Genomic DNA, 54,320 nt, shown 5'->3' on the forward strand with positions numbered 1-54,320 from the left:
ATAGAAGAAAATGGAAAATCAAGGCAGTTTTGAGGAAGGGTAGCTTTGCACTCTTTACATAGAATATTTCAATTGACTACAATATTTAACAGGAGGGATCTATAGAAGCTGGTGTGAAGGCTGGATTAATGAGGTGGGCAGAGCAGGTTGCTCTGGTGTGGCTCAGATGCGGCTTTCAGACGGGGCAGAGCGTGGAGTTCCGCAAATACAGTGGCTACCCAAAGCGGAGTAGCCCAGGCACCCAGCATGGCTGCTGAGCTCTCAGAGGTGGGTTTGGAAAGATATTTGTTCAGAGCATTGCTCAGAAGTGAGCTGGGCTCCCAGAAGCGCTGTAATTTCTTTAGATCATCTGATAGCTGTCTCCGATGTTTACCAGCTTCAGGGAGATCAGGCCATTGTGAATTTTTTTTTTTTTTTTCTGTAATAAAACTAGCCCCAGCCAGCCAGACTGGGAACTTACTGCCTGAGCTGTTTTCCAACATGGTTTTGCTGGCAAAACCAGACAAGAGTGTTTCCTTGACTCTCAAGGGCCCTGTTTACACTGACTTTATTTTTACTGCCAGCTTTCAAGTGGGAAGAGGAAGATTCTATTTAAAGGTCAGCAGGTGAGCAGAAGGATCCCTCTCCTGCTATTCCTGGGGGTGCCTGTCCATGTGTGCATGCCTCTCTCTGTTTGTACCTTTGTGTGTGTGTATGCGTGTGTGCGCGCGCGTGTGTGTGTGCTTTTCCACATGCAAATTATTTGTGCCCTGATCTGATTGATGAGACCAGATCACTTGTTTGTAGGCATAATGGTGGGTGCCTGGCTGGTTGTTTGGCAGTTCCCTATTTGTTTATTGTAAAGAAGGTAAATCAATCTGTGGGATTTTCTGGATTGGAGGGCAAGGAATATTTACTGTCAACAGGATAAGAACAAGGAGATATAAGATACTGGGCTGCAGGGTGCATCTAGTGTTGGGACAAGAGCATAAAAAGGCGGGGAAGAAGCCAACCACAGAGCATTTCTATCTTGAGATTTAAGTATCTGAGTGGGAAATACAACTTGGGAAAATTGCCTTTGGTCAAAGCACCCGTCAATAGAGCTAAATCGAGTCAAATTAAGTCGGACTCAAATTCAGTTTCAATTTCATCAACTCTCCTTTTTAAATTCCTTTTTTTTTGAATTCCCGAAAGATGACAGACAGATGCTCCCAATTTGGAAATGAGAGCTGGAGGGAAGAACTGAGAAGGCCAGTCTCTGGTCCATGTACACATTCTCAAAGAAATTTAGCACCGAGACTAACATTCTTGGGAAGCCAACCTGCAAGTATCCTCCACTGAGGGACAAACCAGGACATTGCTGCTCCACTGAGGATTCACCAACAAGCCATGAAATCCCTGACTGCAGGAGACTTGGAAGACTGCCTTATGACTAAGGTAAGGACAGGTACGGGTCTCTCCCACACTCCCACCCCATCCCTCCTGCCCCACCAACCTGGATTCAGAAGGGATGTCAGGCTGCTTCCAAAGATACATGAAATGCTCCTCGGGAACCCAAGACCATCACCCATAAGAGTGTTTAGGGACTTAACCTTATTTCAGTCCTCTCTCTGAGATTCTAGTGCCAGAGGCCCATTGGGTGCAGACTGTGGAACAGAAAGTTAGAACGTGGGTTGGAACTCCATCTCTGCCATTGGTACTGGCTATAGTTATGAGGGAGGCACGGAACCTGCCTGAGCCTCAGCTTTCTTCTCTGTCAAATGGGGGTGATAATAGGGTCATTGAAAAAGAGTAAATGAAATTAAGAATGCCCTTTAGAAACTATAAAACTGCTAGATTTAAAAATATATATCACATATTTAGTATAAATCCATTAAGAGTTAATTGAATTTCTTCTGTAGAGAGTCATAGACTCTGAGAGTGTTAGAACTGGAAGGGACCTTACATATTATCTAACTTAATTCAGCCTTTCCATTTACTGATGAAGCTATTAAGGCACAGAGCCACCAGTAAAACCAGAACATTTAAAATAAGATAGGGACTTGTCTAAGATTAGGGACATGCCTTCACAAGTAAACAAAGCAGAGTTCATTATCACAGTGATAAGTTGATTTTGTAGGCAAACCACTTAGATAAATAGGGGAGACTTAAAGATGATAAAAATTACAGCCAACAGGGGCGCCTGGGTGGCTCAGTCGTTAAGCGTCTGCCTTCGGCTCAGGTCATGATCCCGGGATCCTGGGATCGAGCCCCGCATCAGGCTCCCTGCTCAGCAGGAAGCCTGCTTCTCCCTCTCCACTCTCCCTGCTTGTGTTCCCTCTCTCTCTGTCAAATAAATAAATAAAATCTTAAAAAAAAAATTATAGCCAACAAAGTGATTTCCCATTATTTCCCCTTTTGGGGGCTATTATAAATGGAAGGGGTGCTGGCTGGCATTTTCCCATGGTCCTGTGTTTTCTGAAAGAAAAAAAGTCCAAATTTCTTTTAGCCTGGCAAGTAATACTTTATCTTTCCACGCTGTTTCCCGGCTCTCCAATACCAGAAATTCTAAACAGTGCTCTCTACATTGAACCCAGCCTGTGCACAGGTTTTCTTTGGCCTGCAGAGTATTTTTAAATTTTTTCAAATTTGTTACAAACATTTCATAATAGTGGGATTTTGCATAGAAATCCAGATTTCCCTCTTCTGTGGAAAAAGGAAAACATCAGGATATCTGGCAACCACAGGTCCCGTTTCTTGCCTGGCAACCGTGGATTGGGGCTGAGTGTCTGTTCAACAGAGCATGTGCTCACGGGTTCTCTGGGGGCTGCGGCACTCCTGCGCCCCCCTCAGCCCTTCCTCTCGTGTGCGTCCACCCTCTGTCCCTGTAGGTGGTGAGTCTGCCAGGCATGCCCCACAAATACTATGTCCTGAGAAAGCCTAAGGCCTGAGCTGATCCTCTCTCCTCTGCCAGGGGACACATCCTCTCTCCTCTCCATTTCCATTTCTCTGGCTCATACTCAACCTTCAAATTCAGCTCAGAGCCTACCTTATCACAAAAGCTTTCCTTGACACCCTAACCCAGAATGTTTTGGCTTCCCTTTGAACTCCTGCCGTAATTACTACTGACAATATTTGTTTGGCAATCAGTTGTGTATTGACTCTTGGCACCTTTCCTATTATTATCTTGGGTGGCAACTTAAATATCATCTCGTTTTATTCTTTACAAGTTTCTGTAGGGGATGAGAGTGTCTCAGGTCTCTTCATTCCCTTTGACGTTCCCAGATGTGGTCAGAATATCTTTAGGAGTCACTGCAGATAATACAAGAATGGTGTAAAAGGTGCTGGCAGATTGAGGCCCAGGCAGGATCTCATGGAATCTATCAGCAACCGTGTGGCATGTGCACAGTACCTCCAATAACTCGACCAGAGTCACACAGCTAGATAGTGAAAGTGCGAGGTGTCCGTAAGAAAATTCTGTTTTACTCCAAAGCCGTATTTGCTCTGCTAAACCCCTCTGTATCTCCACAAACACACACTGAGCACCTGCTGTGTGCAAAACACTGTGCCCAAAACCCAGGTCCAGGATGTGGCCTGTGAACTGAGAGGGAAAATGTGTTTGGGGTGTCTTTAAGGATGGCCCTCTCCCTCCTGCAGATTTTGCACATAACTCCAAGGGTGAAAGGAGAATGTTCCTTGTGCAGACAGGGAAATAACACATGGCAGACCGCAGGGCTGCACCGGAGATTTCCACAGGGTGCTGGAGGAGAACTGAGGAGTGTTGGCTCTCAGGGGGGAGGTGTGGTGCAGCAAGAGGAGCGGAGACTCAGCCTGAGAGCACGCGGGGGGTTCTAACAAGTGGAGGAGTACTGCAGAGGCCTTCCTGGCGGAGGCAACCCCATTCAAGCAGTCAGTGTGGGTGTCGTGCCCGCAGCCTTGTCCCTGGGGAGGCCGAGCAGTACCGTGGTTACGAACGTGGGCTGCCAGGTGCCCAGCATGGATCCCCGTTCTGGGGCTTACTGACTCAGGCGGGACCCAGAGCAAATTCCTTACGCACTCTGAACTTGAGTTCCCTCCTCTGTAAAATGGTGATGATCACAGCATCCACCTTCCAGGATTGTTGGGCAGCTCAAGGGCGCTAGCTCTCAGAGAGGGTCCTGCACACAGGAGGGCCTGCCGTCCCAGCTCTGTGGTGCCACTGTTGCTGTGATTTTTGCGCAGCTGTACGGAGTCTGTGGGGCCCCAGCATCTGGCTCAGGGAAGAATGGGTCTGAGAAGATGAGGATATGATGGTGGAAGGCCGCCTATCTCATCTGTAGGTAGCACCTTAACGTCTCCATCCATTTAGATCATTAATCCTGGAAGACAGAGATGGTGCTTGTCCTGTGTTTTTTTTTTTAAAGATCCGATTATTGGATTTAATGCAATTCCAGAATTAAAATGTCTGGCAGGAAGTTCTCAGCCTTTTATCCCCAGGGGCACTCACCGTGGGTGACAGCCACACGGGCCACATGCTCTTGGGGGCCAGGCCTGTGTGACATTCCTGGCATGTGACTGAGCGCCGCCCCTCTACCTGTCTCAAGAAAGCACGTCGGAATGCAAGTGAGTCAGAATGGTGTTATGATAGGCAATAACCTTGAATTCTCACTGATTTATATTTGAAACAGTAAATTGTTCTGAACTCGAGCTATTAATAGTAGCAGATGATGTGTGGGGCAACAGTGGGCCAGATGCTGTGGCTGGGGAGGAGGAAGGTGGCCTGGGATGGGGAAGTGTACGTGTGTGGGGACAGGTACACGTGCCCTGGAGGGAGGCCCACAGAAACTACATGGCACCCTTCAAGGGGGCCTCTGATGACTGTTTTTGCAAAAACTCTGCTTCATTAGAGTTCCTGAATTGGCTCGCTAACAAACGGGGTGTAACTTTCCGGGGTCAGTGGGATGGAAGGGAGGATGAGAAGACATAACCCTGGTCTAGCATTGTGGGTCTGGCTAATTTCACCCAATTCCTTTCTGCTCGTGCTTTGTCCCATCCACAGAGGTAGGCTTTTAAAAAGAAAAGCACACCTATGTTCACTGACCTAACCCTCGGAGGAGGCGAGTGAAACTCACACGCGCACTGAGGTCACGTTTGGACTGAATGTGCCTTGATTCCTTCTTCGGAAGTGACCTTCTTTCCCCCTTACGTGTGTTCCCAAGCTGCGCCATGGAATGGGTCTGGTGACAGGCCGCCTCAAGGCTGCACCTGGTATCTTCCTGAAGTTGGACCCACATGAAAGGGCTTCTGGGCTCGGGCACGCGACGGGTCTCTGCTTGTGGTGGCCCCTCCTTCTTCCCCCAAGATCACTCCCTACAGAGCCGCCTCGGGCCCCAGTCCCTGCTTTTCCACACCCTGAAATGGAATCTTCCTGCACCACCTTGCTAGGCTGTGATCTCCTGCTGGGGTTTCTGGGTGCTGATTGACACCAAGGGAGTGACGAGTGGTCTGTGGGACGGAGCCTGGGAAACCTTCAGCGTAAGTCCCTTCTGGGGCTGCTGAAGAGCACGTGGTCCATAGAGATGTAGAGGGAAGAACTGACCGCAGGAAGTGTGGCCAGCGACGCGGCCCATCACCACCTGCAGGGAAGAGGCTTCCACCTGACTCGCACTCAGGCCCCTGCTGTGTTGCCCTGGGGTGCCTGTGGGTGCCAGAACAGTCAGTGACGCCCAGATTAATGGAGACTTTGGATCTGTTACTTCATGCGCCTTGACTTCAGTTCAAGTGGAGGGCATGGTTAGGTTCAGGAAGAGGATCGAGGTAGGTATTACTTCTGGAGCGTCTACTCGAGGGTACGGAACAGAGGGACAGAAAGAGCAGTGAGGGATCCTGGACATAGGGCCAGCCCCACTGCCAACTGCCAGTGTGACATTAGGAGAACCACCCATCGCTCTGGCCTCCTGTAGGGTGACACCAGACAAGTTGATTTCTGAGGTCTCTTCCAATTCTAAGACCCCGAGTCAAAATAGCAGTGGCAGTAATGGATGAAGGAAATCAAAACCAGAATTTATGGCTCTAGGCCCAGAAAAGTATTCCCTTATTCTGATTTCTACTTCCAGAAATCAAAACAAGTCATAAAGATGTATAATGAGTGAGAGATTACAGGTGTCTTCCAGGGAGTGTGTGACCTGGGAGCTCTGCCCAGTAAGGAAATTCCATCATCCAGGGAGGGCAGAATTTGTGGAAGAGATTCACAGTGGAGAACTTTTATCCAGTAGACTACTCATCATACACGCACACACATACTTTTTCTCTCAAGCTTTTATCAGTTAAAATTTATTTGACAGTGTCGGGGCGCCTGGGTGGCTCAGATGGGTGAGCATCCAACTCTTGATTTTGGCTCAGGTCATGATCTCAGGGTCCTGAGATTGAGCCCCCTGTCCAGCTCTGCTCTGAGTGTGAAGCCTGCTTCAGATTCTCTCTCTCTTCCTCTCCCTCTGCCCCTCCTGCTTGCTCTCTCTCTCTCAAAAAAAAATTGACAGTGTCAATATGGTGATGAATCTTTCATTAGTTTATCAACTCAGGAAACAAAATGTACGTGCATGTATAGAGTTACCACTATGTTACTGACATTTGAGTTCTATGAACTCACATCAGTGGACTTGGAGGATTTGTGGCTGAGCCTTAGTCCTCAACACAGTCTAAGAAATTAGCTATTTGAGAAGAGTATTTCCCAACCACTCTGACTGCGGTGTTCTGTCTAGTTAGCCTTGTATGACTTTCTCCCGCTATTCTTTTTTTTTTTTTTAATGATTTTATTTATTTATTTATTTGACAGACAGATAGTGAGAAAGAGAGTACAAGCAGGGGGAGCGGCAGGCAGAGGGCAGAGGGAGAAGCAGACTCCCCACTGAGCAGGGAGCCCGATGCGGGGCTCGATCCCAGGGCCCCAGGATCATGACCTGAGCCGAAGGCAGCCCGCCTAACTGACCGAGCCACACAGGTGCCCCTCTCCTGCTATTCCTGATCAGACTTCTGGTCCCTGACATTGTCCATTGTTCCCTAATCTACTAAATGGTTTTGTCCATTTTCTTCCCCCAGCTGGAAAACATGGCCCACCACAGAAACCTTCCCTTGTTGCCTTAGCCTTCTCCGCCCAGCAAGCCCTCGCCTTAGCACCTCCATTGTTACCTTTGGAGGGCCGAGGTGTGGAGACCATCTTACAGCTGAGCCCACCGATATGCCACAGCTCCGTGGACCCCCCACAACTGAATCTTGGGACTGCCTGGCAGTCCGCACGTGGTGCCTGAACAGCCCCCATTCCTCAGAGATGTGATTTCCAAAGTCTGTCACCCCGAAGTCCCCTATGGTCCCCTCCCCACCTCACTCATAGCACATTGCCTTGTCTCCTGCTCTGTAAAGAAAACAGCCCTTAGACAGGAAATCTCTCCTATTCCTGCACTCCTACCTTTTTATCTGTGCTTGCACCTTTCTTTCTTTCCTTCTGATGTGCCAACGTGAATTGCTCACCAGGTTTCTGGATTTGCATGACGCTCTGGCTGGGAAACCCTGAGTCAGTGGTTTAGCTCCCTGCTGCCTCTTCCTTCCCCACTGGCTCCTTTCTCTCAGCATTTAAATGTGTTCAAACCTGTGTGTCATTTTGAAAAAACCCTGTTTTTTTTTTTCCCCTTCCCTGGCCAGACTTCCTGGAGGAGTTGCTTACCTCTGTGTTCGCTTGCTCACCTCCCACTCACTTACTCTTTACCCACTGCAATCTGGCTTAAATGCCCACCCCTTCCCTGAACACATCGATCCTGTTCTAGTTGTCAAACACTGTGGACATTTTTGGGGCCCTATCTCATTTCAGCCACTTAATGTTGACTTTGTTCTTGAAATTCTTCTTCCTTGATTTTCAAGACCTCTTGCTGCTTATTTTCCCATTTCGCCGTCCTCCTCCAAGGCAGTCTCTTCTCCAGCAATATAGGGGAACCATTGCAACCCCCTGTGCTCCTCATGCTAGATACCTGCCATTTGCTCTTTCTTGAACAACCCTCACACCCTTCTCTTTCTAGCTAACTCCTACTAATCTTTCAAGATACAACTCCCCTACACTATGCCTCCAGGAAGAGACCCCAGCCTCCAGACTAGATGATATTTCCCTTTTCCGTGTACCCGTAGCATCTCGTACCCATACTTAGCATCTATGTACCCATAGCATCCCGGACAGACCTCTTCACAGCACTAGATTGCTGTGACTTTATTTTCCAGTCTATTTGTCTTGCTCTGTTGTGTCATCTGTAAACCTCTTGACAACAAACACGTACACATAGCACCTGGCATAAAGTGTTCAACAAAATTGATCTAATGGAGTTGAATCACAGCACATAGAGGTCCTACCCTGCAGGGACCCTTCAGCGTGGGCTACTAAGTGCATTCTCCTTTATTTTTGGCATGGCAAATGATCTGCCCCCTCCGTGACCACCTTTTCTCTTCCACTTGGACACTGGAAGATGCAGAATCTCAATAGCTTACAAATGCTCAAGAAAGGTGCCCTCCCGTGATGAATATAGCGGGTGGACATACAAGAGCTCAAGAAAGGTGCCCTCCCGTGATGAATATAGCGGGTGGACATACAAGAGCGGGTGGGTAGCTGGTGGCAAGAAGATGGCATTAAAAGCCTATGTAGACATGATCATCATATCTAAGGTCAGACAAGACACATGGATTTTGAAAAGACTATTTCGTGTATATCATGTATGTCCTTCCTTGAGATCAGGAGCCTCGTCTTATGTTTCTTGTTATTCCTAGGCATCTGGAGGGTATTAGTTTTTCCAAGACATTCCCCTGTGTGGGAATAGGGACCTTTAAAATAGGTCTCAGGCTTCAGACTAGGCCACCTGCTCCGTTGAACCCAGGGGCACCCTCCACTTCCCTGTCATGGCCCCCATGCTTATATTCAGTACTCACGCCTGTCTTCCCACCTACTGTAAACCATGGTGATGTCTGTGTTACTCATTGCTGGGCCCCAGCATGTCACAGAGTGCCTGGCACCCAGAGGTGCTAAATAAATGTTTATCAATGAGCTAACTTTATATATGACACTTTATACATGTGACATACAGTGTGTGTGCATATGCACATTTGTGACCTCTGTCGGGTTTGTTGGTGGGAGGTATGAAGTCCCGGGTGACTGGACTAGCTGATGAGTTAGTTTAGAAAAACAGCTAGAAATCTCTTTGACTTGGACAGTTTTCTTGACTAATTTATGGGTGTCTTCAATGACTAGAGAATACATAGACACAGCCATTATACAAAACAGAGGGAACATCAAGATTCACAGTGGACACTGCATTTAGGTATATCAAATATTGCTTCCAGTCAGTTCCCGGCCAGGTTCAGCAGCCTCCCCAGGGGGGACCCTTGTCGTGGCACCAGCCTGAGCAACAGAACAGAGCCCCTCCATTTCAGGAAACACAGACTCTTCCCATTTCTTCTTCATTTGGATCTTCCGAACTCTCCTGGAGTTTACTAAAAGTTCCTGCGTGTTCCCCACAAACACCTAGTTCCCTAAACCTTGAGTATCTGTGAAGCTTCGTATATAACGTTGGTGCTCAACTCTCTCACAGTAATTCCGGTTCTGGGGAACTTGCAGTGCGGATTCTGAGGGAACATAAACACGTGCCTTTTCTTACGGGTCTAGTAGCAAAAGGAGGGTGAGTCCTGGGGTCCAGAGAGCCATCATTTATGGACGACAGAAGACAGGAAACTGTCTGCGGCATGATTACACGCGTTGAACGGCTTCATCTCCACCAACCTGGACCGCAACCATTCTCACCCCATTTCAGAGTCTCACCACGGCACGCAAAGCCCCGTGGGATGGGCTGGCCACGCCAGCCTTTCCAAATTCATCTCCCGTCACCCTCCTTTCCCTTTTCCTGGGTCCAAGCACAGGGGCCCCCTTGCCTTGCCAGGCATGCTCCTGCTTTAGGGGGCCTCGGAATTTGCTCTCCCCTGCTGTTGTCAGGGCTCACTTAGATGAAGCCTTCCCTAGTCACCCGATCTAAAATAGCAGCCCCTTTACTCTCCAGTCCCTTATCCTGTTTTATTTGTTGTCATGGGATTTATCATACCTGATGTTGGATTATACACACACATATGTGTGTGTGCATATATACGTGTATATGCGTGTGCGTATACACACATGTACCTCTATCCTCTACATATGGGGACACGTCTATCTTGTTTGCTCTTCTCTCGTTCGCTGTTGTGCCCCAGCGCCCACCGCACACAGGAGCTGGATTAATGCGGAGTGAATGCTTGTATTTCAGAGAACGCTGAACCACCAGCGAGTGCCGTCACCCCTAGGTGCATGTGCCTGCCCTGGGGTTCTTGGGAGGGCCGGCTTGTTTGACGGAGCTCCTGTGGTCCCCTACCACCGGGCCTGTCTCATCATGTCCCTCTGCCGGTGCCTGGGCCCTGCCCTGGGAATGACCGCCTCTGCTGATCCCTTCCCACCCAGGTGAGCGTGAGGCGCCAGCAGATCTCCCAGATTGTGGAGGACGTGCAGAGGGTCGTCCACCAGCTGACCACAGAAATCAGCCACCAAGACATTCGATTCCAGGCCGTCCCTTACTCTGACACGTACAATGGGAACATTAAGGTAAGCAGGGCTCACCTGTTCTGTAAGGTGTGTGGGGGGGTGGGTCTCAGTGTGCCCCAGGCATCACCTGACTGAGGGTACCAATAGCCCTTCATGTTCCACAGGTCCTCTTAGTATTTACCACTTACACCCTCGCTCCAGAGGTGCTGTGTCATGTGAGCCCCCACGGTCCTACTTTATGGATGATAGAATGGAGGCTTCGAGAAGCCACATGTCCTGATCACGTCCTGTTTGGCACAACAGCCAGAACTGAGCCCGGGGCTTCGGACTCCAAGCCCGCTGTGCTGTAACAACTGAAGTTTAGTTGAGCACGCATTCATGTATGCAGCAGCTGCTTAATAGACTGGGGCCTGGGGACAGGAGCTCAGGGAGGGCATTGGCGAGAAAAGGGTTGGAAGTGAGAGTCTATGGGCTGCAGGTGCGGGAAGGAAGATGGGGAAGAGGTGGCCCTTAGAAAGTGCAGGGGCAGCCTCGCCACCCCTGTCCCCACTGCAGACAGGACTCTAAGCCACCAGGGCTCATGCACGACAGCCAGCCTTCCTGCACCAGGAAGCCATCCTCACAGAAACAGCCTCCCTCACACCTGCAGACAACCTTGAGGAACAGACATGGCTCGTTGCCTTTCAGAGATGAGGCGAGTGGGGCTCTGAGCCCTTCTGAGTCCCCATGCTCCTTAATCTCGATTTTTCCTATGGCACCTAAGAACTGCTTTCACTTGTATTAGATATATATGTATCCGTGCCCTATCTCTCACATAAGACTACAAGCTCCTTGATTGTAAAGATCATGTTTATTGATCGCCTCATTGCTAGCACCCAGCATGGTGTGTGGCCCATGCAGATGCTCAGCTTCAGGGAATTGATGAATAAATAAAAGAAATAAGTGCCTGGACTGAAGACCCTTGCTGGTCCAGAACATTCCAAGGTTGTTGGGCACAAGGACCATCCACAAGAATCTGGGACCTGTACATCTGGGGACAGAGGACAGATTTTGGGAAATTCGTCCCAGGATGAAAATTCTAAAAGTAGATTCGATCTCCACATACCACAACATCATTTGCCCACTTCTATCGCCCTTCTAACCTGCATTAGGCCAATAGAGCCCAGTGACTAGGAGTAGAAACACAGTACCACTTTTTTTTTTAAAAAAGGTTTTATTTATTTATTTACTTATTTGAGAGAGAGAGAGAGAGAGCACGAACAGGGGGATTTGCAGAGACAGAGGGAGAAGCAAACTTCCCGCTGAGCAGGGAACCTGATGCAGGGCTTGATCCCAGGACCCTGGGATCATGACCTGAGCTGAAGGCAGACACTTAACCAACTTAGCCACACACAACACCACTTTTCCTAGAATTATATCCAAAGAAATTTCCTTCTGTGGTCTCACTTAGAATTCATAGGTTAAAATATATCTTGCATTTATATACATCCTGTCCTGCATATTAAGTTTTGAAAATAGTTGGAGTGGAGTGTATAAAAATTGCTTTTATTTTATCTTGGATCAAATCCAGCAAGTATTAACTAAGCACCTTTTATGTGACTATTAACATAATAGTTGTGCTCTCGAATTCACACGCAAGTGGGTTCAAAGAAGGTATTGATTTTGAGTGCCGGAGTTTAAATTTTTTCCCTTTTTTAATCCCACCACCTTTCTATGGGCACCAGAAGTCATGTGGATCCATTATCTAAAGTGTCACACTGTTGTTCTCTGAGAATGAGGCAGAGTTTGGTGTTCACCCCTGAATTGGCCAGTGACAGAGACCTGAGCAAAGGTTAACCAGACGCCATGGTCAGAAATTTCCATGAAAAGGAGGTGGATCTTCCAGTGCACAACTGATGACTGATGGGAAAAGGTGTGGTGTGGAGTAGGCTGCCACGTGATGTGGCCAGAGGTCAAGCTCCTTCTGGGGATACTGCAGTGCTGGCCAATCTGTTCTATCCTTTGGACCGTTGACCTGACCACTTTCATCCTGACCTCTGCCTAACTGGTACTTATAGAAACAGAGTAGGTAGATTCTGATCATTTGCTTTATTCTAAGTTTTATTAAACGTAGAATCATCTCAACAGCTCACGTGGTCTCAGCAACTGCCTTTCATTTCACCTGCAATTTTGTAAGGACCAGTCATTAATACTGGCCGTGGACCATCAGTACCGGCAAAAAGAAAGGGAGACATTTTGCAGAATCCTTTCTCCTCCTCCTGTCTCTTCGCATACCAGGCCTTTCACCTGATCCAGGTCATTCCTCCCTGACTGAGAGCCAGCCCAGCATAGAAAGCAACCCCTGAACAAGCCATCAGACGGCTTAAGCTCTCCCACTTACTGGCTGTGTGTCCCCAGGGAGATCTCAGAGCCCCTCTGAGCTTTAGGTTCCTCATCTGGGAAACGTTAATGAAGCCCACCTCTTCGTGTAACTGGGAACATCACCCAGTCTAATGCCTGAGACTTGCAGTGCTTAGTATGTGCAGAACTCACTGTATACTATTTCCTTCCCCTGCCTTCTCTTCTCCCCGCTTCGGTGCCCCCTCGAGTTCCAGGTCAGGTTCAGTCTTCTCCTTGCAGATTCTTACACCCAGGGCTCAGTGAATGAACTCACCTGCCCGACCACTACAGTGGTTAGTGCGGCAGAACAAAGACGGAACCTGCCTGCAGCGGGTAGGTGCAGCCCTCTGTCCATCTGGGCGCATTGCTGAGGCTTGAGTGGTCACTGAGCTCCCCGGCTCGACAGGTCGGCGCCTCAGGGATTGCGGTTTCCTCTCAAGTCCATGAACTCACACTGCCGTCTCCGTTCTCGACCCCAGGTTTTGTCCCCCAGCCAGTTCCTGGTCACCGTCCCGGTGAGGGGCCTGGCCGGGTACAGGGAGGCGAGGGAGCAACGCTGGCGATGCTATACCCTACAGGGGGCCAGGCTGTCCTGCCCCTTGCGGGACCCGGAGGGCCTGCAGCAGTGGCTGGAGGTGGAGCAGTTTATGAAGAGCCTGTGGCAGTGGCATGAGGCAGACGTGAACATTGAGGGAGACATTGTGCCCGCCAAGGTCCTCCAGGTGTTCCGGAAGCTGGTAGAAAATGCAGTTGGAACCTGTCATCTCTCAGGTGAGTGGACCAAGAAAAGGACAAAGGGCAATTTCTGGCATTTGCCTTTTGCTTTATAAAACCTCTGCTCAGGGGTGCCTGGGTGGCGCAGTCCGTTGAGCGTCTGACTCTTGGTTTCAGCTCGGGTCGTGGTCCTGGGGTCCTGGGATCGAGCCCCGCATCGGGTTCCCTGCTCAGCATGGAGTCTGCTTGGGATTCTCTCTCTCTCCATCTTCCTCTGCCCCTCACACTCATACTGTCTTTCTCTCTCTCTCTCAAATAAATAAATAAAATCGTGAACAAACAAACAAACAAAAAACCTCTACGTAGGTGTTACCTGAAGCTCGTGCCCCTAGATTGAGACATTAACCATGTGCTCCTTACATCTGTTCACTCCTCACAGTATGAATTAGCTCTTTTTTCTGCTTTGACACCGAAGAGTGGAATTCGTACAGCACCCGCTTGGATTTCCGTGGATTACTGCTCCGGCAGAGACATGATGGGCTTTGGGTTGTGTGCCCTTTCCTGGACGTTAATTAAAAAACTTAGGTACACTTTTTAAAAAGCAAAATACTTGCAAACCACAGGTCTTTGTTACTAGCACATTTCTGTAACACCCTCCAACTGACTGCCGTCCCCCAGTGTATTGAGATGCCACATTTGGAAACCACTGACTTGTGCCAAAACACAAAAATGGGAAGCCATAAAGAACCGATTAAGTTTGACAGTCCTCAAATCTTAAATTGTACGCTACCATGTGGCATGTGTGTACATTCGCTCACACACACATTTTGTTCCCACAGAATAAAAAAGTGTATTTCACACTGGGAAAAAGTGGCGGATTTCCTTAATTGTAAAAGAGTATTTGTAAACCAGTAAGAAAACATACAAGTAGACCAACAGAAATAATGACCAAAAAAAAAAAAAAAAAGACTCACAGAAAAAGAATATAAACAGGTGATAGTAAAAAAGTGGGGAAAAGGGGCACCTGGGTGGCTCAGTTGGTTAAGCGTCTGCCTTCCGCTCAGGTTGTGATCCCAGGGTCCTGAGATCGAGCCCCGCATCGGGTTTCCTGCTCAGCGGGGAGTCTGCTTCTCCCTCTCCCTCTGCCTCTATCCCTGACTCATGCTCTCTCTCTGTCTCTCAAATAAATAAATAAAATCTTAAAAAAAAAAGTGGGAAAAAATGTTCCATCTAACATATTTCAAGCAATGTGCATTAAAATACCTAATAGATTGACGGAGATGAAAAAGTATGATCATGCTCAGGGTAAGGGTGAGTGTGATACAAAAGGCCTTTTTATACATTGTTCTTGGAAGTGTAAATTGGTGCCTACTTCTTAAAGGGCGATTAGTATGTTTTTATTTTTATAATGTGCTTAACTTGACAATTCAAGAATTCTAGTTCTAGAACTATATTCCTGCAGACGAAAAAAAAATATGCACGAGGGTGTCCACGGCCATAGGCTCTAATAGTAAATAACTAGAAATAATGTCAGTAACAAAGGGAAATTGTGAAATAAATTGTACTACGTTTGCCTTTAAGAATGGGGTACGTGTTTGTACACACGGAGTTGTGAAAAATCCTTGTGTTGGAAAATGAAGGGAAAAACCAAAGTGCTGAACAGGACGCAATCCCACACATGTGTAGAAAGGAAAAGATTTGAATGTGCTTTTACCTGTCTGGACGGAACTGTTCTGAAAGTTTCCATAATGGAATTAGCCCACGTTTAATAGATTCTTACCACGTATAGGATGCTTTTGTGGAAAATGTCCTGCGCATAGCAACCCTGGAGAGTCGGAGTTATTTTTCTGCCTGTTTTATGGATGAGAGCACTGAGGTTTAGAGAGGGCTGAGCTAACAACATGCGGAAGGTCACACACCAAGTGAGCAGAGCCAGGGCAGAGGCGGGGTGTGGGTGGGGCAGGCTGGTTCCAGCATGTGCTGACTTCTTCACTTTGAAACACTGGTAATAGTGAAAGTGCAAATGAGAGCTGGCAAACGGGCCAGGTTGGTGAGATGATTTCAGTAAATAATGCCAGGGTGCCAGACGTCATCATGTTCCTGTCTGGGCAGCTCTGATGAGATGCAGACTATAAGCTCTTTATCACACCCCAGCCAAGGAGAGGAATGTTTTCCTTTTGAACAGCTTAACACGATTAATGAGTGAGCTTCCATTTTCTTCTCTGAACAAACAAGAGAAAAATAATCGATCCCGATTCAAGACCGCTCATCCTTATCTGTAATGAAGGCAAACAAACAAACAAAAAACGACTGTGTATCTTTTGAAAGAAGGGGGAACAGATTAGCAAGGAATTCTAGTACAGGAGCTGAAAGATGCTCCCAGATGCATTTATTTTCTCTCTCTCTCGTTGCCTGGTTGGGAGAGGCAGTGGGGGCTTTTTCCCACTCATTCGACACTTTCAGCCAATGGCTATGACACACTTTTGAAGTATTTTATAATTACAAGGGCTTGGGATGACAAATACGTCTGAGGCTAGACTAGCTTAATGGATGGTGGGAACAATGCCATCCGAGAGACTGGGAGTCAGGTAAGGGACGGGTTAAGCTGAACTCCACCAGAGGCGGGTGAATGAGTCAGGGGAGGACGCCGTCCTCAACAAGGTCAGGACATCTGGGCAGAATGGAGGGGGCGTAGAAGAATGGTTGGATTTCATTTTTACTAGCAAATACTCCATCTTTGTCTTCTGTGTCTCTTTTCTTCAGTTGAGGCTTCTGAAAAGAATTTATTACTTTCAAAGAAAAGGTGCTGTAAAAGCCTGGGGGCGGGGAGGGGGCGGGCGGAGAAAGGAAAAAGCAACACTCACCCACCATGAGATTTTCTAGCAACGTTTCTATCAATAGTTACTCAGCTAATTGTCTAGTTTTGCCATGAACACCTCACCCTTGGGGTGCTACCGACCTGTGGCAGTTGCCCACCAGGCGCAAGGAGCTGCTCGCCACCACTGTTCCCCAATTCCTCCTTTGAATGTTCGCCTGAGCCAGGCTTTCTCTTCTCACTGCCTCTTTGTCATTTCCCACCAGGTAAGGTCAGCATGCTAACACACCACTCTGCAGTTTGGGTTGCCGTGGAAACAGCCACGTGGCAGGTGGAGCTAGAGCTGGTCCCCGCAGTGGAGATCCCTACTGCCTGGTCTGAGAAAGCTCGGTGGCCTCCCTGTCTGAGGCGCTGGCCTTCCCGACAGAGAGCGGAGTGCATCAAGGTATCGGGGAGCCAGGGGCCCAGCTCGCCAGAGCAGAGGCGCTCACAGCTTACCCACCCCCAGCATCGCTGACTGTCAGCCAGCTTGGGAAGGGAAAAATGAGGTTTCACTCGATCAGCGGTGCTCCAGGTGGGGGCCCCACAGTCTGCCGCGGCCCCTGAGAGCCTGTTAGCAATAAGGATTCCTGGGCCCTGCTCGGGACCATGAGAGCCCATGGGCAGGGCCCGGTAGTCTGTGTGTGAAGCTCTCCAGGTGCAGGCTCAGCTTGGAGAACCAGTGCCTGTGGGAAAGTGGACACTGTCTCTCCCGTTCCCTGTGCACAAGGAAGGGGGTTTGCCCTGAGCCCCCCTCCGCATCCCCACGTGGGAGGTTCTGCCTGCCTGGTGGTAGGTCCGCACCCCACCCCCCAAACCAGCGTAGTGGATGGCTTCAGTGCTGGCTTTCTACTCTGGCAAGCAGGCTCCTCCTAATTTTCCTGGTGTTTTTCTCTTTTCCCAGTCATTTGGGTTTGCCTTGCTGGCCCGTTCGCAGTATCACTGGCAGCTGAGCTTCCTGCAAGCCGAGCAGGTGCTGTTGGAGCAACTGGACGAGGACGGGGGCTGCCGCAGCAGGTGTCTCCAGGCCCTGAGGCAGATGAAGGAGGACGTCTGGTGTCCAGGAAAGAGGCCGGTCATCACGTCCCACCATCTGCAGGTGAGCGGGCGCGCCCCGCCTTGGCGTGGGTCCTCTCTGCGTGCCCCGCGGGGCCCGGCCAGAGCCACTCACACCGGGTGTGTGTGTGTATGCGACCGATTCGAGAGGGGGCCCTAGTGTCCCTAGTGTCCCTATGGGCCATCCCATATGTTACTGCCTGCTCACCAGTGAGATCCTGACAGCCAGGCTGTATGTGTGCCCAGGACAGCCCTGCCCAGGCTGAACGGCCTCCGCCTCCTCCCTTCCCTGCCGCACTAGCCCTCTTTCCGCTCCTTTCTTTTGGTTGTTTCCTCTTCTCTCTCCGTCTCTCCCCTCCACTTATTTCACTCACCAAACCAACATGAGTGCCCACTCTGTGCCGGAAACCGCGCTGAGGTTCAGCACCAATTACACCGTGTGGCCTGCGCCCCTGAGAAGCCTACAGTCTGGGGAAATCTTGCGGATGGCTCGAACCTCAGGGGAATTCACGTTTCCCCTGGTGCTAGGACTCCCTGGGTCCCCAGTCTAGCCAGGTACAGCCACTGCCCCTCGGGGGTGGGGGTCGGGGAGGGGGGGCCACCAGGAAAAGGGGCTTGCCACGTGAGCATGGTTGCGGACCTGAACTCGTGGGTTCCAAATGCTCAGGCAGGGATTTCCCCTCACTCTGCAGCACCTGCCTCCCCTTGTCCCAAACCCAACAACACACATTCATGACTGCCTTTACTCACTTGCTCAGCAAATGTTTATTGAGGTTACCATGGGCCAGACACTGGCTGTGAGCGCTACCCCTGGAGGTCCAAGGTGAGCAAACACAGAAGTGGTTCCTGCTACCTTGGAGCTGATGGTTCAGCGGGGGAGATCGGCAGTCAGGTGGTCCCCCAGGTGCACGTGGAGTCACACAGCATGGGGAGCACCAGGGAGGACGGGCCCAGAGCAGCAGACCCTGACCTGGGCTGGGACATCAGGGGGTCCCCCTGGGGAGGGGGCCTTCCATCACACCCTCAACTCCTCTTTTGCAAATTCCCAACTGCACATGGTGAATGGGACGTTCCTGGAACACAGCTGTGTGTTGCTCTGAGGTCAGGAGGTGGCCAACTTAGAGACAGCACAGCCCAAGCCTAGCTGGGGTCTATCCGGGAGCTTCGTCCCTTCTCCCTGACCTTCTGCACAGGTGAGCACAGGCCGCCTGTCTGTGCGGTGCCTTCCCGCTTGTGTCCCCTCTCGTTCAGGGGACCGCCCTCTTCTGGCCCTGGATAACTCTTCTAGCTCCAATGTAAGCTATCCAAGGGCACCTACTATTGCATCCTTAGTATCTCTCCCAGTGCTGTGTACATAGTAGTTGCTCAATATATAATTATTGAGCAAATGAATGAATGCCTTCACATCATATTCAACTTTTCCCCCATGAAGGCAGTAGTCTTTGCTTGGCTTTCTTCTCTTTCCTAATAACCTGTCCTCCTTGACCTGCCCAAGAATCTGTTAATATCTCATTTGCACACACTGGGGCCTTTCTCTGGAGTTTCAACATTCTCAACATGTGCCCACGCACATTCCCCTAAAAATACCCACCGGTTCTCAAAGGCATGTGCTTCCTGAGGATAGGCTAGTTCATTCTGCGGGTTTGGCTTCTTTCTTGCTTGCCTTTCTATAAGCCACACTAGGAGGAGTCAGAGCTGAGAAGCAAACTCCATTGTATCTCATACTGGACCTCATGATCTTAACCATTGACTTTACTGCCTCACAATTAAGACAGATGGAAACATATTAAGTGACATGAATATTTTAGACAAGATTGAATAGGGCCACCCTGGGCCTCCCAACCCTTGACTGCTGTCAAAACTGCATTACACCCAAGGATTTACTTTTATTCCAGTGGCTTCTCAATCACTAGAGGATTTTAGGGCAACTCCTTAAATGTGCTTTGTTTCGGTTCTCCCTAACTCCCCAACAGGGCACAGAATTATGCATTCTCAAGAACGGGCATTTGAAAAGGGGGGTTATTTGTTGAGAAGGACAGGACAGACAGAAGCACTACTAGCTGCCTGTTCTAGTGTTCCATCCTTGGTCCAAGATGCCCTCACCTTTAGACACAGTGATGGACGTGGCTGGTGACAATGTGACACCATCCCGGATGATGGCTTGAGTGGGCGGGATCCTTCCCAAGCGTTCAGTCTGGGGAAAGTAGAAGAGCTGGGTTGCAAAACAGCCTTAGGAAGGATGTGCCAGTCATCATCACCCCACCTTCAGTCTGACACGGTCTGATGAGGTTCTCACCTCATCCCCAAAGTGGCTCTCCCCACAAAGCAACTCCGTGTGAACAAGAGCTCATCCTTCATTGGCTTATTTATTCCTAAAACCCACTCAAAGACACAGGGGCTTGATTATAAGAGGCCTAACCACTTCGGGTTTGCTTAGGGAGATAAAAGCTTAACTACAAGAGGAATTACAACACTTTTTTTGTGTCTAGGCTATCTTGATAGTATGACATTATTTCCAACTCATTTATTTCACACAATGTAATCTAAATCAAAACATACACAGTATCTTGCCATGAAGCTAAAACTGCTCTTTTCCTTTCAGTAAAGACTGTGTTTTAAAAATGCTCAACATCCAAATCATAACATTAGTGAATTATTTCCCTTAGTCACTAAACATTTTTGACTGCCTCCCATGGGCCAGCTCCTCTGCTGGATGCTAGTGACATAATAGCCATTAAAATAGGTATTGGCCTCTTTCACAGAGTTCACAACCTCATACGGGATCGCATACATAAATACAGAGATGACAACTCCTGTGATCATGGGCGTTCTGAGGAGTATGTGGTGAAGAGAGTGTCTAATGGTCTCATAGGAGAATTTGATCTGACAGACGAGTGTCCTGGACAAAGTGGGGGAAGGAAGTATGTGCCACACAGCAGAGGTTGGATGTGAGCGAAGTCCCTCTGTGGTAGCAGAGAGCATGATACGAGGCCAGTGGGGCTGGAAGGAGAGAGCAAGGGAGGATGAGGGCAAGCCAAGGCTGAAAAGGACGGAAGGGACCAAACCTTGTACACCAAACCCTGTGAAGGATTGTGGTCTTTCATTAACCAACCAGGAGAAGGCTTGAAAGTCTTTCAGACAAGAAGAACCATGGATTTATATTTCAAAAAGATCGCATTGGCTGCAGCATGGGTGGTGACGGGATGGGGACAAGAGTGGGGACAGAGGTCCAGGTGAGGTGGAAGAGGAGGAAAATGGTGGAGATGAACAGACACGGGTAGATTTGAGAACCACTTCAGAGGACTGGCGGGGTTGATGATGCTGGTGAGGGAGGGGTGACTCCCGGCTTGTGTGTTGCGTGACTGGTTGGACAAGCAGCTCTGGAGCCGCACCGGGTCTGTGGGGAGGGGGAGGCTGAGTACAGCTGGGACATGTTGACAGAGATAACTTTCAGATTCCCAAGAGATAGCAGGTGAGGAAGAGGTCAGAGGAGAAGTCTGGCTTGGAGAAAGAAAATTATGAGTGACTTCTATGTGTTTGGTGGGGATTCAAGCTGCCGAGGAAGGAAGCAAGAGAGAACGAAAAAAAGAGGGGGTGGAACCCAGCCTCCAGAACTCCAGCACTGAGGCAGGTCAAGGGGATAACATGCCAAGGAGTAGCTGTAGTGCCTGGAGAAATCCAGGGAGCACAGTGGCTTGGAAGCCGGTGAAGAATGACTCAAGAGGGAGGCTGTGAGTGGGAGAATTCGATTCTGCTGGAGGGTCAGGTAAGGCCAGGGCCGGGCAAGTCCTGTTGGACTTAGCAACATGGAGATCATTGGACCTTACAGACAGCAGCTTCTGAGGCCTGAGGGCAGAAGAATCCGTATTGCAGTGGGTTAAGATGGGAACCAGAGGAGAGGAAATGACAACAGATGATGGAGCTGATTGCACTTGCAGAGAGGTGAGAGGTTGGGAGGGGGGTGGGGCAGGAGAGCTTAGAACAGTTTCAAGAGGGAAGTCAGTCCCACACAGCTCCTGGAAGGAGGGATCCCAAGCCTTGCCTGGGGTTCACCTGGCTAGGTGGGGTGGTCAAGCAGAGAAGAAGAGAGGAAGAGGCTTGTGTAGGCAGAACTGTCTAGAACTGTCCTGGTTGCTGCCATGAGAGTTTCCATTTTCCCTGTAAAGTAGGAGGCAAAGGCATCTGCCCGGGGTCGGGGATCGCAGGTTTAAGGAGAGTGCTGGTCACTGGAAATGTCAGTGGCGAGAGAAACAATGACAAAGGAGACCAGCAGGCTGAGGCCGAGAGCCCACCTGAGGGTGGGGATCATGAAATCATGGCGGAGCCTCCTTGCCCTGGGTGACTCCCTCCTCCCTCCTTCCAAGGCCACGTGAGCTCAGTAACATTTCCGAAGATACTCTCCCCCATGGCCTGGAGCGATGTCTGATACCACCTCTTCCTTCCACAGACCGTGCTCTTTTGGACTTGTGAGAAATACCCACACTTGAAGGACTGGCAGGTCTTCAGCAAAGCCTTCCTGCGCCTGGTGAGGAAACTGCACAAGTGTGTGAGCCAGCACTTTCTGAGGCACTATTTCGTGCGAAAGAGCAACCTCCTCCGGTCTGCCAACTCGGGCGACCTGGACGCCGTGGCCCAGAGACTGGCGCTCTTCCTGAAGAACCCCCAGGTCAGCCCGCCCTGAAGCTGCCCCTGCCTGGGAGGCTCTCAGATGTTTTATCCTGGCTTGACCTCGTTCTCTGTAGGATCCTGTCCAGGAGAGAAGCAACCTAGGGCACAGGAAATTACGCGGACCCAGGAGCGCTTAAGAGGGGAAAGCTGCACCCCAAGATGTCTGACCCAGGCCTCCCTGGAGCCAAGCAAGTGTTCCAGCCCTCACTAGCTACCTCCCTTGGGGACAGCTGTCCTCAGGCATCCCCAAGCCACTGATTCTGAGCTGATGACAGGCAGCACTGAATGTATTCTGCCTTGCTTGGGCTCCGACTGTCTGCCCGAGAGGACAGAGACGAGAGCCACTGGAAGGCCAGGCACCAGCCTGCGGCCCAGGAGTGAGTCTCCAGCCCACTGGCCCCGATTCTTCTTCTTATTGTCCATTGGTCAAATGCAGCTGTGAACATACCTTTCTCCGAGCTGGGCTGTCAGCCGGGGTACTGCGCTGGGGCCCTCATCAGGGAAAAACACTGGATCAACAAAGTGTTACTCATTGGTTGGTAGCCGGCATTTGCCTCCTGGATGGGCCCCACCCAACACGCTAATTAAATGATTGCGTCTGATGGCTTGGCACACCTGTGTGGACCCTGCTGCCCTCCAGTTCTCCTGAACTGTGGTTCCAGGCTTGTGGTTGCATCCGCTTCCCCACTGTCCTCCAAGTAGGGAGAAGGTGGTTTTGCTGACTAGTGTGGGTCAAAGATGAAAGTGCAGCTCTGTTTGCCAGGGGCTCCCCTTGCCTTGCGCCCCGGGGCCGGGTATTCTTGGAACGGACTTGGTGTCACTCACCTCTCACTACCTGCCTTTGCTCACTTCACTCTGTGGTAACTCTATGCTCATCAGGCACCGGGAATACCGCCAAGAGCGAAAATGACAAAGGACGTGCCTGGTCGGGGGCGGCGCCTAATGGAGACAGGAGGTGAATGACAGATAACAGACACGAGTATTACAAATTGTAGCAAGTTGTCCTGAAGGAAATAAACAGAATATTGAAACAGAGCCACAGAGAGCTCCTGGAAGGATGAAAATGCGAACAGCCGAAGGGGAAGGGAAGCAGGGAAGCGGAGCGAGGGCAGGCTGGGAGGGGCTGGAATAAGTCCGATCATGTGGCCTGGTAAAGCTGGTAAGGAATTTGTTATTTTATTCTAAAGTCAGAGCGCCCTGACATTTGGCCTCTCCCAGAGCAGTAGGGGATCCTAATCTGATTTGCATTTTGTTTCTTTGTTTATGACTTGCATTTGAAATGCCATTCCAGGGGCTGCATAAAGGGGGCCTAGGGACCCACACAAGAGTCTGAGGCACCGAAGGACAGTAAACCCCCCATTTTGAATTTCACTGACGTCCACAGGGCCACACCCCGTGCAGCACACGAACCGGGAACGCTGAGAGTTTGGGCAGGTCAGCGGTTTCTCCTGGCACTTATATATGCTTCTCAATTCAAGGGAACCTTTTATTCCTTAGAACATTTTCCCCAAGTATGTAACACTGAAATTTCTTTTTTAAAAAATTTTATTTTATTGTTGTGTTAATTGTAACATTGAAATTTCTAAAAGCATGAACTACTTACTGACTTTTTAAAAGAAAAGGCACATTTGAAATGGAAATATTTTTACAAAAATACTGTTAACCATATGCTGGGGGCCCTGGCCTATCACATAGGAAATCATGGTTTTAAAATGAAAAAAAAAAAAAAATCCTTTCAAACATAGAATAAGTTTATAATTTTTGAAAACATGAAACAATGAGCAAACCCATGTTTTCTTAAGTCATCAAAACATGTATTCAAATTCTCACATTCTAGGGCCTTGGGAAACATCATTTTTGAGAAGGTAGCAAATAATTTTTTTAAATGATGAAAACAACTGAGCAAGGTTATTTTTTATTGTTGTTGTTGGGGGAGGAAGGGCAGAGGGAGAGGAAGAGAGACTCTTAAGCAGGCTCCATGCCCAGCCCAGAGCCCAACATGGGTCTTGATCTCATCATCCTGAGATCATGACCTGAGCCAAAATGAAGAGTAGGATTCTTAATGGACTGAGCCCCCAGGCGCCCTGATGCAAGTTTATCAAATGCCAAGAAGTGAAAGTTGGCTGGACCATTGATTGGAAATGTGTGTATGTGTGTGGGGAGGAGTGGGACTGACATCCTCCACAGACCAGATTCCAGTAGATTCTTGCCCCCACCTTTCCCTATCCGCCTGGGGTCTCTGAAGGAAGCAGGGTTAGCTGTCGATTCCTGGGTGTTCCTCTGCTGCGCAGCAGAGGGCAGTAGAGGACTGCCCATGAAAAGAGCCTCTTTCCCACCCATACCCCACCCATACCCCTCAGAGCCCAGTAGGTGGCACCCTCCTCAGCCCGTAACTTAAACCTGGCTTCTGGCCGAAGGGTTTCAGCTGATGCTCAATGACTGACCTTTCCTGCCACGTTGGCCAGCAATTACAGTCTCCGTGCTTAAAGCTCAGACTTTCAAAGGGAGCCCCTGAGAGAGGAGTCCGTCTGCTCTGTTTGCAGGAACAGAGTGCCTGGCTCTGAAAAGTCTGATAGTATTCCTTTATTCTGGTCAGTATTTTTTTTTTAATTCTCCAAAAGACCTTTTGTTTTAGAGTGGAATGGTTGGTAGTCAGCCCCTGTTGTTGACCTGCTCGCGTTTGCGTCTCAGCTCTGACACAACTGTATGCCCTTGGCAAGTTGTTCACCCCTCTCTACGTCTCCATTTCTTCATGGGTACGGTTAGGGGCTGGATTGTGTCCCCCGTGCCCCGGCCAAAATTCGTAGGTGGAAGCCCTTTACCGCCAGCACCTCAGAATCTGACTGTGTTTGGAGATGGGGCCTTTAAAGACACCTCTTTAGGTTTTAACACCAGGTTAAAATGAGGCCGTGAGGGTGGGCCCTGATCCACCAGGACTGACGTTCCTGTGGAGAAGGGGCGGAGGCACCTGGGGCAGGGGTGCAGGGAGGAAGGGCCCTCCGCAGGCCAAGGAGTGAGGCCTCAGGAGAAGCCAGGACTGCCAGCACCTTGATCTCGGGTTTCCATTCTCCAGAACCGTGAGGAAATAACGTTCTGTCTTGTAAGCCATGCGGTCTGTGGTATTTTGTGATGGCGACGCTGGGCAACGAATCCAGGCCTGAGGAGAGAGGAGCTACCTCGCCGCTCTGAGGAGGGGGGTAAGCAGAATAATGGGTGTCAGAGGCTCCTCATTTCAGAATCTGGCACATAGTAACCGTGGAACACGTGCTTAGCATTTTAGGCACCAACTCGCCATGGCCATTGCCCCATCCCTGCCAGGCCTGGTAAGGACCCCCACCCCATGTATAAATCCTTCATGAATAGGCTAGAAGCCATCGAAGGAAAACATGCGCAGGATTCCACCCCGAGTTCCACAAACCCATCTTGTCCTTTGTCCTTCTTGCTCACCAGAGAAGTAGCTCCGGACTTGTCCTCGTGTGTTGGAACCGTGCTGCCCAACGTGTCAAGGACGGCTTTCCATTTAGCTCCTGTCCTACCCTCCATTTCCTCCTGCAAGTGTGGCCCCCTCTTCCCCCCTTTCACCATCCAGCTTCCTGAGCTATTGGACACGTGGCCCTGCTTCCTTGCCTCCAAACACCTTTTTTGTGTGAAAGCTACCATACATGTTGGAATTGAGAGTGTTTCAAGAACAATAAAACAGACACCAATAGTCACCATCTGGGTGAAAAATAGCATTTGGCCAGTACTATAGAATTCTAGGTGCCGGTCCTCCCCCTAGCCCCCTCACTCCCCAATTTTGTGTTAGTCATTCTGCTGCTTTTCTTTATAGTTCGACTACCTATCATATTTCTTTGAACCTAAGCCCCCCACAATTGTGAGGCGAGTCTTTATTTCACGTCTAAGAAAGAAAAAGTGCTGCTAAACGTCATTGCAAGACGCAGCTGCTTATAAGATGCATCCCCCCCCCCCCTCCGTTTAGGGAGATTAGAATGTGAAAAGTGTATTTTAGAATCAACAAAACATGACCTGCATGCATCTGGATGTCTTTTGAGTTGTGCCCATTTTTTTGCGCTTCATATCAATGGAATCCTACTATACAAAGTCTTTGTGACTGGCTTTTGTCCGCCGTGTGCTTCTGAGAGTCTCCCGTGTGCACGGAGGTGGCAGTGGTGTGTTCCTTTTCACTGCTGTGGAATATCTGGGTTGTTTCTAGTTTTAGTGATTTGAACCGTTTTTATGCACATTCTTACATGTACCTTCCAATGCACTCAGGTCTTTTAAGGGTAGGTACATAAGAGTGAAATCTCAAGTTCAAAGTGTGTATATATATATATGTTTAAATTAGTGAGGTAATGTCAACATATTTTCTGAAGTGGTAGCACCAGTTAAAAGGGTAGCTCCCTTTTAATGAAGGTGAATTTTCAGTGACTTTCTCCATGGCGTGGAGTGCATTTTGTATCTTGTGTAAGAAATCCCATTTTTTAAGGTTATGGAGGTATGCTTGCTCCTATGTTGTTCTCTAAAATTTTACTGCTCTGCGATGTCCACAATAGCCAAACTGTGGAAAGAGCCTAGATGTCCATCAACAGATGAATGGATAAAGAAGACACGGTATATATATATACAATGGAATATTATGCAGCCATCAAAAAATGAAATCTTGCATTTGCAACGATGTGGATGGAACTAGAGGGTATTATGCTAAGCGAAATAAGTCAATCAGAGAAAGACAATTATCATATGATCGCACTGATATGAGGAATTTGAGAAACAAGACAGAGGATCGTAGGGGAAGGGAAGGAAAAATGAAACAAGACGAAACCAGAGAGGGAGACAAACCATAAGAGACTCTTAATCTCAGGAAACAAACTGAGGGTTGCTGGAGTGGAGGGGGGTGGGGAGGTGGCTGGGTGATGGACACTGGGGATGGTATGTGCTATGGTGAATGCTGTGTATTATGTAAGACTGATGAATCACAGACCTGTATCCCTGAAACAAATAATACATTATATGTCAAATGAAAAAAAAAAAGAAAATTATAAGAAAAAACTGTCCTGAAGTAAGTTGGAGAACATCTATTTTTGTGGCAAAAAAAAAAAAAAATTTACTGCTCTGCCTTTCACGAGTTAGGAAATACTCTCTCTTTTTTTCTATTCAATTCTAATAAAATTAGAATAATCTCTTTGCTTGGAAGTTTGGTAAGACTCACCTAAAAAGCTGACTGGGAACCTTGTGTTTTCTTTGTTGGACGATTTTAAGCTGTTTATTTCCTTTTAGGGATAAACGATATTCAGATTTTCTACTTCTTGAGCTTCTTGTTAATTTGTATTTTACTAAGAATTCATCTGTTTCATCAAAGTGTTCAAATTTACTGGCAAAAAAGTTGCTCATAGTACTTTATTTAAATTCTGATGTGTTTGTACTCCTCTTTCTTGATGAGACTTATCAAGTAATCGTTGTTTGCTTTGTTCATCTTCATATGTTTTTCATTAATTTTACTTATATCTTTCCCTCTACTTCTTCAGGTTTATCCTAATGTTCTTTTTTTTATAACTTCTTAAATGCTTAGCTCAGAACTCCTCAGCGTTTCTTCTTTTCTAAGTATATGAATTCCCTTTTAATACCAGTTTAGTGGAATTCCACAGGTTTTGGTAAATGGCATTTTCATTTCATTTAGTTCTATTTATTTTCTGATTTCTACCATGATTTCCTTGTTGACCCATGGGGTACTTAGAATTTTTTAAAAAGTATTATTTTCAAACATACTGGGTTTCCTCATTATGTTTTTGTTACTGCTGTCTAAATAGATTGCATTATAGTCAAAGACAGTGGTCTTGGGGCGCCTGGGCGGGTCACTCAGTTAGGCATCGGACTCTTGATTTCAGCCCATGATCTTAGGGTTGTGAGATAGAAACCAGGGGAGTCAGGCTACATGCTCAGTGCGGAGTCTGCTTTTCCCTCTCCCTCTGCCCCTCTGCCTACCCTCACATGTGCTCGAGCTTGCTTGCTCGCTCTCTCTCTCAAATAAATAAATAAACAAACAAACAGATAAATAAAATCTTTAAAAAAAAAAGTCTTTAAAAAAAAAGACAGTGGTCTGAAGGCTCCGATCCTTGGATGTCCGTGGAGGCCAGCTTTTCACCTTGTGCTTCTGCATTGGTCTGTACATACAAGGGGGTACATAAGCTTAGATGCAAGGTGCAAGGAATGTCAGGTCATGTGTTGCTCAAAGTTTATGTATATTTCAGATTTCTTTTTTGGCTGCATTTTCCAACATTTACTGAGAGAGTTTTGAAATTTCCCTTTATGAGTGTGGATTTTTCAATTTCTCCTTACAGCGCTGACAACTTGTGCTTAATGTACTTTCAGGCTATATTATTAGGGACACACAGGGTTAGAATGTTCGTATCTTCCCACTAAACTGAAGAGTTGATCATTGTAAGGTGACTTTTTCTTAACTATTGTAAACATTTTGTGTAAACATTGATTTTGTCTGATACTAATATCAGGACACCACCACTTTATTTGCCCTAGTGTATCATTTTCTATCAGCTTTCCACCTCTTTGTATCTTTACATTGTTGATAACTCTGTCTCTTATAAATGGCTAATTTTCTTAAAAAAAAAAAACCATCTGACAATTGAGGTCTTTTGACTCTAATGTTTAATCCATTTACATATATTCTGATGACTAACACATTTGGATTTATTGCTACTCTTGTACTTTCTATGTGACCCATTTTCTAAACCTTCTTCTGTCTTTTGCCCCACTGTCTTGCCTTTTTATTTATTTATTTATTTATTTAAAAGATTTTATTTATTTATTTGACAGAGAGAGAGAGACAGCGAGAGCAGGAACACAAGCAGGAGAAGTGGGAGAGGGAGAAGCAGGCTTCCCGCCGAGCAGGGAGCCCGATGTGGGGCTCGATCCCAGGACCCTGGGACCATGACCTGAGCCAAAGGCAGACGCTTAATGACTGAGCCACCCAGGCGCCCCTGTCTTGCCATTTTAAATACAAAATTAAGGGGTTTTTTTTTCCCTTTTCTACTTCTTTTTCCCCCTTACTAGTTTGTAAGGCCCACATGCTATCTCTCTGTCCTTTTAATGGTTACCAAGGCTATTTGTACATATAGACTAATTCTATAGGCTGAAGTGAAAAGTTAACCAATATCTTTTTTCTTCCAACAAGGACTGCAGGGGTTTGGCTCTTATCACTCCCCTTCCCCTGTTATCTGCTATTATGACCCTGGATTTGGAGTCCAGCTTGCTTGCCACTACCCATCTCTCTCTCTCTCTCACACACACACACACACACACACACACACACACACACACACACACACACGTCTTCCATCCCATGGAATCCCCAGTATGTGGCACGCTGCAGACAGCCAATAACCCTGCAGGGCACAAGTGACTGGAGCTTCCAGCAGCAGTGGTGCAGGCTTCTCATGACGATTTTGGTTTGAACATTTGGTGGAACAAATATGCCTGATTGCTTTAGAGCTTCAAGTATCCTGATGTGGTGTCTGATGCCCCAGGGATTCCCTGGTCTCCGCCCACCGCTCACAATCTGGGTCCTCTTCAGTTTTCAGGTCACGGTACTTCTCTGCTGCCAATCCTCCAATCACTTCCCATCTCACTCATCCTAAAATCCAAAGGCCCAGATGATCTGCAACCCCCGAGCTTCCTGAGCCTACCTCCTCCTCTTTTCCTTTCTCACACCCACCTCCAGTCACACCTTGCTCTTAACAGAACACTCCAAACATGCCTCCACTGCAGGACTCTTTACTTGCTTCCTCTAAAGACCTTCCCTAACCTCCTTATACAAACTAGTATCACTGGTCCCTACTCCCTCCTTACCCCAGTCTTGATATGTTTAGCCTCCTGCTTGGCTTTATTTCTCTCCATTGCACTCAGCACCACCTGGACATTCTTTCCTTTCTTCCTTTCTTCTTTCTGTCTATGTCTGTCTGTCTATCTATCTATATCTATCTATCTATCTATCTATCTATCTATCTATCTATCTATCATCTCCCACTAGAGTGAAATCTCTGTGAGAAAGAGACTTCGGGCGCCTGGGTGGCTCAGTTGGTTAAGCGACTGCCTTCGGCTCAGGTCATGATCCTGGAGTCCCGGGATCGAGTCCCGCATCGGGCTCCCTGCTCGGCAGGGAGTCTGCTTCTCCCTCTCCCGCTCCCCCCTCCTGTACTCTTTCTCTCTCTCACTCTCTCTCTCAAATAAATAAATAAAATCTTTAAAAAAAAAAAAAAAGAAAGAGACTTCATCTGTATTTTCAGGGTTATGTCTTTACAACCCTGGGCACATACTAAACGCCAAATAAATAATATGTTGAATGAAAATGTTTGCAGAACTCCTTCAGAAACTATCCATTCAGGTCTCAAGCTTCTTGGACTTCTACATGCATTTGGGGTTTTTTTCTCTCCTTCAAAACAATGGAACCATAGAATTTTCTCACTTGAAGAGATGGTAGAGGTCTTTACATTTAGAGTGCAGTACCTGGGGGTTCAAACAGGTTGAACTGTGAGGCTCAGATATAAACTTTGAGCTGGTTTGTAATTGAAAGTCTAAAATGCTTTCTTTCGCTCAGAAGCCCCTGAAACTTCTCAAGTGCAAACCTAAGCAATGTAGGAATTGAAATCCAAATCAGACTCTGGCTGGTCAAACATTTTTGGTGATTTTTCCTCATCTGGGGCCTGTGTGCTGACTTGCCCCCCTCGCCCTCCACCCTGGTTCTACTGTCATGGTTATCAGGACATCAGCATGGGAAGGATGCTTGTGGGACACGGGGACCTGCTTTTGTGGGGTCTTTCTCTCTCCCTCTCTCCCAAAGAGAATTAAAAGGGTACTGTTGCTTCTTTTCTCTGAATTCAGAATCTATTAGTGGGTTTAAGTGGCATGGGAATGTGTAAGGATTAGGGAAAGTAGTCCTAATCACCACGGAGGAGATCTGCAGGTGACCTATACAACCCTTCGCTGTAGAGGTGAGAAGGGAGAGGCCAGAAGAGAGGCGAGAAAATGATTTGCTCAAATTTGCAATGTCCCCAACTGAACTCTTGATTTCCCTTTTCCAGCCTGCCCCCACTCAATAAATAGAGTCATTGTCTAACCATTTGCTTCAGCCACAACCCACGAGTTGTCCTGGAGCCTCTCCTTCCATCACCCCACACCTTCAGTGCCCCAGTGGATCCTCTTGGCTGTCCTTCCCACATGTAGTCTGAGTGTGCGTCCCTGCGCCCTCCACACTGCTCCCGCTGCAGGCCAAGGTACCCCCTCTCCTCTCTAGAGTACTACAGGGACGTTCTCACTGGGTCCCTTGCTCCCACTTTTGCCACTCACCCCACCCCACCCAAGGCTTCCCCACAAGACCCAGTCGTCTCTTTGCCATGCAAATCAAATCATGTTTCCCTGTCCCAACCCTTTAGTAGCTTCCCATCCCTCTTAGAAAAAACCCCAAACTCCCCGCTGCCCGCCCGCATGGCCCACGTGATCTGCCTGCCACCTTTCTCTCTGCCCTTGCCCCCCACCTCTCACCTCCACTCCATTTGGGCCACAGGATGCCGCCTCCCTTGCCTTGTTTCCTACACAAGCTCATTCCACCCCAGGCCTTCGTACCTGTTTGCCCCTGTGTTCAGAAATCCCTTGACTCGCAGCCAACATAGCCCCCTCCTCCCTGACCAGTCTAACAGATAGCACCCTTCCTCTCTGTGCCGTCACCCTGCTTTACTCTCCCCATAGAGGGTTGCCTGTTCCTTACTAGAATGTAAGCTTCTCATGGGCAGAGTCGTCTTGATCACTGCTGCATCTCTTGCACCGAGAACAGCGCCTGGTGCCTAGCATGTGCTCAGTGAATATTTGTTAAATGGATAGTTAGATGAAGGGATGAATGAATGATTTTGCCCCACAATAGGCTTCACTTCCTGGCAGGGTCTGGACTCGAACCCAGGTCTTCAGATGCTCAGGCCAGGCTCTTCTCCCCCACGAAGTAATATTCCAAAGGGTTGAGGAATCACATCCTTGGCTTTAGAGGAAGAAAAGCTGCTTCCAGGCTCTGGATGCCTTTCTTTCAGCCTCCCTGGGGCTACCTAGGGGAACACTGAGGTGTCCTTGTTGTAATCAGCTCAGCCAGGATCCAACACCGGCGTTTTGTGGATTGTGTGAGCAACACAACCCCCTCTCACACACGTGCATACACACACACTTTGCTTTTATTTATTTATTCATTTATTATTATTATGTTATGTTAATCACCATACATCATTAGTTTTTGATGTGGTGTTCCATGATTCATTGTCTGCTCCATGCAGAACATGCCCTCTTTAATACCCATCACAAGGCTAACCCATCCCCCCACCCCCCTCCCCTCTAGAACCCTCAGTTTGTTTCTCAGGGTCCATAGTCTCTCATGGTTCGTCTCCCCCTCCGATTCCCCCCCACACACTTTGCATTTAAACAAAACACATCAGAAAGGGGTTCAAGCCTTCACCCTCCCTTCCTGCCAAGCGTAGGGACAAACAGTAGGGCTCTTGGCAGAAGGTCTCTGTCCCGTTCTCTTTGTCTCTGGGTCTAGACCATTCATTTCCTCTCATTCAACCAGCATCATTTTTGGGCTGCATGACTTTCTTTTGTGAGCTTTTATCTTCTGTCCTCAGGCTTTGTAACCTGTGAATCTTCTATCAGGACCTAACCTTTGAAGGCCAAATACAAAAGAGCGGTGCTTCTGTGTGAATCGTGAATCGCGTTGTAAAGGAACAAAACACTTTCACGGCGTAATGCAGAACTCTTGAATATCATGTAAAATGTCACCTCCCTCTTGGGGGCATAGAGGGATATTAGGGTATTAGGTGGAGTGCCCAACCCAAACGGCAGCGTAGTTTCACACCTGAGAGATCAGGTGAGCAAGCCACCTGCCCCTCTCTAAGGAAATCCACAGTTTGGGTCATTTGGGGGCCAGGGGTCAAAGAGAGCTGGGTTCTGGGCTCCTGCGCTGCTGGGATCATGACACCTTCTCAGCTTGCCCTTCCCTCCCCTCTCCTCCTCCCTCCCAGAGGTTCTTCCTTGCCCACAGTGTGGATCAAGGGACATCAGGAAAGCTCTCTGCCCTTGACTCTCTCTGTCCAGGGGCTACCATTAGTGACTTGTGGCCTTGGTGACCAGGATATGGTTTCTTGACTGAGTGAGGAGGAGCAGTGGGGGTGGGGCACGGGTGCACCCCTCACCCTGCGGGGGCGGGGTGCGGAGAGTCCTGGGGCTGCGTTGGGGAGAGAGGTCTGCAGCCGCGCTCAGTGCTGTATGACTGCGGAGCGGCAGGGGGCGCCCGCGGCTCCTCTCCTGCGGACCCTGCGCACAGGCAATGCCACCTGCCTGAGCAGTCCCGCCAGCAAGCCCCCCCCCCGCCCCCCGCAGAGCCCTGCGCCCTTGGGGTCCTCGGTCGCTTCACCTGGCGCCTGGAAAGGCCCTTCTGACCCACCGGGCTGACCGCGTGCTCCCGGGGGCCCCCTCTTTTCTGACTGCACCATGGGTGTCCAGGCCCCCCCAGCAGACCGCGGCACATCCGTGCGTTGCTGGGCGCCCAGCGCCTCCCCACAAGAGTGGACGGGCTGCGGAAGAGAAAAGGCAGACCGCGCTCCTATAATCCCTTGTCCTTACAGACCCCTAAGGAGAAGCCCCGAGGCGTCTGGGAAGGAGGGTTAGGAGGGAAGGGGATGCTCCAGGAAAGGAAAGGACTCCAAGGTGTGCTGATCCTTCCTATGCACCAAGCACATTTTTGTGTACTTTCTGCTCTATCTTATGTCGTTGGTAGGTAGGCATCGTAAACCCATTTTGCTGACGAGCATTTGGAGGTTCAGAGAGAAAAAGGAGTTCCCTCAAGTTCACCCTGCTGGCTGCAGGGGAAGCCATGTTTTGTGCCTTTGTCGTAATGAATTTCTCACAGTACAGGGGCCGGGAGAGATGCATGGAGACAAAGCAGACCGGGCCTTCCAGGTAGAAGCTTCAGCCTTCCTGCCCCCTCTGCAGTCAGATGAGCCCTCAGGGGCCAAGGGAGAGGGAATGACCCACACCTTCTGCCCTTGGCAGGGTTCACTCCTCACATGGACGCGGATCGTGGTCCTTGAGGGAAAGGGGATTGGGTGGAGCACATGGGATGGGGGAAGGAGCTGTCTTAGAACTTGCCCTGGGCTAACATTTTCAAGTTGTACCTTTGAACGCTATAAAAAAAAAAAAATCCTCAAAACTCACTCTTTCATAGGAGTTAATCATTCATTCTCACCGCAGGCCAGATGACCTTTGGCATGTGGTTGGGGTTTTGTTTGCTTTTCTTAAAAGTCCTAGAGTTTAGAGCGAGACCAATGTCATTTAGGTGAGGAAGAAAGGAATTTGGGGTACGGTACAGGCCTTGGTTTTCTTTCCTCCACCTCCTGGGAGTTTGGAAGTTTGAGAGGGTATGGTTTCAGAGCTCAAGCAAGTTGATCATCTGTGGCTGTGGCCCTCATGGGGTGCTGAATGCCGGAGACCCAAGGGGACAAAAGCATACTAAAAACAAAAAACAAAATCCAAGCGACCGCCCATCCTGCACCTGATTCCTTTAGGACCTTGCTCTCATGTGGGTGGCAGCTATGTTCACCAACAGAGATCACTTGCTTTATTTCATTACTGTAGTTCCCTAATCAGCTTTGCACAGAGAGAGATGCAAGTTAGCAACTTTTCAATTTTAATATTTGAATCACCTAAAAGATAATTGACCTCCTATAAGAATTAGGGAGGTCAATTGGCTGTGTGAACTTGGGCAGGTCACTCAACCTCTCTGGGCCTCAGAAGAGGAGTGAGTTCCAAGGCCCCTTCCAAAGCCAATGCTCTGCAGCCTGTAATCCCACAAGCTAGCTCCACTGGGTATTTTTGACCCGCAGATGAGAAGGGCTGACATTGTCAGGCCATACCCATCTCTCCAACGTTCTGATAGGTGGCTAGACATTCTTACCAGACATCCCATGGGCACTCAAGCATGAGATGTCCTAAGGAAATGGTTGGCTCCTCTTCCTAGTACCCAGGTGCCCCCCTCAGTATCCTCTTCAATTCCCTCTGTCCTTCAACCTCCATATTCATCCACTCCCTGAGATTGGAACATTCCGGTTGTGAAGTGCCCTCTGTTCCTAGTCCCCCAACTTCTGCTGAGTTCAGTCACCTCTCACCTGGACTCTTGCTGCCACCTCAAATACCCCCAACAGCCTCCTTCCTGTCACTCCCACTCTGATCCATGCCAGGTCTGTCCACTAACCCATGGGTCTGGCCAGTCTCTTCCCACTACGGACACTTGGATGGTCTCCCACGGCCAGCCCAGCAAATAGCTGCCATCTGGGTCCTGCATGATACAGGCCCAACCTCACTTCCCTCCCACATGTACTGTATGTTTCAGCGCAGCTCAGTGCCACACTCTTCACGTTCTGTCTGGAACACACGTAGCTACCTTACCTGCTAAAACACCTCCCTCTTCATCAAGGCCTGGTACACATGCTCATTTCTCCTTGCAACTTTCTAGGAGACCCCCATTAAGGTTCAATTTCTCACTGATTTATTCAGTCAACAGATACTGAGCACCAACTGTGTCCTAGGTGCTGTTCCAGGTACTGAGAATTCAGTGGTGAGTAGAGATGTGTTCCTACTCACAGGGAGCTTGCCTGTGATGGCCACAGAATATAAGCAAACAAACAAGGATATTCTAGATTCCCATAAGTACAACAGAGGAGCCCTTGGATCCGTTGACTTTGCTATGGTCTACTGTAACATGCCTATTTGTGATTAAATACGACCTCGTAAGGCGCCTGGAGGAAGAATCTGACTCTCATTTATCTTTGTAACTTCCACGATGCCGAACACCATGACTTGTGGGTTGCAGTGCCTCAGTATGCGTTTGGGAGAAGGGGCGAAGGAAGGGAGGGAGGAAGGCAGGGCTGAATTTGGGAAACATTCAACAAATACTCCTGGCCAGCAGTGGAGCACCTACTAAGGTCTTCACTTGTTAAATTCAGAATTGAAGTAAAAGGAAATTCTCATCTTGCGGGTGTCATTTTCGCAATCCCTAGAGACAGCGTTCAGTTTGAGAACCTCGCTCCATATAGGAGAGGCGACAGAGGACATGGGAGGGCGCTGCACAGACAGACCCGGGAATTAGTCCCTGCTCTGCCATATAATTATTGAGAGAAGTTGAGCACATTCCTAATCTCTCAGAGCCTTGATTTCCTCATCTGTAGAACGGGGATCATAAAACCTGCCTCAGGAAATTGGAAAACCAGATAAGACAGCGTGTGAGAAATTGCTTCTTAGACTGAAATAAAGCAGCCCGTAACCATAAAATGGATTCCGGATTACCCCAGGTCCTTTTCCTGGCTTTGTTTGGGGAACACTAAGACAGGCTATCTGCTCCCTAGAGGGGAGGAAAAAGGAAAGCTGCTGGAGATAGGAATATTTTAATATTATTTCAAAATCTACCATTCGGGGTCCTTAAGGAAGAAAGAATACTAGGCTCCCAGGGTAACCTTAGGCTGCCTGAAAAGCAACTGGGTCTTTCTTACTCTTCCCTAAAATATGTCCTCCTAGGATTGCCCCTCTTCCAACCATTAGGGATTGTCGATGCAAGCACCGGAGACACACAGTTGCCTTCCCTAAAAAGCATGCCCTGGTGCCTCATGCTCCCGGACAAAATAAAATGAAGTCATTCCGTGCTCCTTGCCATGATTTGCTCATGCCAGCACATGAAATGTGCCTTGCCTACAGTCTCTACTCACCAAACATCGATTGCAAAGGTGCTGCAAACTTCCCCCTTAGCCCACTGCTCCTTTGCAGCAGCATCTCAGATTCCGTTCTACATCTTCAGTGCCTCCTGAAATTCACTCATCCCTGCAGTCCCCATGCCAGACTGACTCCAGTGGGGTTGGAATGGGAAGGAATGACTCAGTCTCAGGATGCTGCAGCCAGAATCAAGCTTTTGAAGCAGGATATCACTCCAAAAAGATGTAATCGCAGAAGGGTAAGGTCTGCACTGGTGGCCACTGGGAGATAAACTTGCCCCTTGCTTGTCCAAACTTTCCTGATGGGTTCCAGAGTTTTGACAAAAGTTCCTGCGGCATCTTGAACTGTTATCCCATTTAAAAATTAAGTCCCCTCAAATGGCTCTTGACCATCAAGATCTACTCTGATGGAGAGGGGATATAAGCAATTACGTGGACACATACACCCCTTCAGATATTTGATAAATATTAACTGAATTGAAAGAAGGGGAGAGATATACAAGTGTATAACAATCTGTCGTTAGTGCATTTTTCATTGGTGTATTCTTGGCACCTCACTCACTCCTCCTGACCACCTCAATCAATTAGGGCCCCAGAGGGCATCTCCCCCAGTTTCTGCTCTCTCCTCCTCTCTTAACACACATGTGCTTTTTGGGGTAGAGCAGGGATGGGGAGTAGAGGGTATCGCAGATAACTGTCTTAAAGTTGCAGGGAATTGAAGAAAATTGAATGGAATCTTCTAGCCGTCTTCATTCTTGCTCTTCCATTCCACCTCCCCATTTACGTGGAACCTGGTAGAATACCTTACCCTTAGGGGATTACAGAAGAAAAGGTCACCACAGAAGGAAAAGAAACCCTCTGGACAGCAGGCACCTAGAGAGTGGGGGAAGTCTCTGCTGTGGTGGATTGAACACCGTGCTTTCCGGAGATTAGCTGCTGTAGACAAGAGCTTGCCATAGCTTCCATGTGCTGCAAGTTCTCACTCATGAAAACCTTCTGCAGTGAGGTCCTGGCAGCCACTGGCCTTGGGCACAATTGCTTCTGTATTCACTTTCCATGGGAGGGGGTGGCATGGGGGTAGGAGGTACACAGAATTTCCCTGCCACCACCATCTGGGGTCCAAGCAGAGAGCCAGAGGAGAGCTCACAGGAACTCTGCTGAGAGGGACTTTGCACTGAGGACCTCGACCTGTGGCATAGCTTGCTCCTTAGTACACATGAAGACATTCCCCCCCTCTAAGACTCAGTTTCCCCATCTGTAAAATGAGAACAATAACACACATCTCATGTGATTGTTGGTGAGAAAATTATGTGAAATGTATTTGAAAGCACTTTGGCAAAGGTATTGTACAAAAGCTGGTGACCATTACCAGAGAGCTAACACACACACAAAACACACCCATTTTTAAACTTTATTTTAGAAATTGACATACGGTAAAATTGCCTGGTGTGTGTGTACAGTTCTGTGCATTGTAACACATGTACAGATTTGTGTAACCATCACCACAGTGAGAATATGGAGGAGTATCATTGCCCCATTCACTCATTAAAGGACATTTAGACGATGCATTACTATTTTCATATATCGCTGGATTCAATTTGCTACTATTTTGTTGAGGATTTTTGCATCTATGTTCATGAGGGATATGGATCTAAAGTTTTCTGTTGTCGCTGTGTGGCTTTGGTCTTAGGATAATGCTGGCTGCTAAAACAAGCTGGGGAGTGCTCCTCCTTATTTGCCCTTACTTCTTCTTCTTCTTCTTTTTTTAATTTCATTTATTTATTTGACAGAGAGAGAGAGAGCACAAGCAGGGGGAGCGGCAGGCAGAGGGAGAGGGAGAAGCAGACTCCCCACCAAGCAGAGAGCCCAACGCAGGGCTTGATCCCAGGACTCGATCCCAGGACCCTGGGATCATGACCTGAGCCGAAGGCAGATGCTTAACTGACTGAGCCACCCAGGCACCCCTTGCTCTTACTTCTTGAAATGTTTGTGAGCATTCACTAGTGAGACCACACAGGCCTGGAGATTTCTCTTTTAAAAGGTTTTTTGGGACGCCTGGGTGGCTCAGTTGGTTAAGCGACTGCCTTCGGCTCAGGTCATGATCCTGGAGTCCCGGGATCGAGTCCCGCATCGGGCTCCCTGCTCAGCGGGGAGTCTGCTTCTCCCTCTCCCGCTCCCCCCTCTTGTGCTCTCTCTCTCTCTCTCATTCTCTCTCTCAAATAAATAAATAAATAAATAAAATCTTTAAAAAAAAAGGTTTTTTGACTATGAATTCAATGTCTTTAATCATGATAAGACTATTCAGATAACCCTTGTCATCATGACTGAATTGGTAATTTGTGGTTTTCGAGAAATTAGTCCATTAGTCCATTTCATCTAAATTGTCAGATTCGTGTGTAGAGTTGTTTGCAATAATTCTCTTATTACCTCATTAATGTCTACAGCACCTGTAGGCTCTCATTCCTAATATCAGTGATTTGTGTTTTTTCTCCTTTTTTTATTAGATGTTTATCGATTTTGTTGATCTTTTCAAAGAAACACCTTTTGGATTCATTGGTTTTCTCTATTGTTCTATTTATCATTTCATTGATATCTGCCCTTCTTTTGTACTCCCCCCCTTTTTTTCTTGCTTTGTCCTGATTTTGCTCTTCCTGTTCTAATTTCTTAAGGTATAAGCTTAGATGATCAATCTGATACCTTTCTTTTCTAATATAAGCATTGATGTTTTCTTCTAACTGCTTTAGGTACATCCCATAAGTTTTGATATTTTATGTTTTTATTTTCATTGAGTTGAAAATATTTTCTAATTTTCCTCGAGGCTTTCTAACTAATGGATTGTTTGTAAATGTTTTGTTTAATTTTCAAGTGTTTAGAGATTTCCCCACATATGTTTTTATAACCATTAAACTTAGGAAAGTTGTAAAAATCTAAAGAAGCCATTATTTTAGAAATGAAATAATTTACTGAGCACCTCGTGTGTGCAAAGCACTAGGCTAGGTGTTGTTTGGAGTGTAAGGCTGCATGAGACATAGATCCAGCCTCCTTCAAGGAACTGATTGCTCAGGAGGAAAACTAAGACACTCATGCAAACAAATGGGATGCATGGTGGTCAGTGATAAGAAGCTTCTACGTGGTGCAGAGAAGGGCTGCCATGGGGGGGGGGGGGTCAGTCTTTTCCCGCCCAGGTGATCAAGGTCAAAGGTGTGAACTGGGCTTTGAGAATAGGTAGGACTTCCAAAGTGAAGATCTTAGGGTAGCACCATGTTGGTTAGAGGGAACTTTGCCTGGCCAGGGCAGTACACCCTGCCCTTGGGCACTCTCCCATGATGCCCCACTGAGCCTGCTACCACGTGGTGCATTTGGCCTGCTGAATTCACACGTGTCTGGGGGAGTGACCTAATAGACGGACTGGACCGAACTCTTCCAGAAATTGAAGGCAGCTCCCAAAGCCTGTAGAGAAACAAGTAGTGTTTTCTGGGCCAGCAGAAGGGAAGGTGGGTGACAAAAATAAAGCTAACAGCAAAAGAGTATTCTACTTCTCTCGTATCCTGCCACCTCACAGATATGGTCTGTCCTTCTGCCTCATCAGAAACTGAGCTGAACTTGGAAGTTAAGGACTCCAAACCCTAGAGCAACTCATTGGCCAACCCCGGAGCATGCGGCCAGGTTGTGGACGTGAGCTGAATCAGCTCTGAGATTTGGGCCTCTCAGGCCTATAGAAGTCAGGGGAATGTTAGAGTCACTGAAGCCAAAGGAGAATGGAATGGCAAGTGGTAGGAGAGAAATATTTGCTCCTGTCCTGAGGGCTTGGGCTCACTACATCAAGGAACAGAGGGGTTCATATGAGATAAAAATAGCTCCCATCCTCTGGAGACACAGGATTGCTCAACCACAGAGAACGAATTCCAGGGGATCCATAACCACGTCTTCTTCATTCTTTCTGGGGTTGTCAGTCATATTTCACCTTCTTTCCCATTTTTCTGCACAACCTGATTTGCAGGGTCTGCTCTCAGCACATAAGAAAACAGACTAAAAGCAATGCTTCTGAGATTTTTGAATTTGCATTTCTCCCGTCAATTTACTTTGCACTTGCATATTTTGTTTTTTACTGAAGACTGATTGTGCATATGTTGGTGATTTAACAAGAAGGAAATATGTTTTAAGTCTCCTAGCAAAGATTAAAATAACTAGATTTAATTTTATAGAAAAAAATTTTAAGAAATGGTTGACTTCTCATTGAATTTTGGGGGGCAAGTTACATAAACTCTCTCGGGGTGGCCACAACATGGGGAAGATAAGACAGCAATCTTAGCACCTAGTACAGCTGGGCAGATGTAGAACCCTTGATATGGAGATGTACTGCATGAAGAAATAAAAGATACTGCGAAATCCCACCATGGAATTTCCAAATGATGCTATGAAAATGGAGCTAATCTTGGTACCTACCATCTGGCCCCAAAATGAAAGGTCTATATGACCTGTTTTCTCATGCAAATAACTAGTTTGTTCTAAAGAGGAATAATTTTAAGGCACAAGAAATTTTTAGGAAGGACCAGATTCTGATTTATGCAAAAACAAGACATCCTAAGGGATTTTATATTTTTCATGGTGCTTTATAGTTCATAAAAGGCTTTAACGGGCCACATCTCTTTCAGATTACCAGAATCGCCCCCAGAAAAAAGGCTGGGCAGCGATCAGTCACTCTGGCCTTACAAATGGGGAAATAACGACTCCAAGAGAGTGAAGAAGTCCATGGCTTATAGGGACTAGAAGCAGTTTCAACCTTTTGTATCCAGTTCTAACTAAGGTCTCTATGGCCTAGGAGACTATGGTCAAAGCTATTCGAAAGGAAGAATGAACCTTTTCGTACTAAGTGGTACATTTTTCTAAAGTGCCTACAAGCATTTGAGTAATGGTTTCAGACTGATACTGGATTCATTTTTATGAGGAGAGAATGTGAGGTTTTACCTAAGTTATTTAAATAGCGGTGTATGCATAAACTCCAGATGTATAATGGGGATGAAGTGAGGGAGAAAGGGGGAGTCCAGCAGGCAGCTCTGTAGGCTGCTCTGGGCTTACCAGCTTGACTGCTAACTAAACCTCCCCACTGCGTGTTGCCTGTGGCTTGGTGATGCCTTTTCAATGAAGGCTGCCGGCACACAGCTTCATGCCCCTGCAAACTCAGCTGGGGTCAGGCTTACAGATGGATCTGGCCCACTCAGGACAGATTATGACCCATTTTAAGGGATCCCTGCTTCCATTCAGGCTCCTCAGGTGAGCTTCCAGCTCTTCAGGGCCTGCCCTGCTCTGGGACGGACTGCAGAAGACCCAGTCAGCCACAGCAGGTCTTGAGGCACTGCAACCCTCTGCCAAGCCTCAGCAGCACTGATGGGCAAGATGAACAGACATGGAGGCCTGTGTGTGTTGCGCACTGTGCCAGGAATCCCATGAAGAACCGAAGAGAGTCCTTGCCTCAAGGCTTATATTCTCATTTCTCCTGTCTTTACTACCTAAATAATTGGCTCTGAGAAGGATTTGGTTCTCTACTGTCTTTTCTTTCAGTGAATCCCCAAGGCAATCTCATTGCTACCAGAAAGCAGTGAGAGAGAAGCATCAAATGGTCAGGCTGTGCTCCTCGGGGAGTCGCTCTGGGGGCCTGCCTTGAGCATTGCCAGATGCTTAGCATCCCCAGCTTCTGGGCACCGAGTGGGGCTCACCTGCTACTCCCAGTCACTGTGACAACCATTAAAACATCCACCGCCCCACCCCCCCTTTTTGAAATGACAGTATGGCTCTCACATGAAAATCACCAAATTCCTTTGACTAATGATATTTTTGTTTCAAAATCTCTTACCCAATGACAGTGGAGCCAGCAAACTGTGAACTGCAGGTACAATTTGGCACAGGCCTTTTTTTTGTGTGATCCTCGGGCTAAGGATGGTTTTGTATTTTTAAAGGGTTGGGAGCAAGAGGAGGCGAGGAAGTGAAAGAGTCCGCATTTCTTCTGTGGCCCTTTACAGGTGAAGGTCACAATTCATCAAGCAACGATCAAGTACTGCCGGGTGCTGGTGACACCATGCTGGAGAAGAGCTCACTGTTGCCCCGAGGGGACAAAAGTCACGTGTGGGAGAAAATGAATGCACCACAAGGCAAGTGCAGTGTGTACGGTGATGGGGGCGGGGAGGGCCCTCCACGTATGGAAGCACAAAAGAGGGGCACCAGGCTCAGCCTTGGGGACTTCGGGAGTGCAGATAAGGGGAGCCTTCCAAGAAGAGGTGGCAGGTGAAATTAACCTGAAAAGAGAAGTAAGTATGAGCAGGAGAAGGGTGTGCTGAAATGGGGGAGGGGGTAGAAAACAGCCCAGACAGGGAGACAGAGACAGAGAGAGGAAGAGGACCCAGAGGCTGTTAGCGGGACACAAGGTAGAGAGTGTCAGGAGCTGAAGCTGGAGAGGGGCTGAGGGCCGCGCCCAAGGACTTTGTGCCTCCCAGCTAGATGTTTGGACGTTCAAATGATGGCCCCATCGCTTAGTCGCTATGTGGCCTGAAACAAGCCTTTCTGTGCCTCAGTTTCCTCACCTAATACATGTGCTTAAGAGGAGGACCTGTCTCAGAAGGTGGCCAGGAACACTGAATGACACAGTCCATACAAAGCATGCAGAACCATGCCGGCTCAGGATTCACACTCAGCAGACGTGGGTAACTGTAGCTGTGGGGGCCATCGCTCGTTTGCTATCAGCCATAGGAAGGCAGTGAGAAGCTATGAGCATCTGCTGTGTGCCCGTCTCTACCTTAAGCTCTAGGAGTACAAGTGGTCTTGTCTCGTGACGTCTGTCCGAGACCCGGACCTTGCAGAAATCCAGGCAAAAAGTGCTAGGACGCTGGGGTTCCCTGGTGCCAGTTGCTGGCACTCAGGAAGTGGTCATGGTCCATCCTCTCTGCACTGAAGGCACCTAGGGGTCTGCTCTGAGCACGAGTGTTTGCATCTGAGAGCCCAGGAAGGCAGGAGGTCTGGAATAGGGGCATGAAGAACTCCTCAGTTCAAGGAGCCGCGTGCTTCCCTCTTTCTCCTAAAAGGAAAATATCAAATCTGGCTTAAGAGCAGAGGAAAGTAGTGAGCCTTCACCGGACCCAACTCGCACTTGACCCTGGACAACTTCTCTTTGCTTCAGTGACCCTCTCAAGTCATCCGATCTCCGAAATGTCTTTGGGCTCATTGCAATCCTTCAGGGGGTCTCTGTCTCCTCCCACAAAGAACACCTCTCCCTGCAGGTATGGTCCAATCTGGAGCAGAACCCCTAGAGGCGGGAAGACCATCTCCCGTGAGCTGTGTCCACCTGGGTTGCTTTGCCCCAAACAGAGTCCACACCATGGGGAGGGCTTGCCCTGGACAGAAGAGCAGTCCCTTCCTGCCCTTCCCTGTGGGAGATGGTCTCCCTCTGGCTGCTGTGCCCTAGCTCATCCATACCCTTCTTAGACACAGACATAGTCTGCAAAGGACGCCGGGGAGTAAGTGCCAATTTGGAGCAGGCAGCCCTCCCCCGCCCCCCCCTTTCCCCTGTTGGCAGTGCAGTGAGCAGAGAGAGAGATCCCTTGCTTCTGGAAAGCCCCTCCGAGGCTTCTGTGCTTCTAAGCTGGTGGTGACCTCCAGGGTCAGCACCTCTCTGTACAGGTCGGCCACGTGGCACTGGGCCTGCTGCAGAAGCACTGAGGATACAGTCCTGCTGAGTGTGGCGGGGGCTACCTGGGATGCCTGTGGCCCAGGTTCTGTCATCCCCACTGCAGGTGCAGGCCGGCGCCCGCAGCTGGCCACCTCGGCCACCCAGCCCAGGGCCCATGCAAGTTGGACTCTGTGCAATCTCTAAGTGCTCTGGGCTCCTTTGAAAAGGAGAACATTATCTTCGATATTGTTATACAGTAATGAGAAAATGTTTCTGTGTTCTGCGGCTTTCTGGCTGAGCACTCTGTGCTCCGTGAGGAAATATGCTCTTATTTATTTTCCCTCCAGAATATTAAAGTTGACAGCACAGGGACTCAGATCTCTGGTCATTTCCAGACCATTCGCCTCTCCCCGCCCCACCCTCTGCTCCTCAGCCACCCTGTCACCTGCCCCCAGGGCCTCAGGCCCTCGCACCTGACTACCCAGGTTCTTAGCTGGCCATGTACTGTCTAAGCACTTTGCGCCGGTGTGTCCATGTAATTCTTACAATAGCCCTAGAAGGTAGGGATTACCGTTGTTGTCATTTCTCAATTGAGGAGACAGCCTAGAGAGGTTCAGTAACTTGCCCAGGGTCACACAGTAAGTGGTAGAACACAGATTCAAACCCAGCCATCTGGTGCCATAATTTGGGCTATTAACCTGCACTACTCAGCCTCCACCTCTGGTGCTATTTGTGTGTGAGTCTCCGTACAGAACAAACTGGGGGCACCATCATACTTAGCATCTGAGCCAATGGAGACCGTGGAGCCCAGGTGCACTGTCGATCAGCACTGACCTCATGGAAGCTTTAGGCCTAAGTAGACAAAACTCTCCTTTCTCTCTAGGATATTCCCAGAGCTTCTCAGGTAACCCTACAGTCTGAGCGTCTGAAATCCCTCCAGGAAGCCCAGCGCCTCCAGAGCAATTCCTGGGATTCTCAGAGCTTCCCAGAGCTGCCTTGGGTCGAGCAGCCGAGCTGTGGGCATCCAGGTGCCAGACCCCGGGCTCCGGGGCCAGCAGCGTGGCCACGGCGACCCTCCCCAGGAATGCCCTGTTGACAGGTCCTGGAGTCTGTCAGGTTGTATCTCTGGGTCTGGGCCGGTCTCGGGGTCACCCGACAAATGTATATCTCATCTCACAGCGGGGTACCTCACCGGTTGCTACATTTGTGTCTTTATTTTGCTGGCTAGTATGTGCATGGGTCAGGGCTAAGGCCCCCAAAATGGGTAGGTACCAATATGAGCATAAAGTGTGTTAAAGCATGTATGTGTGAAAGAGAGGCTGGAGGTGTATAGCTGTGTGTCCACGTGTGTGTTTTTGTGTGTATGTGTGTGCGGGCACACTCTTCTGGGGGCTCTCTGCACAGCTGTGGCTCCTGGCCACCTTGGCACTCCTCCTGTGCTGCTCTCAGGCAATGTTCCAAGGTGACCCGGGCCCTGCCTTGCACAGGGAGGCAGCTTAGTGCTTTGTGGGCTCGATTTGGTTCCTGCAGGAAACAGCCCCTCCCGCTTTCCTGGTACTCCCATTGATCTCTGCTCCTCTCTCTGGCTCTGCTCCAGCCGTGGGGACTGTCCCCCCAGCCCCCGCCCCCACACACATTGGAGGAAGCTGGCAGACATGTGGTTTCGGGGCAGTTTTTGAGGGTGCCCAAAGGGTCCTCCGAGCACGAATTTCGGCATCTCATCCCCCTATCTCCTGTGGACTCGAGCCTCTCCTCTCACCGGGGGTGGGCACAACTCCTGGGTGAGAGCCCTCTGCTCCCCAGTCATTCTGATTGGTTCACAGTGGGGACTGGCATCACTCTCTGAGCCGCCTCCAACCCTCCTGTCTGGGTCTCTGGAGATTTCACTCGGAGCCTCCACATCACCCTGCAAAGCTGGGGGAACTGGGAGCCAGGGCCCGCTAAAACCTGGGACTGCTTTGGAGTCTGATGACTACTCAGCCGCTGGTGGGCTCCTGGGAGAGAGGTAGCTGTTCAGGAGGCAGACATGGGAGATGGGGTCTGCAGCCTGGCAGGGAGAGCAGCTCTTGGCTCGGCTCCAAGGGTGTGATGCCAAGTCCCTGCCTCTGCAGGGGCTCACACTGCCTCATGCCGGCCTCGGCGTCTGTGGCCAGCTCTGCCAGGCTGTGGCCACCCTCGGGACCGCTCTCTGGCGCGTCGGGCTTAGGCAGGGTGCCTCTGAGCGAGGACTCTGTGGCGATGAAGAGAACAATCAGAAAGCTCTATGACCTCAGAGAAATTGCTTCAGTACCTCTGTGACTTTGTTTTTTAATCTGTAAAATGGGGATAATGATAGGCTTATGGTAAGAATGAAATGAGTTACTGTGTGTGAAGCATTTGGAAGAGTATGGGCAAGTCGGAAGCACTTAGTAATTGTTATTATGAGACTATCCCAAAGGTCAATCTGGCCTTTTCCCAAGGTCTGCCAGGGGTGGGGTGGTGCTGGGGTGGGATGGGAGTTGTCTTTTGTGGTGTCTAGGCTTGGAAGAAGGGAGGGGCCATGTCTTTCACACCTGGAAAGGATTCACAGGGTCTTGGCATTATTAAATGCATCCAGGACGCCTGGGGGACCCAGGCCAGGGCCACCTGCCTCCCTGTCAAGGCGGGTGAGAGCTGTCAGCATAGCAAGAACCTGCTCTCCAAGGACAGAACCTGCCTCTCCCTGCTTGCCTTTCATCTTTGAAGTCTTTTCTTAAAGGTCAATAGAACAGAGAGACCCCTCTAGAATTTGTCTCTGGTGATAAGGCCGGCGGACATAGGCTCTAAAAATAAACCTTAATAAGATTTTAGGTAAACACTTTCCACAATAATTCAGATCACGATTCTTTTCTCATTCCTAGAGCAGTGTGACCTATAGTGGGCCCTATTCCCGCAGAGGAAATGTCAAAGTCTTCCAGAGTGCCAGGTTGAATTTGGATAAGGCTCCACTCTGCTCTGGGGCCCAGCCTTGCCAGAAGAACCCGCAGTCTTAATGTGAGAGGCCCCCCTCCAGTCCCATCCATCACAGTATCCCACACTCCTGCCCCCTTCCCCGCTGCCCCTACTGGGCCCAGTGAACAACCTGAGCTCTTCCGGGTGTTTCTGTACCCAGAGGCAGGTGGGGACGGTGTCTTTGCTTTGTTACTGTTCTCTTTTTTCCCCCAACATGTGGCTCTCAGAGGTGGTGTCTGGGGACTGCGAGTCTGTCCAGTTTACTGGGACTGGGGGCCAGCCCAGACTGGGCCCACAGGGCAGTGCCGGAGGCGTGGAATGCCCAGGAGCGGGACTCAGGCTGCGGGTCTCAGCAGCATAGCAGGCTGCCCGGGACCTGCCAGCCCGGGCATGCTGCTGAGTTGTCTTTCGAGCTCCTTCTCACTGCAAAGCGAGAATAGGTCAGCGGGGTGCTGGGATCGCTGTCAGTGGCACCGGCCGTCCCCTGGGGTGGTCCAGACGGGGTGGCTATAGGAGGTGGGGAGAGGAGAAGGGAGCGGGCGGGGTGAAAGGGCGGGGGAGGAGTTGCGGGTAGAGGGAGTAGAGAAAGAAAAGAGGAGGAAGAGCCAGGGGTGGAGCGAGGAGACGGACTACAAAGGCCGCTCCCGCACTGGCGCCCCCTGCGCTCCCTATCCCCCCAGCACGCGGTGGCCGGTGGAGCCCGCTATCCCCGGCTCGGGCACCCGGAGAAGAAGTGCAGGGGCGACGGGAGGGGCTGGGGCAGGAGAAAGCGGGTGTGGCCGGAGCACAGTGCAGGGAGGACCCCGCGACGGGGAGAGGGGCGGGGCCTGGTTTGAGCGACGCCCTGGGGGCGGAGGGGGCGGGGCGAGGGGCGGGGCGGAGGGCGCGCACCGCTCCCACCTGCGCCGCAGCCTCCAGCCGCCGGCGCCCCCGCGCCCCCCCGCCCCCGCCGGCGCCCCCCACCCCCCACCGCCGCGGAGTTGACTCCTACCACTTACTGGTATTTTCTCCCTGCGTGCAGTGGGATGGTGGAATGTTTTCACCCTTTCCTTGCTGGAGCTGGGCTTGCGGCCGACTGTCTCCGCTAGAATGAAATAGTATTGTTCTCTCGCCTCTGCCTTGGGTTTGGGATTTGAGGATGGAGAAGATGCATTCTCTCATAATTAATTAATGTAGGTGGCTGTCACTGTGTGGTCCCAGCTGGCCCCAGGCAGAGTAGAGCCCGGGAAATCTGGCCCGAGGGAAGGGAAATAATAACCACAACCTAGATGGGCCGCATCCTTGGCCCAGGGCTAAGTGGTGGACGCAGCCCTCACTGGCCAGTCCTCTGTTAGGCTCCCAGCGAGCCACCAACCACCTACTAAGCACTTGTGACGTCGCTCCGCTTCACCCCCAGAGGCACCCCCAAATTAGCTGGTATTAGCCCCATTTTACAATTCAAAGAGGTTAAGTAACTTGCCTCCTGTCACAGCCCCCAGCAGGAAAAGCTCACATAGGAACCCTGATCTCAGAGTCTCTGACTTTGCAATGTTTTCCTGTGCACCAGGCAGCCCCTCCTGATTCTTTTGCGTTCCAACATTACCAGTTTCCTCCTCACACTCTCTCTCTCTCTCTCTCTCTCTCTCTCTCTCGCTCTATCCCATCTCCAACCCTGCCTCATGCCTTCCCTACCTCACTTCTCCATTATAATGTGTTCTATGAAAAGGATCTGAGACTCCTTCATGCTGATGTTTCAGTGACTGATAACAGCCTGAAGTGTTTTCCTTCTCCTCCCTCCCCAAGATTTGCCTTTTAATTAAAGTAGAATCCAAGCCTCAAGTTCAAGGACAGGTTCTTAAGGGAACTGATCTAAGTGACAGCCAGAAATGTGGGGCGGTATTGTGAGGACAGCTAGCTCTGCAGGTTCCCGTGCAGAACGTAGGCAAGCCTCATTCCATCTGCGGGCATGGCTTTAGGAGGTAGGTCTGGGAAAGGTGAGTGACCGAACCTTGTTGAGAACCTACTGCCTGCCTAGCATGTTCTGCCACGCACTTCAAAATGTTACCCCGTGATTCCTCACGGCTACCCAAGAGGTGGTTTGCTCCTCTCCCCATCTCATAGACAAGGAAACCCGGGTCTCCAAGAGGAAATAACTTGCCCAAGAAAGTAAGCTGCAAGTAAACTGCGTTGGATTTCAAACCCATTCATTAATTAAGTGTATTTCTGTTATTTTGCTGTGTGCAGGGATATGGAGAAGAGATATAATCCTTCTTCTCTCACTGCTCCTGTTCCAAAGCAGGCAAATAGATATGAAGGAATCAGTACAATAAGGTGGTGTATGATAGTCTGGTAGTCACCCTATGGGGCACTGTGGGTGGGTCATAAACACTAAATAGGAGGTCAGTCCGACCTAGGGGCACGTGGTAGGGAAGTGGAAGGGAGTCAGGGAAAAAAAGAAAATCTTGAAAGAGACCTACAGAGCCAGGCCTTTTTCTTCCCTCTCCCTGGTGCGGCCCTCCAGAAGCTCTGTGGCATGAGGGAGGGGCGCACTGAGGCCTCAAAGGGCTCCTCTTTAAATGTCTCTTGACTCCCCTGCTCTGGGCCACCTGACTTCACTGTGGCAATCTGAGGATTATTAGATCACTATGAAGTGCCTTGTATTTCTGGTGGATTTGGGCAGCCTAAATGTACAGGAATCATCTTTTTTTTTTCTTTCCCAGTTCAACAGAAGTAGATTTTAAAATATGCTTGACTTGAAGAACAAGGATTTTGAAAAAAATGTGGGAGCTGGAGGTAAAAATGGAAAATAGATGAAACCAAAGTATTTCCAAGGTGTCTTTCTCTGTGTTTCTGTTTTGCAGGTTTTAAAAGCAGAATTAAAGTGTCAAGCAGAGGGAAATTTCTCTGATGCAGCATTTACATAAGAAACACGTTCAGAAAAAGAGGCTGTGATTCTGAAGGTGTCCTTATTATACTGCACTAAAAATCTCCCTTGGGATCGGAGGAGGTTTAAATTAGTCTGGGAGAGGAGAAAATCATATCCCCCTTTTCAAATGGCCAAGATGGACAAGACCTAGTGAAGGCCTTCCTTTGGAGCCCCGACGTTTTAAATTGCTTCCTCACCCTCTTTCCCCTTACTTCACCTCCGCCCTGCCTCTGACACCCATTTACTGTGCCCAGGACTGCCACGGTGTCATTGCTACTGCAGTGAAGTCATGGTGTGGCCCAGAAACACAGGGAGAGGAAATAGACCCCACCTGTCCGTGGGAAGAGGATCAAAGAACTTGTGTCCATCTCTGGTCCAATGGCCAACGACAGCTAGTACCACCAGACTGTTTTCCAGGAATAAGAGTAGACTACATGGAACCATCAAATCCGAGATTTGGAAGGTACCTTAAAGATCATCTAGTTCAACCTCCTAATTTTACAAATAAGTGAGGCTAGGAGATACCTAACAACCTGGGTCACAAGCCCTGATTGCAAAGGCAAGCCTCATCTGCAGGTGTTCTGATCCCAGATTCAAGAAGAGATTTACTGCGTGTCTGCTAGGTTCAAGTGCAGCACTTCTACTGCCAGAAGAGGGGCAAAGTTCAGGGTTATGCAGTTCTGGGTGTCCAAGAGTTCATAACTCAGCAGAGGGGAGGAGTCAAGAAAGGTAGGTAGCATAAGAAAAACAAGATTTGCAAATAATGTGCCATGAATATCTACAGAAGGATAAATCTCATCTGGCAAGGGGGTTTAGGAAGGGATTTCTGAAGCCCTGGATTGATGTGGGCCTTTAAGGATGGGTGAAACTTTTAACTGATGGTAGCATAGCCCCAGGGTGTCCCAGCCGGAGCACATCATGAGCAAAAGGAGCCAGAATAGCCAGGGATGAGGGTGAGTGTTGCATCATCTCCCACTCTGACCCGGTCACCCTGGAGAACTGGATGCGCACTGTTCACAGAGACATCCAGCCCTGCAACCAGCGTGTGGTGGTTTGCTCAGATGCTTGACAGCTAACTCTCCTACTTAAGCAGGATTCGCTCTCTGCTCTAGGCCAGCTGTTCTCAATGCTGACTGCACACGAGCATCTCTGCAGATGCCTTTAGAATATCCCGATGCCTGGGTCCTACCCCAGAATGAAAAAGTTAGATTCTCTGGGAGGGGACCCAGGTCTTGATTTTTTCTTTTTTTATCTCCCCAGGTGATTTTATTTTATTTTTAAGATTTTATTTATTTGTCGGGGCACCTGGGTGGCTCAGTCATTAAGCCTCTGCCTTCAGCTCAGGTCATGATCTCAGGGTCCTGGGATCGAGTCTTGCATCGGGCTCCCTGCTCAGGCGGGAGCCTGCCTCTCCCTCTCCCGCTCCTCCTGCTTGTGTTTCCTCTCTGTCTCTGTCTCTCTGTTGAAAAATAAATAAAATCTTTAAAAAGAAAGATTTTATTTTTGTCAGAGAGAGAAAGAGCACAAGGAGGGGGAGCGGCAGGCAGAGGGAGAAGCAGACTCCTCGCTGAGCAAGGAGCCTGATGTGGGACTTGATCCCAGGACCCTGGGATCATGACCTGAGCCAAAGGCAGATGCTTAACTGACTGAATCACCCAGGTGTCCCACCCCAGGTGATTTTTTTTTTTAAAGATTTTATTTATTTTTTAGAGAGCGAGCGAGAGAGAAACAGCCTGAGAGGGGAGAGGGTCTGAGGGAGAAGCAGGCTCTCCGCTGAGCCGGGAGCCCAATGTGGGACTCGATCCCAGGACTCTGGGATCATGACCTGAGCCGAAGGCAGACGCTTAACCATCTGGGCCACCCAGGCGCCCCCCACCCCAGGTGATTTTAATGTGCTGGAGCCGTGTTCCCCAAACGCTAGTGAGCATCAGAATCACATGGAGGGCTTATCAAAACACAGATTACTGGGTTCTGCCCCCAGAGTTTCTGGTTTAGTAACCTGAAAACCAGAAACTCTGGGAAGGGGGCCCAAGAATTAGCATCTCTAACATGTTTCCACGTGACGCTCATGTCGCTAGTCCCTGGATCACACTCTGAGAACCACTGCTCCAGACAACTGATCTACCCAGTTACACATCGAATCTGCCCCTTCAGAAATGCTATCATTGAAGAAAGAACTCAGGGGGCGCCTGGGTGGCTCAGTCGGTTGAGAGTCTGCCTTCAGTTCAGGTCATGATCCCGGGGTCCTGGGATCGAGCCCCGCATCAGGCTCCCTTCTCAGTGGGGAGTCTACTTCTCCCTCTCCCTCTGCTCCTCCCCAATGCTCGTGTGCTCTCTTTCTGTCTCTCTCTCCCTCAAATAAATAAATGAATAAATCTTAAAAAGAAAAGAACAGAGAACTCAAGTTGCAGACTGTGTAGCCTAAAGCCCTGTGGTGCCAAGTGTGGTCCGTCCCTAGGCCGGCACTGGCAGCCCCTGGGAGCTTGTTAGAAAACGTAGACTCTCAAGCCACAGCCCAGACTCTGGCAATCAGAATCTTTTAAGATTGCCCAGCTGATTTGAAGGCACAGTAGTTTGACAAGCTCTGCTCTTGAGCTAAGTTCTGAGCGTAACTGCTCATGGACACCTGAATCTTGAGCCTATCACAAGATGAGCAGAGCTCTTCCGGCACGGCTGCTGTAATGACTTAGCTGAGGTGGGGCAGGGGCACGTGGGTAGCACAGGAATCACCGAGCTTTTTAATGCAGAAATGATGAATTGGAAAATAGCAGCCAGATAACAAAATTCAACAGGTCTTGGGTAGATGTTTGCTTTGTTCTGTAGACTTTCGCAGGTTACTAAGCATTTTTACCATTGGGTGGTTCTACATCTATTAAAAAAATGTTGAAATAGCCAACTCAAGCACAAGGGTAACTCTAATCACTTAACTATCACGAGTGCCCATTACTTTAAATTTCGTTCCTTCACTCCTACCAGTGGGTGACCTCAGGCCATTTGCACGGCATTTGGCCCCGTTCCAGACAGGATGAAGCTGCTGCTTTGAATTCAGGTATTGCTTACCTCTTTCGCACTGCTCTGATACTCAACTGCCTTTCAGTTTCTTGCCTCGGGGGTTTTTCTTCCTCTTCACCATGTAGAGAGTAAGGATCCATTCAGTAAAATCCATTTCTCCCAGTGGGTTTGGAATTCACCTTATTATCAGGTGACTTGCTCTAAACCAGCTACACCTATGCATTGGCATTGGCAAGATAATGAAAGTCTTCTTAACCAAATCCAGTGTTCCAAACCTCTTGCCTTATCTTTTTATCTGATTAGTTCAGTTTAATCCTACTCAATGGAGGGGTGAAGCGGGGTTCAGGCTGCCACCCTGCCTCATTTCCAGTTGGGTCTCTCCGTCTCCTTTTGCCAATCTCATGATCTGTTGGATTGTTCCAAAACCTGAAATGTGGTCTTTCATAGAAGAGAAAATCACCTGGGAAGGTCACTTCAGGTCTACTTAGTAGGGTGGGCATGTATTAAATGCCACACTGGCAAGGCTTCAAGCAAGACAGCTCCTCATGGAAATCCTTGCTGTTTGCACAGGATGCTGTATTTTTCTATTTTATGTTTTATTTTTTCGTATTTATTTATTTATTTAAATTTATTTATATGACAGAGCGACACAGCGAGAGAGGGAACACAAGCAGGGGGAGTGGGAGAGGGAGAAGCAGGCTTCCCGCTGAGCAGGGAGCCCGATGTGAGGCTCGATCCCAGGACCCTGGGATCATGACCCG

The 54,320-nt window shown here is 49.0% G+C and overlaps 1 protein-coding gene across 3 annotated transcripts; it reads left to right on the forward strand.

Moving 5' to 3' along the window:
• The first annotated feature begins 384 nt into the window (after positions 1-384).
• Positions 385-43,107, forward strand: MAB21L3 (mab-21 like 3). Of its 3 annotated transcripts, none has more exons than XR_002480341.1 (8): positions 385-605; positions 1,174-1,416; positions 10,454-10,594; positions 13,393-13,684; positions 16,709-16,887; positions 17,386-17,580; positions 21,985-23,364; positions 43,033-43,107. XR_002480341.1 is itself a non-coding variant. In XM_021690117.1 (7 exons), the coding sequence occupies exons 2-7, from the start codon at positions 1,369-1,371 to the stop codon at positions 22,216-22,218; spliced, it is 1,089 nt and encodes a 362-aa protein (XP_021545792.1). In that variant the 5' UTR covers positions 385-605; positions 1,174-1,368; the 3' UTR covers positions 22,219-23,555. The 3 variants fall into 3 exon arrangements, 1 of the variants encoding a protein (XP_021545792.1); XR_002480343.1 differs by lacking the exon at positions 43,033-43,107 and adding an exon at positions 25,279-26,799 and having other exon boundaries at positions 385-597; XM_021690117.1 differs by lacking the exon at positions 43,033-43,107 and having other exon boundaries at positions 21,985-23,555.
• The last annotated feature ends 11,213 nt before the right edge of the window (positions 43,108-54,320 follow it).

This window comes from Neomonachus schauinslandi, chromosome 4, assembly GCF_002201575.2.
Source record: "Neomonachus schauinslandi chromosome 4, ASM220157v2, whole genome shotgun sequence".
In the NCBI taxonomy this organism is placed as follows: domain Eukaryota; kingdom Metazoa; phylum Chordata; class Mammalia; order Carnivora; family Phocidae; genus Neomonachus; species Neomonachus schauinslandi.

What these genes read in the sequence shown, in the direction of transcription:
- MAB21L3 (XM_021690117.1), top strand. Translation starts at nt 1,369, where the DNA reads ATGAAATCCCTGACTGCAGGAGACTTGGAAGACTGCCTTATGACTAAG. An exon ending in CGTACAATGGGAACATTAAG is followed by an intron (nt 10,595 to 13,392) that starts GTAAGCAGGGCT and finishes TCTCGACCCCAG; the next exon opens with GTTTTGTCCCCCAGCCAGTT. An exon ending in AGAGAGCGGAGTGCATCAAG is followed by an intron (nt 16,888 to 17,385) that starts GTATCGGGGAGC and finishes CTCTTTTCCCAG; the next exon opens with TCATTTGGGTTTGCCTTGCT.